This window comes from Bos mutus, chromosome 16 (genome assembly GCF_027580195.1).
Source record: "Bos mutus isolate GX-2022 chromosome 16, NWIPB_WYAK_1.1, whole genome shotgun sequence".
NCBI lineage: Eukaryota > Metazoa > Chordata > Mammalia > Artiodactyla > Bovidae > Bos > Bos mutus.
This window is the reverse complement of record NC_091632.1, coordinates 10148441-10217770: the sequence shown is the minus strand read 5'-3', so window position 1 is coordinate 10217770 and position 69330 is coordinate 10148441. Positions and strand designations below refer to the sequence as shown.

General features: G+C 40.9%; 2 protein-coding genes across 2 annotated transcripts; both read left to right on the top strand.

The window, feature by feature from the left end:
- The first annotated feature begins 9778 nt into the window (after window positions 1-9778).
- Window positions 9779-37238, top strand: LOC102271348 (complement factor H-related protein 3-like). The gene is made up of 7 exons (XM_070384376.1): window positions 9779-9950; window positions 23801-23989; window positions 24431-24607; window positions 28224-28358; window positions 29106-29282; window positions 31242-31415; window positions 37033-37238. The coding sequence occupies exons 1-7, from the start codon at window positions 9779-9781 to the stop codon at window positions 37236-37238; spliced, it is 1230 nt and encodes a 409-aa protein (XP_070240477.1).
- Window positions 37239-45399: 8161 nt separating this feature from the next.
- On the top strand, window positions 45400-51683 carry LOC102271627 (complement factor H-related protein 2). The gene is made up of 5 exons (XM_005897226.3): window positions 45400-45466; window positions 45883-46077; window positions 46421-46597; window positions 50871-51053; window positions 51487-51683. Exons 1-5 carry the CDS (start codon window positions 45400-45402, stop codon window positions 51681-51683), a joined length of 819 nt encoding a protein of 272 aa, XP_005897288.3.
- The last annotated feature ends 17647 nt before the right edge of the window (window positions 51684-69330 follow it).

The window sequence follows — 69330 nt, the reverse complement described above, 5'->3', positions numbered from 1 at the left end:
TTCAAATTTGTTTTTTCATACCAATTTCCAAACGTTTAAATCAAGATCAAAATTCTACACTGCTCTTTTCTATTGATGAAATATTATTTTCTTTATTTAATTATTATAAGGGCAAACTTGAAATTCACATTTATCGAGGGACCAATCCCCAAGAAAGATTCCCTGGAGATTTCTCAAAACCAGAAGAAATGGATTGCTATCTACAACCTAGTTTCTTATGAGAAAATCATTACTGTTGTAGTGGAAAATTAACTCTTAAAATGTGTAAAAATCTCTAGAGAATGGAAAAAACAAGAAATAAAAATGGTTTAGTTTCCTTACTTAAACATGCTTCTTCGATACGGCTCCATGAGCCATTAGGCTCACAAGTGGCTGAGAGGAGATAAGGCCACACATAAAAGTATCCTCGGTAACACTCGTAGTCTATTCTGTCCCCAGGATAATAGTGGCGCTTAATGACACCCTTAAGCTTCATACTGTCCAATACTGGTGGATCAATGCAGCGGACTAGGAATAAGAGAATAAAAACAGAAAATTAGGAATTTAATCCCTGGGTTGGGAAGATCCCCTGGAGGAGGGCATGGCAACAGACTAAAGCGTTCTTGCCTGGAGAATCCCATGGAAAGAGGAGCCTGGCTGGCTACAGTCCAGGGGGTGGCAAAAAAGTCAGGCACGACTAAAGCAACTTAGCACAGCATAGCACATGTTTCCTTACATATTTTTTCTCTAAATTTATTTCAAAGCTCACCTCTCACCTTAAAAGTTCTTTTATAGTCTATAACACTCTGCTCAGATTACTCTTTCATAGTTTGAAACACAAGCATATGATCACTTGTCAATTCAGGCTCGGTTTCCTCTCAGAAGGCAAGATTCTAGAGGGAAGGGATCATATACTTTCTTTTTCTACTACACTCTGTACACACTGGGTGCTCAAGACTTGCTGTAGTAGGAAGAGATTATTAACTAAGCATTGTGGATTTCAAAGACCAAAATAGATGTGGACTATGTATTTCAAAATATGACCTCACTTTATATATTCACAAAAGTAATTGTGGCTTCACACTGAATTTTAAATCATTGTAACTAGGCTCAAACACACCTTTATTAACCAAAATGGGATCCATTACAATCAACACATTTTTGCCAATGAGAAATAAGTTTTTTGATTCCGGTAGCATAAAAATCCGTGCTTTGGGATTCAAAGAACTCTTGGAAACCACTTTCTACCTCTTGCTTTTTGTGGAAGCATTTTCCCTACAAAAAGTTGTCAAGACACTTGGAGAAGTGGCCGTTGGTTGGTGAGAGGTCAGGTGAATATGGAGGATGTTCAACTTTTGAAGTGCTGTTTGTGTGACGTGTGGTTGGGTGCAGTTGGGGAGAAGAACTGGGCCCTTTCTCTTCACCAGTGTTGGCTGCGGGCGCTGCAGCTTCTGGTCCATCTCACTGACTTGCTGAGCATACTTCTCAGCTGTCATGGTTTTGTCAGGATTCAGAAAGCTATAGTGGATTAAATGGGCAGCAGACCACCAAACAGTGACCATGACCTTTTTTGAGGGGGTGCAAGTTTGGTTTTGGGCAGTGCTTTGGAGATTCTCAGTCCAACCCCTGAGCTGGTTGTTGTCAGTTGTCATAGAAAATCCACTTTTCATCGCATGTCACAATCTGATCAAGAAATGCTGCATTGGTGCTATGTAAAATAAGAGAAAACAACACTTCAAAATGACGATTTATTTGATTTTCAGTCAGCTCATCAGACACCCATTTATCAAGCTTTTTCACCTTTCCAATTTGCTTCAAATGCTGAATGACTGTAGAATGGTCGAAACTGAGTTCTTTGACAACTTCTTGTGTAATTGTAGAGGATAAGCTTTGATAATCCTCTCAACTGGTCATTATCAACTTTCCATGGCCAGCCACTATGCTCCTCATCTTCAAGGCTCTCGTCTCCTTTGCAAAACTTCTTGAACTTCCACTCCACTGTACGTTTGTTAGCAGTTCCAGGGCCAAATAGAGTGTTAATGTTGTAAGTTGTCTCCAATGCTTTACGACCCGAACTCAAATAAAAATTCACTCAAATTTGCTTTTTGTCTAATGTCATTTCTATAGTCTCAAGTAAATACAAACTAAATATCAAGTAATAAGTCATTAGCAAAAAATAAGGCAAGAAATGCAATATTACACTTTAAAAATAGGTATTATTACATAATATAATAGGCTGAATTCAGAAAATTCCCCAGTACTCCAGGTAAGTGATAAAAAAGTGATATAGTACTCTGCTATGAATCAAGAGAACTGTTCACTTTCTACACACTTGCAAAAATTATGCAGTCACTCTCTGCTGCTGCTGCTAAGTCACTTCAGTCGTGTCCGACTCTGTGTGACCCCATAGACGGCAGCCCACCAGGCTCCCCATCCCTGGGATTCTCCAGGCAAGAACACTGGAGTGGGTTGCCATTTCCTTCTCCAATGCATGAAAGTGAAAAGTGAAAGGGAAGTTGCTCAGTCGTGTCCGACTCTTAGCGACCCCCTGGACTGCAGCCTACCAGGCTCATCCATCCATGGGATTTTCCAGGCAAGAGTACTGGAGTGGGGTGCCATTGCCTTCTCCTACCCACTTGCAAAAATTAAAAATAAGTCTCTGACACAAGCATACACCCATACCCCTTCTCATGTAGTCCCCTCAGGAAATCATGGTCTCTGACCCAAGACATAATTCCCCCAAATCTTATCTATTTTTAAAATGTCTTTGCTTCTTCAAAGTGAAAATTCTAACACATAATCTGTCAATTTTACTTCTAAATTTCCACTCATTTATAACATACTTTCAAAGTCATTAAGTAGCCTCCTTCTAGGTAAATTCACCCTAACACTTTCCTTTGCTCCTTCATGCCCGAAAAGCTCTTTCCCTTGGTTTTCAGGAAACAGATGACCTTGATGTTCAGTCTGTCCTCTGGCTACTCTTCCTTCTATGTCTGATTGCATTATGTGACATTACTTGTGGGTTATTCTAGGAACGTTCCTAATTTTCATTCTGCAAATCCCCCTGGGTGAGAATACGTACTCTCATGACATCATTAACACTGAGAAGAGCTACCTCCCAAACCACTCTATCCATCACAGATCTCTAGCTGGTGTGCCAGGTCTATGTATTCAATTCCCTCCCAACACAGCTCTACTTGGAAGATGTTGCCCTTTTCAAATAACATAATGAAGCCAGAGTGTGGTCTCTTTTGACTCTTCATATCCAGTTTCCACAACTGAAATGCCTGTTCTCTATTTCCACCTTTACTTCTACTGAAAACTCAAGCCACTATCATTTCTTATTTGAACTGCTGCAAGAGTTTCTGAACAGGTCTCCGTACTGGTCTTGCTGCCATGAAATTAAAAAAACACTTACTCCTTGGAAGGAAAGTTATGACCAACCTAGATAGCATATTCAAAAGCAGAGACATTACTTTGCTAACAAAGTCTGTCTAGTCAAGGCTATGGTTTTTCCAGTGGTCATGTATGGATGTGAGAGTTGGACAGTGAAGAAGGCTGAGCACTGAAGAATTGATGCTTTTGAACTGTGGTGTTGGAGAAGACTCTTGAGAGTCCCTTGGACTGCAAGGAGATCCAACCAGTCCATTCTAAAGGAGATCAGTCCTGGTCAAAGCTGAAACTCCAGTACTTTGGCCACCTTATGCAAAGAGTGGAAAAAATTTTGACTCATTGGAAAAGACTCTGATGCTGGGAGGGATTGGGGGCAGGAGGAGAAGGGGACGACAGAGGATGAGATGGCTGGATGGCATCACTGACTCGATGGACGTGAGTTTGAGTGAACTCTGGGAGTTGGTGATGGACAGGGAGGCCTGGCGTGCTGCAATTCATGGGGTCGCAAAGAGTCGGACACGACTGAGTGACTGAACTGAACTGAACTGAACCATATAATACTAATACTATGACCAGAGCTCTTCCAAGTCAGATATATTTCAATGGCTCCCTTATTCCCTCATGATAATGTATAAGGTTCCTTGATACGGCTAAGACAGCTTTAGTATCTGCTCACTCTTGCACACTTGTCTAAGCCACATTCAATTCCACCGGCAGTGCCCATTAAGTCACTCAGCTTCCTGTAGCACTCTGGACCTCTATGCATCATTTGACTTCAGCTTTGACCAGAGACCTTGCCATTCCTCCTTCAGTGTCATCTTAGATGCCACTTCTTCCCTGAGGCGCTTCACATCTATCACGCAAAAAACTGGGTCAAGTGTCCTCACGGCTGCCACAATTTACTTCTTTCATAGCACTTTTCATGCCGGGATTGCTCATTGCTTATATTCCTAGGACATGGTAACCTTCCTGGGAGCCATGTCTCATTCATCACTGCGTTTCTAGTTCCTAGCGCCACAGCTGAAGGAGCACTGTTATCAGCTTTACATACTTTTGATAAAATTAAAACTCTTTATTCTTCAGCCAAACTGCTCCAGAAATATATTCAAACCATCACTTTTTTTTTTTTTTACTGCTGTTTTTGTCTGTTTCCATTTTTGGGGGGTTTCTTTACAAAAATTTCATTTTATCAGAATTTTTCACTTCTTTCATGTCAAAATATTTGTTTCAATATTTTATTATAAACCTATTTTATATCACTTCTATGACTAGAAATAGTATTTTAACATTAAAAGTGAACTTCAAAGACTGTAGGTTATATTTTTCCTAAAGATTAGCAATGGACAATTCCAGAACATGTTTCTTACAAAAACATTGGTGATATCAATCATTTTAGAAACAGCAAATCAGGCATTACCTGTGCCAATCATTGTTTCCGTGTTTTTTAAACTAACGTATCCTTCACAGTCTTCCTATGAATTGAGTGCTACTTTCCCTTCTTCAAGATAAGCAATCTGAACTTTCCCATGAATACATTCCTAGTAGGTAGCACACCCAGGGTCAAGCCAGGAATCTTGGTTCCATTACCAACACTGTGTTCCCTCACTGTCGGTCATCTGAAACCCTCTATGGTAACGACAGCGTCCGCATTTAGTCCTTAAGAAATGGTCTTATACTGAGCCTGGGGAAATTAAAGCAACCTGGTTTAGATGTGGTTTCCTGGGTGGTGCAGTGGTAAAGGGTCTGCCTACAAACGCAAGAGACACCAGTTAGATCCCTGGGTCAGAATATCCCCTGGAGTAGGAACTGGCAACTCACTTCAGTATTCTTGCCTAGAAAATTCCATGGACAAAGGAGCCTGGCAGGCTGCAGTCCAAGGGTCGCAAAAAGTCAGACACAACCGAGTACACACACACGCAGAGTTTAGATGTGCATTTGCTAGAGCCCACAAAAAGTCTCACGGTGCCCAAAAAGAACAAGTAATAATATCGTAATCTGATTTTTAGGATTTTAATTGTTCATTCCTAACTATCCTGTTTCTCCACAATTATTCACTCTGTGATCTACGCTGCTTCCTTCCTCTTGCCTCCTTCACTCCACTGCTGCCACACGGGGTAGCTGGACAGGTCACCACTGCCCCAAGCTGCGTCATCTCTCTGAGCCTTTGCTCACACTCCTCCCTCTGCTCTGAACACCTTTCTTCTTTCTCTGGAGCAACTCCTTCAGCTCCTGTCTTCCTTGTTCACTCAACGTCTCCTCTAGGAAGTAGTTTCTGCTTCCCTGGGGAGGCAGTGACCAGTCCCTTCTCTTGTGTAAGCAGCTTTTTGTAGGAAAGAGCTATCTGTAGGAGGTCCCCTTTGGCTTGTCACTTGATCAAAGCTATATTTTAACTAACCTCTGGCCTAATCATACTTTTCACATCTTTTGATCACACAATACTCTGCCTATTGGCTCTTTTCTAAGTTCGAGAAATAGAAATGAAGAATAATTAAGAGATGGCCAGCTCTTTCCCCCAGTTTTCCCTTCAGTAATCTTGAGAGCAAACTCTGGGAGAGAGAATCTAAAGAAAGATCACAAGGAGTCAAGAAGTCTGCAGGCAATTGGAGATGTCAACAAATATGACTCCCTATTACAATGACTGGGCTTCCACGGTGATGCAGTGGTAAAGAATCTGCCTGTACACGTATGAGACGTGGGTTCAATCTCTGGGATCAGTAAGATTCTCCTGGAGTAGGAAATGGCAACCAACTCCAGCATTCTTGCCTCGAGAACCCCATGGACAGAGGAGCCTGGTGGGCTACAGTTCATGGGGTTGCAAAGAGTCAGACACGACTGAGCATGCACGGCCATCACAATGATTAACTTTGGAGATTACTTTCCCTTTTTCCCTTTAAAAACTTCCAGGGCCAAGCAGAATCTTCAGAGTAGGTTCTGGGACAGAAGTCTGCCTTCTCCCCAGATGCCAGCCTTCTGCTTAAAGCAACCCTGTCTCTTAAGTATTGACCTTCTGAGCGGTGAGTCGTCCAACCGAAGTTGAGCAGCACTTGGACTTTCTTCTGCATGCTTCTCATTACATGATTTTATGTTTAACACATAATAGAGTGGACTCCCTTCATCCCTGTGGCCAACATCACCTCACACAGCATGTCCGTCACAGTCACTCTTCAAAACACTTTGGTTTTCAAAGTATCACTACCGTTCAACAGAAATCAATGGTAAAAAATATAGTACAATAAATCCAACCATTGAAAATAATCATTTAAAACTTTATGCACTGGAGAAGTATTTGACCACATCATTTCTTTTGTTGTCTATCTCCCAGTAGTATGGTAACCTAGCAACTGACCGATAAGGACTGTTTTCTTGCACTGTAATATGAAGAGTAGGAAAACTAAGAAACTATCATGTAAGCATTTACTGATCTTGGCTTCTTTCATTAGGAAGAAAGAAAAGACTTAATATAGGCAGAAGAGATCACCTATTAAAGGAAATTATAGGTTTTGGCCCAAAAAACAGACCCTGCTCTGGAGGAATGAGACTGGTCCCTTCTGTGGGCTCCTGCCATTTGGCAACTACCTCTGAGCTAGCAAGCCTTCCAGGCACAACAGCTGCTGCTGAGTCGCTTCAGTCGTGTCCGACTCTGCGACCCCATAGACGGCAGCCCACCAGACTCCCTCGTCCCTGGGATTCTCCAGGCAAGAGCACTGGAGTGGGTTGCCATTTCCTTCAGGCACAACAACTACTACTTCTTAAACCTGCTCCTCAAGAGGCACTTCTGTGACTGTTAGTACCCACATACTTTCCATGCCCAGTATAGTGAGCTCCCATTTATACCTTATTTAGGTTTCCTACCTATCCTGATTTTACCTTTCAACCTTAAACATAACCTTTTCATCTATTCATTTTATCTTTTTTTCTCTATTTTGAACAATTGTCATCATCTCATTCAACTTCTAGCCTTAAGCATATTTAAAACATCATTAAAGAATTCCTTTTAATGTCTTGATAGCACGGCCGTTCCATCACTCACACCTCTCCTGCAGAACAATAAACTTTTTAAATGATCTGTAACAAGCAAGACTGTAGCCGTGTGAGCCCTGAGGAGTCTACTATCAGGGGCATATAAATCCTTTCTGATCCTCAGCTGCCTCTGCCTTAGCTTTTAGGCACCACAGAAAGGCCATCCTAAGTATGGCTCTTTAGAGAACGTTCCTCCTGGAAGCAAGAGAAGTTGTTTCTGGGATCTAAGCCCCAGCTGAAAGTTACCTCTAATTTTCCAGTACTTGATAGTTATACGAGAGTGTTGACACTGAGGAAAAAAAAAAATGGGCATTTTGAACCACGAGTGTGCCAAGACAGCCAAGATCTCTGCATTCTAGTGAGGAGAGAATGGAGAACACAGTTTGGGTGGGTGACTACCAGTTAGCAGGGGGACTAAACTGAAGTGTGTGTGTCCACTGGGAATGGTAGGTCAGAGAAGGTCCCTCTGAAAAGGTGACATCACAGAGCTTGAAGAATAAGAAAGAGTTAATTATGCATAAGGCAGAAGAATTTTCTAAGCCCTCTGAGGAAACAGCAAGTGCAGAAGACAGGGTGGCAGAGTCTAGCCTGTTTGTTGAGCAGAAAGTCTTCCCTCCCACCAGCCCTTTGTTAAATGCCATCAGAGAATCATGCTTCTTTCCTCTTGGGCACTTCTCTTGGGTTATAACATATTCATTAATCTTATGTGTTGGCTACCGTCTGCCACTCCCAATAAATCCTAGCAAATATTAATATTTGATTTCCTAATGTGTGCCTGGCACTGGGGGTGTAACAGTGAGCAAAACTCAGTCCCTGCATACACTCACATGTGTGTGCGGGAGGGGGACAAACAGACAGTGAAATCAGGATAGTGAAAATAGGAATGCTGCGTTTATTGTTCACCAGTGCATCCTCAGGACCTGGACAGGACCTGGCATACAGAAGACAAGTATTTGTTGAGTGAATGCTGCTAAGAAAAACTGCAGCAAACAAACTACATGAAATAGATCCTAAAAATATCCGGGGCATAGAAACACATCTGTGGACAAAGACCAGGAGATATACCAAAATACTAAAAAATGGTTGTCCTTGTTTATGTGTTATACAATAAGCATGTATTTTTGTACATATTTAAAGTATTATTTATTTGATTCAATGAAACACACAAACTTAGTGAACAGGGTCTCAGCTCTAATTTGTGAGCTTTAAGGGAACACCAGGTGAACATCATTTATAGTTCATTTCCAGGGTACTCATTTCTCACCAGGTTTGACTACCAATGTGTTTTTGGTTGCTTTGGTAAGCCCCATGCAAAGCAAACAGTAAGCTTCCTAGTCCCACACTGGGCACCACTGGGTTGGTGACTTTCAAAGCTTATACCGGGGTACACTTCTCCCGGCTCCCCCAGCGGGACACAACCCACCGCCCCCCCGCAACTGCTCAGGGAACACAAGGCAAACTCTTCCCCTCGCAACATCCTCAGACACTTAAGCCCTCCCCACCAGCACCAGGGCCCTGCACCTGTCCTCATTAGGCTCTGTCCTGTAAACACCCTACAAGCTCTTGCCAGGGAACCAGCCTGGCCCTGGTCAACCCAGGCCGAGCCCACCATCGCGCGGCTCTCAGTGCCCCCCAACAAGCAAGCCTTCTCCTTAGGTGTCCGCACAGCTAAACCCGGGAAACACCCGCCCCGCCCTCTACCCCAACTCCGCCCTCTACCCCAACTCCGCAGGATCCCCGGTGGATCCAACTCCGTGTCAGCGCCCCCCGCCCCCGGTTCTGACCTGCCCACCTCCGACCCACTCCAGTTCGCCGCCTGGGCGCACGCTGTCTACAGGCTCCTACCGGAGAATATGGGTAACGGGAGCACTAGAGCCGCCAAGAGCATCCCGACGCAGCACCAAGGGAAGGGGGGACTCTCGGGGCGAGCGGGAGGTGCCTGGCGAGGCGCGCAAGACGCTGTCATTTTCGGGACGAACAGCGGGACACCGCAGACCAACGCGGGACACCGCAGACCAACGCGGGACACCGCAGACCAACGCGGGACAGACCTTTCCGAATTGAGTTACCGCACGCAACAATCCGCGGATTCACCCAGTCCGGTGCTGTCACGGAGGTGGGCGTGGCCTGGAACGCGGCCCGGCCGGCCAATGGGCGGGCTGCAAGGCGGGGCCTCGGGCCAGGGGCGGTCCTTAGGCCGGGAAGGGCGGGGTGTTTCCCCCGCCCAGGTCTAACCGGTGAGCAGGCGGGCCGCTTTGCACCTCCTGCTCAGACCCGGCCCGGACATCACTTCTCCGTCTGCAGACCTAAAGGAGAACCTCAGCGGCTCGCGGGAAATGTTCACCGCCTCTTCGTGAACACACTGTCACTGCCCTACCTAGGAAGGATGGGAAGGAATCAAGGGCAGGCGCAGTCGTCGTTGGCCCTTTTCCAGAACGCTGGACTAAATAAAAAGAATCAAGCGCCTCCATCTGAAAACAGTCTGGATCCCTGTGGGGCAGACACAGCTCAGGACTCCACTTTGGACCTGGGGCCCTCCAGACTGTCCCGACACCTAGGCCCTTGCTCAGTCTTTGGCGTTGCTGCTGCTGCTGCTGCTAAGTCGCTTCAGTCGTGTCCGACTCTGTGCGACCTCGTAGACGGTAGCCCACCAGGCTCCCCGGTCCCTGGGATTCTCTAGGCAAGAACACTGGAGTGGGTTGCCATTTCCTTCTCCAATGCATAAAACTGAAAAGTGAAAGTGAAGTCGCTCAGTCGTTTCTGACTTTTCGCGACCCCATGGTCTGCAGCGCACCAGGCTCTTCCATCCATGGGATTTTCCAGGCAAGAGTACTGGAGTGGAGTGCCCTTGCCTTCTCTGGTCTTTGGCGTTAGGCAGGCATAATTCAGGACAATAGCTGAGGTTTCCGTGGTTGACTGTCTGCTGCTGAAGCCTCTAGTGGCCCGATAGATTTCAGAATTAGGAAAGGTATGACCATTGCTCTCCCAAATGCTAGTCAGTTAATTTCCCCTCTGCTCCCAGAAAAGGACTCCTGGGAAGGTAAATTATTTACACTGACCATTAGCATAAGAGACCTCAACTCTATGGGGCCTCAGTCCTTGAGCAACTAAGTTTTATTGAAGGTGAAATGTACATGCATGAAAAAGGTAAGGACAAAGATTCTGGAGAAGACTCTTGAGAGTTCCTTGGAGATCTTGGAGATGCAAGGAGATCAAACCAGTCAATCCTAAACAAAATCCATCCTGAATATTCAAGGACTGATGCTGAAGCTTCAATACTGTGGTCACCTGATGGGATAACCTACTCAAGGAAAAGGCCCTGATGCAGGGAAAGATTGAGGGCAGGAGGAGAAGCGGATGACAGAGGATGAGATGGTTGGATGACATCACTGACTCAATGGGCAGGAATCTGAGCAAACTCTGGGAGATAGTGAAGGACAGGGAAACCTGGCATACTACAGTCCATGGGGTTGCAAAGAGTCGGACGTGACTGAGTAACTGAACAACAAGGACTGCTACTGCTACTGCTAAGTCACTTCAGTCGTGTCCGACTCTGTGCGACCCCATGGACAGCAGCCCACCAGGCTCCCCCATCCCTGGGATTCTCCAGGGAAGAACACTGGATTGGGTTGCCATTTCCTTCTCCAATGCAGGAAAGTGAAAAGTCAAAGTGAAGTCGCTCAGTTGTGTCCAACTCTTAGCGACCCCATGGACTACAGCTCACCAGGCTCCTCTGTCCATGGGATTTTCCAGGCAAGAGTACTGGAGTGGGGTGCCATTGCCTCCGCCTACAACAAGGATTAGATGAGGTATTTTGGATGGAGCACTTATGAACAGGATTGGGGTCACCCGAAGACGTGCTTCCTTTTGCTTGCATTTGTTCTTTTTATTTCATGCTCTCCCTGAGAATTGGTAGAATGTTCGTTCCTGCTCTGTAGCTTCTAGGAGTAGGCATCTATCTTTGTTTTTTTTGGCTTGTAGCTGCATCATTCTAATCTCTGCCTCTCTGGTCACAAAAATATCTCCCTGATTGTCTTTGTCTTTACATGTATTTTCTTCTTCTTACAAGAATGTCAGTCATATTTGATTGGAGGTCACCATAATGACCTTATCTTAATTTGATTACATCTGGTAGACACCCTAATTCCAAATAAGGTAACACTTTTAGGTCCTGGCTGTAAGGGATCCTGTTTGACACATAAGTGTTCACATTGCAATCTCTCAGATTCCTATTTTCCCATATGTCAAATAGATTCACCCAATTCCAACATCCTCCAAAGTTTTCACTCTTTACAGCATCAACTCAAAGGCCCAAATTTTACTTAAATGTCTTCTAAATAAGTTATGAGCGAGACTCAGTTTCTGGACCATCCCTGGGAAAAATTTGTAGTCACATGTGACCCTGTGAACCAGAAAACAAGTAATGTGCTTCCAAAGTACAATGTTAATATTGACGTAGGATAGAAATTACCATTCATAAATGGAGAAAGAGATAAGAAAGGGGTCACAAGTCTTAAATTCAAAACCCACCAAGAGAAATCTCATTAGATTCTGGGACCAGAGAACACTCCTCTGTGAAAGTAATGCTCCATGTCAGCCCCAATGCAGGCAGACTCAGCTTTATGGACCACCAGGGAGGTGAGACTATTTTCTCAGCTGGAAGAGGCCCCGCCTCTTCCTGTTGGCCCCGCCTCTTCCTGTCGGCCCCGCCTCCCAGGGCGCTGTCTCTGGAGACATTCCTCCTCTACATGTATGATGCCTGCTCCTTTCAGTCCTAGCTGGAAGCATTTCTGCTAGAATAACCTTCTCAAAAACTTTGTCAGTCTCTTGTGCCCTAATACATGCCAGCTGTTAGTTGTGTGTGTACATCATACATCTTCCCTGGATAACAGCATCCGTGCTTCTGGCTTAGGCTGAGACAACTGATTGGATCTCTACACTCACCTGCATACCCTTGTAAGCAAAGGACTGTCCAGCCTCACTATGGGCTTGATTGGTGAGTATAGTATGTGGATAGGCTGACTCATTTCAAATCATCTCACATTGGTTCCTTCTTCTTTGACAGTTCATTCTTCAATTTTCATCGCATTGAATGTATTTTACTACAAGAAGCAAGACAAAATCAGGTGGATCTTTCATAGTTGGGTTGGGAATCTTTGGAACTAAATATCCAAGTTCATCTTGGATATTTTGTGTGGTGGTTAATTTTGTGTCAACTTGGCTAGACAGTAGTATTCAGATGCTTGGTGAAATTATCAGCTAGATGTTTATGTGAAGGTATCTTAAAGATAAGATATATACAGTTATATAACCACCCTATTACCAAGATGTAGAATATTTTCATCATCCCAAAGGTTCCTTCATGCCTTTTGAAATCACTCCCTATTCCATAATTATATTATTATTTTTTTAGGGTGAAGTTTGAGTTCAATGAAAAAAATGAACATTTGAAATAAAACAGTAACTTTTAACTTTATTCTTCAGAAAAATGGTATTTTTAAAGCTAAAGTAAACATATAAATAGTTAAGTACCTAAAGTGAAATTAACCTTAAGTGTTCTGATTGATGTCTTTTAATCACATATATATACCCATATAACTACTACCTAGAACTAAAGAGAGCAAATTTCCAGCACAACATAAGATTTCCTTTTGTCTTTTCCCATTCTGTACCACACCTTACCTCCATAGGCAACCACCCTTATGGTCAGGTTTTCCACATTTTAAAATTTATATCAATAATAAATTGATTAACCTAGTGAGTGTGTTTGACTTTTTTGTTTAGCTCATGAGAACTGTGAGATTTTGTGAAATTGCTGTCAACAGCTATACTTCATTTTGGTTTCTAAATTAGTGAATATTAATCCATTGTATGAAAATGCTACAAATGCTTTGTCCAGTCTCTGAATGTTCATGGGAACAATTTGTACTTTTGCCATTTATAAATAAAGCTGCCGTGGACCCTGCTGTATGTGTCTTTTTATGGGCATGCACTCCTGATCCTCTGGTGAGGGAGGTTAGGGAGGACAAACTGCCAGTCCAAAATACATGAGTCAGGAGCATGAAATATTCAGTGTAAAGAATATGATCATTAATTATGTAATTTTTAAAATGTTGATAGATGGTAATTAGACTTATTGTGGTGATTATTTTGAAATAAACAGAAACGTGGAATCACTACACTGGGTAACAGGAAGTAACAGTGTTCTTGGCCAATTCTACGTAAAAAAACAAGCACACTGAAAAAGATCTGGTATGTGTTTATCAAGGCTAAAGCTGGGGATGGGAGAATTGGATGAAGGCAGTCAAAAGGTAACAACTTCCAGGTGTGAGATAAATTAGAACCAAGGATGTAGTGTACAATGTGGTAAATATGGTTAATATTGCTGTATCTTATGTATGAAAGTTAGTGGAACAGTAAGTCCTAAGAGTTAATTTCACACAAAAAAATATTTTTCTATCTTTAATTTTGTATTTATATGAGATGATCTAAAAGTGAAAGTCATTCAGTCGTGTCCAACTCTTTGTGAGGCCGTGGACTAGACAGTCCAGGAATTCTCCAGGCCAGAATCCTGGAGTGGGGAGCCTTTCCCTTCTCCAGGGAATCTTCCCAACCCAGGGATCGAACTCAGGTCTCCTGCATTGCAGGCGATTCTTTACCAGCTGAGCCACAAGGGAAGCCCAAGAATACTGGTGTGAGTAGCCTATCCCTTTGCCAGTGGATCTTCCCAACCCAAGAATTGAACCGGGGTCTCCTGCATTGCAGGGGGATTCTTTACCACCTGAGCTATCAGGGAAGCCCATATGAGATGATAGATATTCACAAAAGTTGTAGTCATCATTTCAAGATACATATAAATTAAATCATTATGCTCTATATATGGAATCTAGAAAGATTGTACTAACGATCCTACATACAAGATAGCAAAGGAGACACAGATGTAAAGAACAGATGTTTGGACTCAGTAGGAGAAGGCAAGGGTGGGATGCCTTGAGAGAACAGCACTGAAATACATACATTACTGTATGTAAAATAGATAACCAGTGCGAGCTTGATATATGAAGCAGGGCACCCAAAGCCAGTGCTCTATGACAACCTGGAGGGGTAGGGTGGGGAGGGAGGTGGGAGGGGAGCTCAGGATGGAGGGGACACATGTATACCTATGGCCGATTCATACTGATATATGGCAAAACCCATCACAATATTCTAAGATAATTATCCTTCAATTAAAATAAATAAAATTTAAATACAGAACAAAATAATTATGCTCTGCACACTTGAAACTTATGCAGTGCTGCATGTCAATTATATGTCAAAAGAGCTGGAAAAAATAATAACCATAAAATATGCTCCCCAGTCCATGGGATTCTCCAGGCAAGAACATTGGAGTGGGTTGCCATTTCCTTCTCAGTACATGAAAGTGAAAAGTGAAAGTGACGTTGCTCAGTGGTGTCTGACTCTTAGTGACCCCACAAACTGAGCCTACCAGGCTCCTCTGTCCATGGGATTTTCCAGGCAAGAGTACTGGAGTGGGGTGCCATTGCCTTCTCTGACCCATACATAAGTATCATATAAATACAAAGAATTCACCATAACTTGTGTACTTGGTATTAAGATCTAATGTAATTTTCAAAAAATCTCCTCACTTCCCTGCTGCTGCTGCTGTGTCACTTCAGTCATGTCCGACTCTGTGTGACCCCATAGACGGCAGCCCATCAGGCTCCACCGTCCCTGGGATTTTCCAGGCAAGAACACTGGAGTGGGTTGCCATTTCCTTCTCCAGCACATGAAAGTGAAGTTGCTCAGTCGTGTCCGACTCTTAGCGACCCCATGGACTGCAGCCTACCAGGCTCCTCCATCCATGGGATTTTCCAGGCAAGAGTACTGGAGTGGGGTGCTTGCCACTGCCTTCTCTGCCTCACTTCCCTAGGCATGTGAAAATACAGATAATTCAAAGGCTGGGAAAAACTTCACCTATTCTCTAGAAATGTTTTAATAAAAATTAATATTTTATGTTACTTTGAAGCCAGTCCACACCCAGTCCCACACAAAGTTGTACACGGACATAACAGGTGTTGAACACAATAGCTTATTGTGAAACCACCAATAGAAATCATTTATGGACATTGTAAAACATTGAACTTTGATATTTATTAAATGGCACTAATTAACTAGCTTCATTGTAAGGCACTTAAATTCGAAGTCACGTTTGCTAGCTGCAAATGAAGTAGATTTTAAACCTCAAAGACGGCCACTGGAGTTTTGTGTGAATGTATCATTAGAAAATCGAACATGTTTTTGCTAATCAATATTGTTCTCACCTTGTGGTTTTCCTGTGCTCATGGGCAAGGTAAGTTGAAAAAGGTATGAACACTCACCCTTCCTCCTACTTCGTTTCTACTTTCATGTATGTATTTTTGATTGAATCAACTGGCAGAAATAGTCTTCAGGATGTGATAACCATAAAGAATACCTTAATGAAATAATGATCACATATTCACCTGAGGGGGAAATAAGATAAATTATCTTCTACATCCTCTGAGTACCACAGTATGCAGAGCCACTGAATATTGATTTGTGAGGTCATGTGAATATGCTCATGAAAATGTGAACAGAAAATATGTCACAGAAAAGCTAGAGTATGACTCCAAAATGTTTAGGGGATTCTTCTTTGTAATACAAGAAATTTAGAGAACAATGTATATCTTCATAATCTTATATGTGGTAAGATTATTGATTTTGCAGATTCACACTTCATCAAATACTAAATTTTAAGTATGTTCAGTTGACTGTATTTCAATTATATCTTAGTAAAGCTACTAAAAGTCATTAACATCACTGCCAAATTAATGTTTTAACAAAATTAGCTACAGGTAACAGGCATCTCTTTTAACAAAATCCGGAGTATATTCTTTATTTCTGCTGCAATGCCAAAACTTTAAAATTGTTTTCAGAGAGCATTAGAAATTGTGAATTTTTTTAAAAAAAATTAATCACTTCTATCTTGAAATTTATAAGTTCTTCATTATGATGCTTTTCTTCTGTTTTTTTTTTTTTAATAATTCAGTCCTTTCTTTCTTGTAAATATGTCTTCTAATGAGTTTTACGATTCCTCATTAAACACTGCTACTGCTAAGTCGCTTCAGTTGTGTCCGACTCTGTGCGACCCCAGAAATGGTAGCAGGCTCCCCCGTCCCTGGGATTCTCCAGGCAAGAACACTGGCGTGGGTTGCCATTTCCTCCTCCAATACATGAAACTGAAAAGTGAAAGTGAAGTCGCTCAGTCATGTCCAACTCCTAGCGACCCCATGGACTGCAGCCCACCAGGCTCCTCTGTCCATGGGATTTGCCAGGCAAGAGTACTGGAGTGGGGTGCCATTGCCTTCTCCAACACTAGGTGTGACTATAATATGCATTGCTCTGCATTATTGATTTCATAATATGTTGCATGTTGGGTTTTGCATATTATTTAAATCAATTTGTCAATTTTCCTCATAAACAATGTTTACAACACAACAGAGCTTCCTGTCCAGTCCTAAGGGTAACAATTAAAAGCACCTCAGGTCCCAGGTCACCTATAAGAATGGCTCCATTACCAGAGTGCTTGCTGAAAGGGAAGACAGATGTGTTACTCAGTTTATCCCTGGTTCTCAGGTATATGGGAGATGGTCTATTAATCAGTTAGAGAAAATACTAAAGGCATATTTCTAAGTAAGAGAGATAGCAGAGGAGAAGGAGTATACAAGAATGAGAGAAATTTGGAATTTTGACAAATCCTTGCCTGATATTCCAGTTGAAAACCAGTCTTCTCATTAGCAAGGGAACTCTTTCTAAAAGTGGCCTTAGAGATAAATGTTCTGAATATTTGTGAATAATTATTTTTCACAGTAGATAAGTGCTTCACAATTGTAGACTTCTTGTAAGAACTACTTCCTCATCCAACAGAAATAGAAAGTCATATCTTTTTCTTAATTGAAACTCAAAATTACAGAAATAGATTCATCATCTGTTGTTCATGACCCATTCTCATCATGAAATCACACTTGTTAACGACATATGCTGAAAACTGAAAAATCCAAGAGTAAAGAATAATTATTCCAAATCTCCAACAGTGTTGGAAACATACACTAGAATGTTAACCAAAAGGAATGAGATTAAATTAGTAGTTTATTCCCAATATGGGAAGTGAAGGGGAAGGGGAAAAAAATCCAACATTACAACATGTTACAGCATTAGAGTATCCTGCATGCAACCGTACACTTACATTTACCAGTGTACTGTGTATTTTCATGATATTAATTCACATGCTTCAATTTCACCTTGAATAACTCTTTTCAGGGTTTCTAGTAAGGCAAGTCTAGAGGTATTCAGTTCCCTCAGCATTTGTTGGTCTGGAGAAGTCTTTATCTTCAATTCATTTCTGAATGACAGTATTCTTGGCAGTTTTCTCTTTCAGCACTTGGAATATATCATCCCACTTTCTCCTGGCTACTTAGGATTCTGCTTTGAAATATGCTTAGAGACATATGAGTGTTCCTTTGTAAGTTTCAAGCTTTTATGTTTTGCTTTGATTTTTTTTTTCATGCTTTAAGATTTTAAGCCTTTAAGACTTCAAGCCCTTAAATCTTCTCTGTTTTTCTTTAATTTTTGAAGCTTCATTATAGTATGTGTTGTAGCTGCGTCTTAATGTTGATTTTGTTTCAGTTCAGTTCAGTTCAGTCACTGAGTCGTGTCTGACTCTTTGCGACCCCATGAGTTGCAGCATGCCAGGCCTCCCTGTTCATCACCAACTCCCGGAGTTCACTCAAACTCACGTCCGTCAATTCAGTGATGCCATCCAGCCATCTCATCCTCTGTCGTCCCCTTCTCCTCCTGCCCCCAATCCCTCCCAGCATCAGAGTCTTTTCCAATGAGTCAACTCTTCACATGAGGTGGCCAAAGTACTGGAGTTTCAGCTTTAGCATCATTCCTTCCAAAGAAATCCCAGGGCTGATCTCCTTCAGAATGGACTGGTTGGATCTCCTTGCAGTCCAAGGGACTCTCAAGAGTCTTCTCAACACCACAGTTCAAAAGCATCAATTCTTCGGTGCTCAGCCTTTTTCACAGTCCAACTCTCACATCCATACATGACCACTGGAAAAACCATAGCCTTGACTAGACGAACCTTTGTTGGCAAAGTAATGTCTCTGCTTTTGAATATGCTATGCAGGTTGGTCATAACTTTCCTTCCAAGAAGTAAGCGTCTTTTAATTTCATGGCTGCAGTCACCATCTGCAGTGATTTTGGAGCCCCAAAAAATAAAGTCTGACACTGTTCCCACTGTTTCCCCATCTATTTCCCACGAAGTGATGGGACCGGATGCCATGATCTTCGTTTTCTGAATGTTGAGCTTTCAGCCAACTTTTTCACTCTCCACTTTCACTTTCATCAAGAGGCTTTTTAGCTTCTCTTCACTTTCTGCCATAAGGGTGGTGTCATGTGCATATCTGAGGTTATTGATATTTCTCCTGGCAATCTTGATTCCAGCTTGTGCTTCTTCCAGTCCAGCATTTCTCATAATGTACTCTGCATATAAGTTAAATAAACAGGGTGACAATATACAGCCTTGACCCACTCCTTTTCCTATTTGGAACCAGTCTGTTGTTCCATGTCCAGTTCTAACTGTTGCTTTCTGACCTGCATACAGGTTTCTCAAGAGGCAGGTCAGGTGGTCTGGTATTCCCATCTCTTTCAGAATTTTCCACAGTTTATTGTGATCCACACAGTCAAAGGCTTTGGCATAGTCAATAAAGCAGACATAGATGTTTTTCTGGAACTCTCTTGCTTTTTCCATGATCCAGCGGATGTTGACACTTTGATCTCTGGTTCCTAAAACCAGCTTGACCATCAGGAAGTTCACGGTTCACATATTGCTGAAGCCTGGCTTGGAGAATTTTGAGCATTACTAGCGTGTGAGATGAGTGCAATTATGCGGTAGTTTGAGCATTCTTTGGCATTGCCTTTCTTTGGGATTGGAATGAAAACTGCCCTTTTCCAGTCCTGTGGCCACTGCTGAGTTTTCCAAATTTGCTGGCATATTGAGTGCAGCACTTTCACAGCATCACCTTTCAGGATTTGGAATAGCTCAACTGGAATTCCATCACCTCCAATAGCTTTGTTCGTAGTGATGCTTTCTAAGGCCCACTTGACTTCACATTCCAGGATGTCCGGCTCTAGGTCAGTGATCACACCATCCTGATTATCTGGCTCATGAAGATCTTTTTTGTACAGTTCTTCTGTGTATTCTTGTCACCTCTTCTTAATATCTTCTGCTTCTGTTAGGTCCATACAACTTCTGTCCTTTATCGAGCCCATCTTTGCATGAAATGTTCCATTAGTATCTCTAATTTTCTTGAAGAGATCTCTAGTCTTTCCCATTCTGTTGTTTTCCTCTATTTCTTTGCATTGATTGCTGAAGAAGGCTTTCTTATGTCTTCTTGCTATTCTTTGGAACTCTGCATTCAGATGCTTATATCTTTCCTTTTCTCATTGGCTTTTCGCTTCTCTTCTTTTCACAGCTATTTGTAAGGCCTCCCCAGACAGCCATTTTGCTTTTTTGCATTTCTTTTCCATGGGGATGATCTTGATCCCTGTCTCCTGTACAATGTCACGAACCTCATTCCATAGTTCATCAGGCACTCTGTCTATCAGATCTAATCCCTTGAATCTATTTCTCACTTCCACTGTATAATCATAAGGGATTTGATTTAGGTCATACCTGAATGGTCTAGTGGTTTTCCCTATTTTCTTCAATTTAAGTCTGAATTTGGTAATAAGGAATTCATGATCTGAGCCACAGTCAGCTCCTGGTCTTATTTTTGCTGACTGTATAGAGCTTCTCCATCTTTGGCTGCAAATAATATAATCAATCTGATTTCGGTGTTGACCATCTGGTGATGTCCATGTGTAGAGTCTTCTTTTGTGTTGTTGGAAGAGGATGTTTGATTTTGTTTAGTCACATATAAACTTCATGAACTTCGATATCCAATCACACCCCTGATTTTGGAAGTTCTCAGTTATTCTTTAAATTACCTTTCACACTCATCTCCCCTTTCCTCCTTCTGAAAATTCAAGAGTTCACAAGTTAGTTCTGTTGATGCTGCTCCATAGATCATATAGACTTTTTTCATTCTTTTTTTGTTTTTTATTTTTATTTTTGTTGTTGTTGTTTTATTTTCTTTTTATTCTCCTCTAACTGGATAACTTCAATATGTCATCTATCTCACAGATTCTTTCTTCTGCTTGTTTCATTCTGTGGTTGATGCTCTCTAAAGTATTTTCATTTCATCCTTGAATCCTTCAGTACCACAATTTCTGGAGTTTTTATATGATTTGTTTATTTTTTTAAACTGCTCATTTTGTTCATTTATTGTTTTCCTGCTTTTGTTTGACTGTCTTACTGTATTTTCTTGTAGCACATGGAGTTTTTAAAAACAGCTGTTTTTAAATCTTCATTGGGTAAATCACAGGTCTCCAATCTTTGGGTGGAAATGTGCATGCATGCATGCTAAGTCACTTCAGTTCAGTTCAGTCGCTCAGTCGTGTCTGACTCTTTGCGAGCTGTAGCACGCCAGGCCTTCCTATCCAACACCATCTCCCGGAGTTTACTCCAACTCATGTCCATTGAGTTGGTGATGCCATCCAACCATCTCATCCTCTGTCGTCCCCTTTTCCTCCTGTCCTCAATCTTTCCCAGCATCAGGGTCTTTTCAAATGAGTCAGCTCTTTGCATCAGGTGGCCAAAGTATTGGAGTTTCAGCTTCAACATCAGATTTTCCAATGAACACCCAGGACTGATCTCCTTTAGGATGGACTGGTTCGATCTCCTTGCAGTCCAAGGGACTCTCAAGAGTCTTCTCCAACACCACAGTTCAAAAGCATCAGTTCTTCGGTGCTCAGCTTTCTTTGTAGTCCAACTCTCACATCCATACACGACTACTGGAAAAGCCTTGACTAGACGGACCTTTGTTGGCAAAGTAACGTCTCTGCTTTTTAATATGATGTCTGCTGCTGCTAAGTCACTTCAGTCATGTCCAACTCTGTGCGACCCCAGAGATGGCAGCCCACCAGGGTCCCCATCCCTGGGATTCTGTAGGCAAGAACACTGGAGTGGGTTACCATTTCCTTCTCCAGTGGGTGAAAGTGAAAAGTGAAAGTGAAGTCGCTCAGTCGTGTTCAACTCCTAGCAATCCCATGGACTGCAGCGTACCAGGCTCCTCCGTCCATGGGATTTGCCAGGCAAGAGTACTGGAGTGGGTTGCCATTGCCTTCACCGAATATGCTGTCTAGGTTGGTCATAACTTTTCTTCCAAGGAACAAGCGTCTTTTAATTTCATGGCTGCAGTCACCATCTGCTGTGATTTTGGAGCCCCAAAAAATAAAGTCTATCACTGTTACCATTGTCTCCCCATCTATTTGCCATGAAGTGATGGAACCAGATACCATGATCTTAGTTTTCTGAATGTTGAGCTCTAAGCCAAAATTTTCACTCTCCTCTTTCACTTTCAATAGGCTCTTTAGTTCTTCTTCACTTTCTGCCATAAGGGTGGTGTCATCTGAGTATCTGAGGTTATTGATATTTCTCCTGGAAAACTTGATTCCAACTTGTGCATCATCCAGCCCAGCATTTCTCACGATGTACTCTGCATATAAGTTAAATAAGCAGGGTGACAATATACAGCCTTGATGTACTCGTTTCCCAATTTGGAACCAGTCTGTTGTTCCATGTCCAGTTCTAACTGTTGCTTATTGACCTGCATACAGATTTCTCAAGAGGCAGGTCAGGTGGTCTGGTATTCCCACCTCTTTAAGAATTTTCCACAGTTTGTTGTGATCCACACAGTCAAAGGCTTTGGCATAGTCAATAAAGCATAGTCAACCTTTCTAGAGACTCTCAAACTAACTCAGATCTTCTACGGGGCACCTTCCGACACTTATTATCCCTCTTTTCCTAGAATTTCTGCGCCTTGTCTGTATCCTGTAATGCACAAGAAAGGGTGCTGATAGCCTGTCTTTTGTTTCCCCAAAAGCAGCACCACACCTTGAACTCATGGTCTCCTCCTGTCCCACAGATTTGAGCCAGATTTCTGTGCACACTCACTGGTGACCTGTCAAAGCTTGCTCTTGCCTCCGATGTCAGTTGTACCCACAGGGAGCTGGCTATAAGGTGGGAAGGTGTGTGAGTGAGGCAAACAGAGTTTCTGTGAAAAACTGGACTTCCACATAAGGACTTAGCTCCGTGTTGATTTTCTAAGATAGTGTTTACAGGGGCTCTTGGACTGTGGCTGAGAGGTTGAAAGCTGGTTCATGAGCCACTGTAGGCACCACAGTCAGGACAGAGGCCTGTCTGCCTTTACCTCATGCATGTATGGGTGAGACTCCTTCTGGGTCCCTTGGCATAGGGTGTTGAGTCATACACCTCCATCCAGGGCAGGTTTCTCTGTGGATGGATGTCTAATTTCTGTTGTTGGGTTAGAAGCAAAAATAATGGATGTCTTATTATTCTGATGTGAATATATTTCTTGTTTTATCATTTTTCTGGACTTTCTGTGTTGATATCTGTACATTATATTAAATGTCCACTTTTCCTAGTCTTCACAGACCTGTCTCATACATAGAACCCTTTCATCAACCAGCCTAGCCAGAGATTCTGGGTGCCTCTCTAACCTCTATGCTCATCCAAACCACCGTCTTTGTTTTTAGCATGTTGCAGGGGTCTAGAGTATGCCAACTCCCATTAGTGTCCTGAGAGAGGTAGGCTAGAAGCCAGAATAGTTGGTAAACCTGGGAACTGGAGGTTATCATTTCATTCACTCTGGACTGAGCTGGGGAGAGGAGCTGTGCAAATGCATGCACGCTCCTTCAAACCTTGTGCTCTTCGAAACCATGATTCAGCTCTCTGTAGTCCCCAGGCACCAAGCACACTCTGGGCTTCCTCAGCTCTCAGGGACAGGTTAGTTAGAAGCCAATTCCTCGGGCAGCAGCTAAAGAAGATGAGGGTCTAGATGTGTGGTGTGACTCTTCCATGAAGAAACTTGGAGCTGCTCGCTCCACATGTAGCTGGGAAATGACTTGTGAGGAGTGCTGGCACAGCCATTCATAACTGCTGTTTCATTCTCTGTAATCCCAGGAAACTGGAAATGCTGGGCCTCCCAGAGGCAGGCAAGGAGAAACCAGACCCTGGACCAGCAGCTACATTAGCATGGATCTCCTTACATATGTTAGTCATCTCAAGTTTTTATACATTTTTTTTGTCCTAGAATCCCTAGTGCAATGAGTGTAATTGTGCTAGTAAGAGGATATAATTAATAGATGAAACCATTTTGATTATTAAGATAAAATATTATTTATACTTTTTTTTCATTTCAAGTGAAACCTTGTGATGTTCCAGTAATAAAACATGGAAGGTTATATTATGCATTTAAAGGATACTTTCCAGCGAGTGTAGGTCAACAGTTTTCCTATCGCTGCAACCGGTATTTTGTGACTCCTTCACAAAGTTCCTGGGATTACATGACTTGCACCCTGAAAGGATGGTCTCCAGAAGTGCCCTGCCTCAGTAAGTAAACCTCTTAAATTTTATGTGTATAAATCTTTCAAAGTGTGAAGAGACACTAGTACTCACTAGTAAGTGAGTACAATTAGGTCTTGTATACAACAGGAAGGCTGAGGAACAAGTTCTATGAGTAAAAAGATCCAAATAGGTCTTCCTTTCCTGAGGAGCTCTTCCTGGAAATCACAGGAGAATTATAGAGACCTTATGAGAATATCTGCATCATTTATACGTATTTTAATTATAAAAACTAAAGATAAATGACATGGAGTATTCATTTATTTTTTTTCCTTTTTAATAAGTGTGATAGTAACTTTCCTTTTTATTAAGTTATATGTTATTTTAGAATACTAATGCACCGTCAGGTAAATACTATAAAGTTAATTTTTGCTGTGCTTTTACCAAACATATGTTATTTTTCTATTCTGTTGTTTTTATGATCCTTAGGACAATGCACTTTCAATTATTTGGAAAATGGATATTACACAAACTCCCAAGAAAAGTATTTACAAGGTAAAACTGTAAGAGTCCGCTGCCATGATGGCTATAGTCTTCACAATAATCAGAACACGATGACTTGCACAGAGAAGGGCTGGTACCCTCCTCCAATATGCGTCCACGTCGGTGAGTAAACTGGGCTCAGACCCCAGTATGTTCATAAGTTTCTAAGACTCAGCTGTATTATCCACTGAAAAATGTGTAGATAAGCCTTTTGTTTTGTCCGAGGACCTATTTAATTGTATTCTTTAACAAGCGTGTATGAGTGTACAGATTCCTAGATAAGTGTATAACCAAATAAATGTGCCTATTGATGGACATTAGTCAAGAAAATGAAAAGAATCACAAAGAAGAAACCGTAATGACAGGGTGAAGTTAGAAAGCTGGCAGAATAGGAGTTTTGCTGTCTCTCCTGATACAAACACAACCTTTGACAGTCACGCATGAAGGAGTATCTTTGTGGGAGGCAAGGAGTCTAGCAGAGCGATTACAGCAAATACTCAAGACCCGGCACGTCACAGAGGCTTGGAGGAACAGCCTCACCCTTCGTGTGTCGCCCTCCCCTAAAGCGGCACAGCTTAGTGCCAAGAGACACCGCTCAGCACGGGATTTTACCTGTGGGGGAATCAGAGCATCTGACCAAGCGTGGCTTCCTCAGCCTCCAGCACTGATGAGAAGGCGCCCTTCTATCTCCCCTCATCCAGGACACAGGACACGGGGGTCACCTGCATGGCTGAGGGGTGGGGAGAGGCCGGCTGTACAGCTTCCAGAGCTAGAGCTCATTGAGGGACATGGATCCCACTGACCATATTGGAGACACTACCAGGAAGCCCACCCTCTAGGCGTTGCAGACACCTTGCTTGTGGGTCCTGCTCACCCATGGGCACCTCAACATATCCACATCCCCCTGCCCCAGGGCCAGCTCCCTGTGTAGGTTCTCACGGTGGTGTCCCAAGCCTTTGATCTGTGAGACGTCCAGAAGCCAGTCTGACCCCTGGGACTGTGAGAAAGCACACAAACTGACTATTCAGCATTGCCCCAGGGAAGCAGCCGGGAAGCTGTCAGCACAGAGACCAGCTTTCCTGGGTGGAGAGAAGCAGACGAGCTTCAGAATTCTCTCCCAAGAGAAACTGAGATATGTGGCCAGGTGTATCCTTAAAAGAGGTCTGGAAAAGCCTCAAAATCCTATCAGTGACAGAGTGAACTTCTCTCCCCAAGGAAAGTCCGTAAAGACTAGAGGAAGTGACTGCTGCTTTAAATGCAAACAGCGTGCTTTAAACGCAAAACAAACATGACTATAAGGAACACGAAGATCAAGGACTATAACACAAACAGAAGAACATAATAATTATACAGCAACTGATATCAAACAATGAAATGATGGGTGTTCACTAAACTTACTGTTGTAAACATATCATTATATATAAGTCAAATCATTACACTGTGAGTGATCGGTCACTTCAGTTGTGTCCGACTCTTTGCGACTCCATGGACTGTAGCCTGCCAGGCTTCTCAGTCCATGGAATTCTTGAGGCAGGAATACTGGAGTGGGTTGCCATGCCTTTCTTCAAGGGATCTTCCCAATCCAGGGATCAAACTCACGTCTCCTGCACTGGCAGGTGGATTCTTTAACACTATCACCACATTTAACACCCCATAACCTGTGTAGTACATAAGATCTACTGTAATTTTAAAAAATTTATCCATTTCCATAGCCCATGAAAATACAGATGATTCAACAGGTAGAAAGAACTTCACCTACTATCTTGAGATGTTTTCTTGAAAATTAGTATTTTATATTACTTCTGGAGCCAGTTCATACCTGGTCGCACATAAAGCTATGGACATACTTGTCAGGTGATGAATAAAGTAACTTACCATGAAACTACCAACAGAAAACATTTAGGGATAGTGTAAGACATTGAACTTTGATATTTGCTAAATGATGCATTAACCAGCTTCGCTGTAATACACTTAATTTCGGAGTCATATTTGAGAACTGCAAATGAGGCAGATTTTAAACCTCAAATGGTGCAACTGGAATATTTGTGTGACTGTACCATTGAGAAAACCTAACGTGCTGTTACTAATCAATGTCTTTCTCACCTTGCGGGCTTCCACTGCTTAAGGACAGGGTAAGTTGAAATTGATTCAGACACTCAGTCTTCCTCCTAAATATAATTGTATCTACTTTCATGTGCGTATATTTTTGATTGAATCTCCTGGTAGAAATAACCTGCAAGGTGAGATACTTATAAATAATACCTTAATGAAAAAATCAACATGTTCACCTAAGGGGGAAATAAAATGAATTGTTTTCTGTATTCTGAGTACCACAGTGCGAAAGGCCACTGAATATTGCTTGTGAGGTCATGTGGATATGCTCATGAAAATGTGAATAGAAAATATGTCACAGAAAAGCTAGAGTATGACTCGAACATGTTTGGGAGATTCTTATTTGTAATTTGAAGAAACTTTGAGGAACAATGGTTATTTTCATAATCTTGCATAGGGAGATGATTTTGCAGATTCAAACCTCATCAACTCCTATATTTTAAATATGTTTAGTTGACTATATTTCAAAGTCACTAACAACGCTGTCATGCTAATGTTTTAACAAAATTAGATCTAGGTAACAGGCATATCTCTTTTCACAAAATGTAGAATATATTCTTAATTTTCAGTGTAATGCCAGTATATTTAAATGCCAGTTCATTTAAAAATTGTTTTCAGAGAGCGCTGAAAACGTTGAAAACATAAAAAACTGTTCAATGGAAAACTCTGGGCTGCAATCCTGACACTGTCCTAAAGGTTCCCAAGGGATTCTGTGCACATTTCAGTCTAGGAGCCATGGCTACAGCCTCTTGTACCTTACATCCCCTCAATTTCACTGAGGAATTATACACATCACTCACTGCGGTGTCCTTAAGCATTTGCCCAAAATATCATTAAAGAGTAGTTTTGTAAATTATACCTTTATTTTTCTGTTATTTTGTCAGATCTTCTATTTGGATCTTTTGGTCATCTTCTTCCTTCAACCGTGTTATCCTCAATGTGTGTTAATCCCACTTTTTTACACTAATGAATTGGCAACAAAGTCATGAGACAGACTCCTTTATTCAGTATATCAAACTTTGTATGTATTATGGCACTTATATGTAATTTATATATTAATGCATTTAATTAATTTTTTGCATATTCAAATCATTCTTTTTCTTAATTTCACTGGTTTCATATAGAATCACTTTTAATTTTGGCAATTTTTTTGTGTTGGCAATGGATATATATCAAAATTAAACCTTCCTATTCACATCAGTAAATGTATTCATAATTTGACTATTCATAGAAGTTGAAGTGTTTGCACTGCCACCAAGTTTTTTTCCAAAAAATGTCCTCTGTCCTTCCTACAATGTCCCTTCTAATAACTTACAATATATAGCACTTCTTCTAAGATGATGGAATCTCAGTGTGCTTTTCTTTAATTACCCATGATTGGTTAGAGAGCGCAGATAGTCTCCTTCATATATTGGTACTTTTGGTTTCAAGTTCTTGCTTATGTGGACAGCTGGACACACATCAGAATGGTGATTTTAGGACACATGTGTGCACTTCTGTGTGATATCATGTAAGCTCCTGTAAAATCGTTTATTACTTTCAATTAAACTATCAAATATGACAAGCAGTACATAAGTTAAATTTCAGAGTTAGTGAAACATAAAATCTTTCTTCCATTTATTCCTAGGACTTCCCTGTGGACTTCCACCTTCAATTCAGAATGGTGCTGTACGTCACAAGAAAGACAGTTACCAATATGGAGAAAAAGTCACATACACCTGTGACGAAGGATTTAGGATTTATGGATTTGCGTCTATAAGATGTTTAGGAGGAAAATGGTCCGTACACCAAAATGCATAAGTATAGTGCATTTCATTTTATTCTAATGCTGATAAATATCTTTAATTAAGAGCATAGATGGTACAAATATGAAACTAAGCAGTAATTCTAGAACTTTACAAGGCATCTTGTGAAAGTTCTGAATTCTAGTAGGGAATTAACAATCCTAGTAATAACAGAAGTTTGAAAACAGGAGCTAAATTATCTCATTTTCACATCAACTTGGGTGCAGTTTGGACATCCTCTGATAAACATTCTCAGATTTCTGGTCTTTGTTCCACACGACTGTATCACAGTTGACCTCTGCTTATCAGTCTTATCACTACTCAATGTACTGTTAATTTATCAATCATTTCTTTATAATACATAATTTTCTAAGACACGTGACGTAATTCAAGGTAACAGATTTTGATACAAGAAACAGAAACACGTTTATAATGTAGGCGGCCTGCAATGGGGAAAAGAATTTAAGTGTGAGAAGTATGCTCTCAAGCATCACACGCATCCCTATCTCTTTGAATATCACCATTCCCATGTTGTACTTCTGATGAGTATAGAGACACTCAGTGTGACTAGCTCAAGATGTCTGACATGTGTTTTAAGTTATAAGAGAAATTTGTACAATATTCATTGGTTTGATATGTACCTATCAATTTTTCTGGAATATAATCATTGGTCACTATGTATTTTTAAAGATGGACTAAACTAATATATATTCCTTTTTTTTCAGGCACAGATTGTTTTAACTTGCCCAGCTTTGATGATGCTGTACTCACAGGCAAGAAGAAGAAATCATACAGATCAGGAGAACAAGTGGCTTTTAAATGTCGACCATATTATCAGCTGAATGGATCCAACACTATACAGTGTGTTAAGAGCAAGTGGATAGGAAGGCCAGTGTGCAGAGGTACTTTGGTAAAATTTTTAAATTTTATTGTTACAGTATCTTAAGTAATATAATATTCACCATCATTAAATGGCCATAGATTATTCGTTGTTCTTATTGTCATTCAGTCGATAAGTCGTGCCTGACTCTTTGCGACCCCATGGACTACAGCACACCAGGCTTCCCCATCCTTCACTATCTCCAAGAGTTTGCTCAGACTCATGTCCACTGAGTTCATCTCATCCTCTGTCACCCCCTTCTCCTGCCTTCAATCTTCCTAGCATCAGGGTCTTTTCCTGTGAGTTGGCTCTTCACATCAGGTGGCCAAAGTATTAGAGGTTCAGCTTCAGCATCAGTCCTTCCAATGAATATTCAGGGTTGATTTCCTTTACAGTTGACTGGTTTGATCTCCTTGCAGTCCAAGGGACTCTCAACAGCACCACAGCTTGAACCCATCAATTCTTCAGCACTTAGCCTTCTTTATGATCTAACTCACCCATCCATACAGGATGAATGGAAAAAAACATAGCTTTGACTATACTGCCCTCTGTAGGCAAAGTGATGTCTCTACTTTTTAATACGCTGTCTAGGTTTGATACAGCTTTCCTCTAAAGGAGCAAGCATCTGTTAATTTCATGGCTGCACTCACCGTCCACATTGATTTTGGAGCCCAAGAAAATAAAATCAGTCACTGCTTCTACTTTTTCCCCTTCTATTTGCCATTAGGTGATGGGACTGGATGCCACGATCTTAGTTTCTTGAACATTGACTTTCAAGCCAGCCTTTTCTCTCTTCTCTTTCACTATCAAGACTCTTTAGTTCCTCTTTACTCTCAGCCATTAGAGTGGTACCATCTGCATATCTGAGGTTGTTGATATTATTCCAAGAAATCTTGATTCCAGCTTGTGATTCAGCCAGCCTAGCATTTCACATGATGTACTCTGCATAGAAGTTAAACAAGCAGGGTGACGATATACAGCCTTGTCATACATCCTTCCCAATTTTGAACCAGACAATTGTTCCATGTCAAGTTCTAACTGTTACTCCTTGACCCGCATACGGGCCAAAAAAGTTTATGTCTCAACATAAAAAGAGATGGGATTGTGTTCTCAGTGTTTAGCGTTGTAGCCCAATAATTCTAAAAGCACATCCCTGGCACAGCAATCTCAGCATATTCTGGAAAACTGTTAGATATGCAAGCAGATTCACAGGCTCATTCAGACCTGTTGAATGAAAACCTCTGGGGCTGCAACTCTGACACTGTTTTAAGGAATCCCAAGGGATTCTTTGCATATTTCAGTTTAGGAGTCAAGGCTACAGCCTCTTGTACCTTACATCCCCTGAATCTCACTGAGGGATGACCCATCACTCACTGTGGTATCCTTAAACATTTCCAAAAAATACCATCAAAGAATAGTTTTGTTTCCCAGATATGTTTGAATCTTTTAATTAATCATCTTCTTCCTTCAACAATGGTATTCTTCAAAGTGTGCTAATTCTTAATCAAGTTTCTAAAGAAGTATCTACTGTGTTTATTTTTCTAGGTGTCTTAAGTTACAGTTAATAAACAGAATGACTATAAACCAAATCCTGATGACTTAAATCAAATCCATATGATCTTATTATTATGACTTTCTTATGGTTTATAAATTCATTGTGAATTTATATAACACTGATTTTACTAAACTCAGAAAGAGTTGTCCAGAAAAGCTCTCATTTTCACTGGCCTGAAATCGTGTATTAACCTGCTAGTGAAGGCTGGGGCAGAGATTTAAGGTAAAAAAAGCTTAATTTGCACTGAAAAATATTGCTTTATCTCCTTTTCCTTAATCTTATATGTAAACTTATTGAATTTAGCAGTCTTTCATGACAGATTACCTATTGAATTTAAGTAACCATGGAGTATATTTGACATTCACTCATTGGCTTATTGTTCATAAGGATCATTATATTAGAAATACTTTTTTTTCTTTTTTTCAGATGTTTCCTGTGTGAATCCACCCAGAGTGGAAAATGCAGTTATACAAAGTGAGAAGCCTAGGTATCAAAATGGTGAGAGAGTACGTTATAAATGCACCGGAACTTACGACATTTTGGGGGACATAGAAGTGACATGTTTAAATGGAACTTGGACAAAACCACCTCAGTGCAAAGGTAGAGTATCTTGTCTACCCACTCCTTGATTTAAGAGAAAGTTCTATACAGTCAGCAAACAAGACCAGGAGCTGACTGTGGCTCAGACCATGAACTCCTTATTGCCAAATTCAGACTTAAATTGAAGAAAGTAGGGAAAACCACTAGACCATTCAGGTATGACCTAAATCAAATCCCTTATGATTATACAGTGGAAGTGAGAAATAGATTTAAGGGCCTAGATCTGATAGATAGAGTGCCTGATGAACTATGGAATGAGGTTCGTGACATTGTACAGGAGACAGGGATCAAGACCATCCCTATGGAACAGAAATGCAAAAAAGCAAAATGGCTGTCTGGGGAGGCCTTACAAATAGCTGTGAAAAGAAGAGAAGCAAAAAACAAAGGAGAAAAGGAAAGATATAAACATCTGAATGCAGAGTTCCAAAGACTAGCAAGAAGACATAAGAAAGCCTTCTTCAGCGATCAATGCAAAGAAATAGAGGAAAACAACAGAATGGGAAAGACTAGAGATCTCTTCAAGAAAATTAGAGATACCAAGGGAACATTTCATGCAAAGATGGGCTCGATAAAGGACAGAAATGGTATGGACCTAACAGAAGCAGAAGATATTAAGAAGAGATGGCAAGAATACACAGAACTGTACAAAAAAAGAATATTGGAGTGGATTGCCATCCCATTCTCTAGGGGATCGTCCCAACCTAGGGATCGAACCTGGGTCTCGGTCATTGCTGGTGGGTTCTTTACCAGCTGAGCCACCCACATGCTCCTGCACATCAACCAGTAGACATTTAGGTTGTCTCTGTGGCCTGGCTATTGTAAATAGTGCTGCAGTGAACTGTGGTGTTGGGGAAGACTCTTGAGAGTCCCTTGGACTGCAAGGAGATCCAACCAGTCCATTCTGAAGGAGATCAGCCCTGGGATTTCTTTGGAGGGAATGATGCTGAAGCTGAAACTCCAGTACTTTGGCCACCTCGTGCAAAGAGTTGACTCATTGGGAACGACCTGATGCTGGGAGGGATTGAGGGCAGGAGGAGAAGGGGACGACAGAGGATGAGATGGCTGGATGGCATCACTGACTTGATGGACGTGAGTCTGGGTGAACTCCGGGAGTTGGTGATGGACAGGGAGGCCTGGTGTGCTGTGATTCATGGGGTGCAAAGAGTCGGACATGACTGAGCAACTGAACTGAACTGATCTGATCTGATTAGGAATAAAATATGTTGATATAAATAGATATTGAAGAAGTTCTTAGGGAATAATTTTTTGATTAAAAGAAAATGATGGTGCTTAACATATTCTTTTTGTGGAATGAATAAATAATCTCACATACATATTTTATGAAATAGTTTACCAGATTTGAACGGTTGGAATCATGGAAAATTTCCAGTCTTAAATATTAAGATAGTTATTTCTTGAAGAATAAATGTGTTAAAGATACCATAAGTACATTTGACAGCCCAAGGAATTTCACTCTGAGACATGCAATAGGCAACTGGGGTCTGATAATAGAATGTATGCGTCTTTTGGGATTCTTCACATATGGGTGATATTTAAAGTTATGAATGAGTTGAACTCATTCAGGGAATTAGTGTACACATAAAAAAAAAAAAAGTCTGAAACTTGATCTTAGGATGCTTCAGTGTTTAGAGTTCAGAAAGGAAATCTAAACAACGAAATTGTTGTAAGTCATATCCCTAAGTCATGTCCAACTCTTTGCGACCCCACGGACTACAGCACACCAGGATTCCCTGTCCTTCACTATCTCCCAGACTTTGCTCAAACTCATCTCCGTTGAGTCCGTGATGTCATCCAACCATCTTATCTTCTATTGCTTCCCTTCTCCTCCTGTCCTCAATCTTTCCCAGCATTACAGTCTTTTCCAATGAGTTGGCTCTTCACATCAGGTGGCCAAAGTATGGAAGCTTTAGTTTCAGCATCAGTCCTTCCAATGAATATTCAGGGTTGATTTTCTTTAAGATTGACTGGTTTAATCTCCTTTGTCCAAGGACTCTCAAGAGTCTTCCAGTTTATCAAGTTAATTTTTGCCCGTGTGAATTTTTTTGGCAAATTCTACTTGAATATGTTTTCCTGTTTAAACAGCATACAGCTCAGCATACTGTTTTTGTGTTCACCTGCCACTCTGTCTTTAAACTGAAGTATCTAGACCATTTACATTTAAAGTAACTTACTTAGGGACAGTGTCTGCCATTTTATTATTTGTTTTGTGTGTGTTTTCTTTGTCTCTCATCTCCATTTCCTTTTCTTCACTGTGGCATTTTGAACACTATAGAATAATTTAACTGTGACACATCTGCATTGCTTTCAGTACATGCTTTCTCTGCAGGGCTTTATTAATATTGCTTTAAATAGGTAGTTTATCACTCCCTACTGTTGCTGACATTTCATCACCTCAGGTGAGATGTATAAACCTTATTTCCATTTAGATTTATTTACCCTCCCCACATTTTTAACATAAATTCATTAAATATTCCCTCAACATATACTGAGCACTATATCAAATGACATAATTTGGCATGACCATGATCTAATAAAATCATTAGGAAAAGACAGTCTTGAATTTTAAAAATCAATTCTATTATTTTTCCTTCCTTCCTAAAGTCTCAATCCCTTTTCTATTTTCCTTTCTATCTTAAGAATTCCCTTAGCAATTCTTTACGTAGGTCTGCTGGTGACAAATTCTGTTTTCCTTTGTCTGGGATGTCTTTCTTTCTCCTTTTAATCCTATAGGATGGTATCACTGGATATAGGGGGTTGATGATTCTTTTCTTCCAGGATTGGAAAAATGATGTCACTTTTCCTGGCTCTGTTGTTATGGATGAGAACTCTACTGATGCTTGGATCCTTTTTTTGTATAAGTATTGCATAATATCTATCTAGCTGCTTTTGAGATTTTTTCCTTTGGTTTCCAGCGATTTAGTTATGATGTATCTTGACATTAATTTCTATGGGTTTATACTGTTTGGAATTCTTCAGATGTTTTAATATGTGGTGTTGAGAAGACTCTTGAGAGTCCCTTGGACTGCAAGGAGATCCAACCAGTCCATTGTAAAGCTAAAGCTGAAACTCAATACTCTGGCCACCTCATGCGAAGAGTTGACTCCTGGAAAAGACTCTGATGCTGGGAGGGATTCGGGCAGGAGGAAAAGGGGACGACAGAGGATGAGATGGCTGGATGGCATCACCGACTCGATGGACATGAGTTTGGGTGAACTCCGGGAGTTGGTGATGGACAGGGAGGCCTGGCGTGTTGCAGTTCATGGGGTTGCAAAGAGTCGGACATGACTGAGCAACTGAACTGAACTGAACTTTAATATGTAGACTTGTGCTTTGTGCCCTATTTGGGAAATATTCAATCATCATAGTTATTTTTTCATCTCAATCCTCTTTCTTTTTACCTTCGGGGTCTCCAATCTTTTACTATCTTCCTATGGTTGCCTGAAGCTCTGTCCATTTTTTTTTTCAGTCTATATTCAAAGTTAGTCTGTAGTTAAGCTTTTATCCCTCTGTCATCTGCAGTGTATTATTGAGCCTATCCAATGTGTTTTTAAAATTATATTAGTCTTTTTTTTAGTTCTATAAATTCAATTCCATTAAGAAAAAGCATTTACCAGTTATTTCAATATCTGTGTCATCTCGGTGTTGTCTTCTGTGGATTTGTTTTTTTCTTTTGAGGCTTTCTAGGTCCTTGGTATTATGAATGATCTGTATCCTAGACTTTTGGGGTATTATCATTTTTGAGACCCTAGATTTTATGGAATCTTTCATATATCAGGCCTCCATTACTGCCAAGCAGGGTGTAAGTCAGGGTCCCCACCTGGCCTCCAGTGACTCAGGGAGAAAGGGCAGAGTGATCTTGCTTCCCAGCCATGTGAGTGGAGGTCTGGGCTTCTCGCTCGGCCCCTGCTGATCAAGGCAGGGAGACAGTTAGTCTTAGGCTTCTGTTATGGTGTATTTCTAGAGTAAGTCAGTATTATAAAAATTCTTTGTCTCGCTAGCCTGCTCCGTTTCTGGGCTTCCCCAACGTCTCAGCAGTAAAGAATCCGTCTACAGTGTAGGAGCTGCAGGAGATGTAGGATTGATCCCTGGAGGAAGATCCCCTGGGTTGCATGGCAACCAGTATTCTTGCCTGGAGAACCCCATGGACAGAGGAGCCTGGCGGGCTACAATCCATAGGGTCGCCAAGAGTTGGATACAAGTAACTTAGCAGGCATACACACACCACTTTCTGGGCCTCTGATGAAAAAGATCAAGTATTTCTTGAGACCTTTTTTTTTTCTTTTTGCTTGAAGTTGTTATCATTTCTGGGTTGTCGTCTCAGTGTCTTGACCAAGATACACAGAAAGCAAATTAAAACCCAAGCCACTGTCTGCAGTGTAATTTCTTGAATCTCAAGGTCTCTAATCAGATTGACATCTTCTCTACATCTTTTAAAATCTCCTGTGTTGGTTTTTATAATATGTCAGGATTTTTAATTATAAGAAGGAATACTTCACAGATGTAATAAGCATCTCAACTTGTCCCAGAAAGGAAGTCCACTATTCAAATCTGTAATTGTTTGAATTTTATTTAAGGAGTTGATGGAGCTAATGTTTTTTTGTAAACAATTTGAAAATCAATAAAAATGACTAGAGATTCAAGACACCGCAGTATGTTGTACATAAGGACAAAAGAAATGTTTTATTTCCCTTCAGTATCCATCTGCCTAGCATACATTCACTAAGAAAATGTATTTTAATACCAGAACCCTGCACAGAAGACATATTTGTGAATGTATTATGTGTGATTTCAAGTGGGGTAAAAGTAAACCTTAAAAATATGCCTTTCCTGTTAAGTGATTGGATTTTCTTCAATAAATCATTTCTGTCATCAGAAGTCACAAGTCTCAATATTACATAGTAGGCTACATTTTTTTCCTATATTTTAAACTGTGGGGGGTGGTGGTTTTTCAGTAAATCAAACAACACAGAATTTAGACTCTCAAGGAAAATGTGGGCCTCCTCCAACAATAGATAACGGAGACATCACCTCACTCCTCACACCTGTATATCCTCTGCGGTCAATTGTGAGTGTCAGTGCCAGGCCTACTGTGAGCTTCAGGGAAACAGAAACGTGGGTGAGAATGGAGAGTGGGCTGAGCTGCCAAAGTGCTTGGGCAAATGCCCCAGTCTTCCCGTGGATCCTGGGGAAATCCTGGTACTGGGCATGAGGCTTAGCTGTTTATAATAGAGCTTTCGTGGACTAACAAGCCATTCTGTTGCGTGCTTGATTACCAAATATTACTATGTGTGGAAATAAAGTTTGAAAATCTTCTGGTCAGGAACAATAGCAACAAGAGGTTCCTTAATGAAATCTTTCATAAGTTAATTGACATTGTAAGTCTATGATTATAACATTTAATTATTACATTAAATATAGTACCTCATTCTTACTTTTAAAATAATGAAACCTGCATGATAGATTTTCAATGAGTTGGTTTGGAAAAGGTTTTGAGAAGGAATTTTTGGACTAGAGAAGATTCTACTCGAAAGCTTGAAATTCTGTGTAAAATATTTGTTCACTATATAATATTTTATGTTTATATTTTTATCTTCAGAGGCCTGTGAAATTTCAGAAGAAATGATGAAGAAACATAACCTACAGTTAAAATGGACTTCAAAAAAACTTTACTCAAAAACACAGGATCATATTGAATTTATATGTAAACGTGGATATCATCCAGTGACACCGTATCCCACATTTCGAGCAGCTTGTCGGGAAGGACAAGTGGTGTATCCTCACTGTGGACAAGACACTGGTTAAATGCAGTTGTATATACATGTACTGAGAAGTTTCATTATTAATCCAGTTCTCAGTTTATCAAGTATTGTTTAACTCATTTTGATTCATAAATCAGATGTTATGGGGACGATGAAATTATAATCAGGAAGACTAATGAATCACTTCTTTAAAGCACCTCATTAAACTTGGCAAACCAAGTGCTATGCGTCCTGTTGATAAAATACCCGAGTATGAAATTAATGCAATCACTTCAATGCCTCTTCTATAGATCAGTTTCCTAACTTTCTCAAAGATTTCTCCATAACTTCTGAGGTTTTCTGAGACTCTTTCAGAAGAAAAAGGAAAAGAATCCTTGTTGGTATCTTCAAAATAATATCATTTCCAAACACATAAAGAGCGAACTATGTCATACATATGATAGTAACAAGATGTAAGTAGATATTTCTTATTTTTGCTCATCTACCAAAAGGTAAATATACCAAAAAGTGATGAAATACATAACCATTTACAATATGCATATCTAGCACACAGTAATTCAAAGAAAGAGGAATTAGAATCCAATTGGGTACATAATGATTATAACATGACATTAAAAGTGATTAAAGTGGTTAAAAACATTTGACATCTAGCATAAACACACATGTACATAAACACACTATGCTTTAAACACTGAATGTGTTTTTATAGAAAAATATTGGCAAGAAGCATAATAGAATATTTAGAATAACTATAGTTGAATTTAGAGATAATGGGGTAAAATATGGTGTTTAACTCCTTTTTGCGTACATGCATTCTTGAATTTTTCTATCTTTACTGTGTATCACCTCTGAAACATAGAATATGTTATTTTAACATAAAGACATATACAAAGTAAGGGTATATATTCCTTGGTGGCTCAGTGGTTAAGAATCTACCTGCAATTCAGAGACACAGGAGATAAGGGTTCAATCTCTGGGTTGGGAAGATGCTCTGGAGTAGGAAATGACAACCCACTCCAGTATTATTGCCTGGGAAATGTCATGGACAGAGAGCCTGGTGGGCTACAGTCCATGGGGTCCCACATAGTCAGACATGACTGAGCAACTGAACACACATATAAGGTAAGATAACATGTGTTGGGAATTCTAGAGCCCTCTTTTGTAATGATCTTCAGATCTAATAACATTTTCATGATTTTGCTGGTATAGAGTTTTTGAAACATTAAACCACAAAGGTCTGAAATGTGATTTTTATGTTCATACATTACAAACAGCATAGTTAGCTTCAATCAGTTGACATAAACATTTTTAATTTCTAAAAATCATGACATAATAGTTCACTTTGTGGCCACACGAATTCCTACCTTTTCCATATGTAAAATATATTCACCCATTTCCAACAGCCCTCAAAGTTTTAATCTGTTCCAGCATCAACTCTAAGGCCCAGATTTTACTTAAATATCTTCTAAATAAGTTATGAGTGAGACTCAGTTACAGGTCCACCCTTGGGCAAAATTTCTATTCATGTATGATTCTGTGAACCCAGAAAATAAGTAATGCATTTCTAAAATTAAAACAGACATAGGATAGATATTACCATTCAAGAATGGACAAATGGAAAATTTTTGAAAAAAGGGTAACAGATCACAAACTCAAAACCCATCAGGAGAATTTTCATTAGGTTCCAAGAACAGAGAACAATCAACGGTGAAGGTGATGTTCTGTCCTTGGGCCACTAGGGGGCACCCCAGCTTCTTGGCCCCCCAGGCAGGTGAGCCTACTTTCTCAACTGGAAGAGGCCCTGTTGGCCCAGACTTCTGGTGCAGGGCTCTGTCTTTGAAGACATTCTTCCTTTATTTATATGATGACGGTTACTTTCAGCTCAGGCTGGAAGCATGTCTACTGGTATAGAAATGCTTTCTACTGGGATGACATTCTCAAAACTTTGTCAGTCTCTTGCACACTAACAGGTGCCAGTTCTCAGCTCTGCAGGTGCATCACAGGTCTTTCCTGGATAACAGCATCTCTATTTCTGGCTTAGGCTGAGACAGTTTTTTGGATCTCAAGTCACGTGCCAAACCTTTTAAGCCAAGGACCGGCCAGCTTCACTCTGGGCTTGACTGGGGAGTACACTCTGGATAGGCTGAGAAATGTCAACTCATCTCATGCTGATTTCTTTTGGCTTGACAGTTCATCCTTCAATTTACATCTTATCACATGTATTTTACTACAGGCAGCAAGAGGAAATCAGGTGGATATTCCATAGTTGGTTTGGGAATCTCCAAGTTCATCTTAAATATTTTGTTAATTTTGTGTCAGCTTGGCTAGACTACAGTACTCAAGCACTTGGTCAAATTATCAACCTAGATGTTTCTCTAAAGGCATCTTAAGATGTGATTAAAATTTAATCACAGACTTTGAACAAAGCAAAGTACCTTCCATAAAGTAGGTGTCCATCCAATCTGTTGACGGCTTTAAGAGAAAACACTGAGCTCCTTCCAGAAAGAAGGAACTCTACCTCCAGACAGCCTTCAAACTCAAAACTGCAACACACATGCTTTCTAGGTTTCCAGGCTGCCCCCTGCAGGTTTCAGACTTGCCAGTCTCACAATCACATGAGCCAATTCTTTAAACAAATCTTCACCTCTCCATGTATGTCTGTCCCTCTGTCCATGTGTGTGTGTGTGTGCGCGCACGCGTGTATTATACTAATTTAGAATATGCTTCTATTCCTCTAAAAAGAACTCTTAATTCTTTATATAGACTTTGGCAATGAGGGATCCTAAAGGAAGAAAACCTTTAGGATAAGTTTTCAAAATTGGTTCTGGAATTTCTGGAATTTATTCTCAAATCTGATTTTTCTTTTTTTTAGATTTTCTTGATGTGGACCATTTTTAAAGTCTTTATGGAGTTTGTTACAATATTTCTTCTGTTTTACATTTTGGTTTTTTGGTCACAAAGTATGTGGGATCCTAGCTCCTCAACTGAGGCTCAGACCCACACCCCCGGGGTTGGAAGGTAAAATCTTAACCAGTGAACCACCAGGGAAGTCTCCTCAAATCTGACTTTTTTAACAGCACGAATGCATCTACTGCCCAGAGGAAAGATGACGCTAATAGTCCATGGCATGCTGCGATGATAAAGATACACAAAATATCAACAATCGATAGCTCCAATTGTATTTATAGGAGACAAGTATTTGATATCGTAGAGCATTTTTGTAAAACTAATGAGTAGAATTGGGTGGGCTGGTTGATCCTCGTTGCAAGAGACAAAGTGAAGAAAGAATGAGACGAGCTCGGGAACTGAAACAGACAGTTCAGATGCTGCACAAATGCCCTTAAAGTTTCCCTGCTGACCCTGAATAAAATCCTTATCTCCTGTACCCACTGAGCTGGGATCCCTGAAAAGGAAACCCAGAGTTTCATTCTACCAGTAGCTAGATTACAGTGAAAATTATGTTTTCAACCACACTAGGATGTCTGCAGTTAAAGTTGGAAAGAATGGGGTCCAAGAATTAGAATGAAAATAGTTGGAAAATTGGCCACGAGATGGAAAGATGTATGTGCATAGATCTCTCTGATGAGCAAAAAAGGTGAGGAAATGTATGTCCAATGTGATCCTCACCAAAGATTGATCTCAGCAGAGGCAAATTTAAAAGTCAAGTGGGTAAGATGATGTGTTTGGTGGATGCAGTCAGACTGTCCCCAGCCTCTGCTGTTATGTCCTGGTGGGTTCACGTACAAATGGGCCATGGTTTCAGAACGAAAGTTATTTATGCTCTCAGAAACATGACTTCCACTCCACAAAGCCTATCCCCTTAGCCCCTGCTGAGTGTCCTGTCTGCTAGCAGCAGAGACCAGCTGAGTCTCTAGTGTGGCACAATCCCAGGGTGAGGACCACCCACCTGATAGCAGGTGATTCCTCTGACACTTAATCATGGAAGGGGCTGTGCTTTGTTCTTCCTGGAATACAAAGTCACTCTGGATGGACATGCTTTCCCTGCACAATGCATCTGCCAAAACAACCCTCTGTGGACGGTGGCGGTCCACAGAGCAATGCTTCTGATCAAGGAACTCACGTCACAGGAAAAGAAATGCAGCAGTGGCCTAGTGAATTTTGGGATTCACTAGTGAATGTATAGGCCCCAGCAACCTGAAGCAGTTCGATTGATAGAACAGTGGCAGAGCAGTCAGAAAACTCAGTTTCAGTGAGTTTCCAAGGTGTCAGTCCTTTGCCCGGTTGTGGCCATTTTCCCTCTGCGCTAAGTCAGCATCTGATACATGGTGGTGTGTCTCCTTGGACAAGATTAATAGCACCAGGAATCCAGTGGAAATGGGAGTGACACACTCTTGTGGTGTGCTGTGCTTAGTTGCTCAGTCATGTCCTACTCTTTGTGACCCCATGGACCGTAGCCTGCCAGGTACCACTGTCCATGGGGATTCTCCAGGTAAGAATACTGGAGTGGGTTGCCATGCCCCCTCCAGGGTATCTTTGTGTGCATCTGAATATATTTTTAAATTAAAAGGTGCCTCAAAGCACATTGAAGAATATTTAATGTCAATAATATGCTGAAACTCTTGTACTCATTACTGTTATCTCAAGTGATTTTTTTTTTCTTTTTTTTAAATTGGTGCTTCCCTAAGCACCAGCTTCCCTGGTGGCTCAGACACTAAAGAATCTGCCTGCAATGTGAGAGACCCGAGTTTGATTCCTGGGTCAGGAAGATCTCCTTGGGAAGGAAATGGCAATCCACTCCAGCATTCTTGCCTGGAGAATCCCATGGACAGAGGCTGGTGGGCTATAGTCCACTGGGTCTCAAAGAGTCAGAGATGACTGAGGGACTTTCCCTTTATAAGCACAAGAAAGAATACACGGTGGAGTGAGATCCAAAGACACGTTGGTTTCCATAGAGCCCCAAGCAAAGCATGAGAAAGTGATGGTGAGATGGAATCAGTTATTCACATACGCTTCACCTGGCTGAGAGAGAACTTCAACGATTTTTGAGAAGTGTTTAATTTAAAAATTAGATTTTTATATCACTTTTGGAGCCAGTCTGTTACTGTCTTTAAAAAAAAAAAAAAAAAAAGACTTGTAAAAGTACATATCAGGGAATGAATTCAAGAAACTGTTGGGAAACCACTACTAGGAAATCAGGGATTTTTAAAGCTCTTTGAACTTTGATATTTACTAAGTAACCTCACTTAACTAGCATCATATTGATAGAAATCCCCTTAAATTCAGTCACACTTGATGAGCCGCTAAACAACCAAACAACACAACTGGAATATGTATATGAACATGCCGTTGGGAATGTCTAATATACTGTTATACTCAATGTTGTCCTCACCCCGTGGGTTTCCTGTGCTCATGGAAAAAGTTGAAACAGATCTGAACACTCAGTTCCCCTCCTGAGTGTAACTTCATGTTTATCCACCTCCATGTGCCTCTGTAGAAATCGTCTATATTTGTCATCACGATGGAGAGTAAACTTACAGGAAAATTCCCGCACACTCTCCTAGGGAAAAAGAAAAGTCATAAATTAATTAAGTTTTCTGGTTTTTGAGTTGCACATCAAAAGGACTCTCAATACTAACTATGCAAATAGAGAAAGACAAATGCCATATGATATCACTTATATGTGGAGTCTAAAATATGACAAAAGGAACCCATTTATGAAACAGACTCACAGACATGGAGAGCAGACCCGTGGCTGCCAACGGTGTGGGGGAGGAAGAGTAGGGAGAGTGGGATTAGCAGACACGAGCTACTATAGATACGAAAGATAAAACAAAGCTACCATACGGCACAGAGAACTGTATTCAGTATTGTGAGACAAACCGCAATGGAAATGAATGTGAAGAAGAATATATGCATAACTGAACTATTTTACTATACAAAAGAAATAAACACAGCATCGTAAATCAACTATACTTCAATAAAAACATATTTTTTTAAAGGGTTCTATTTTGTTTACCAACCAAAAGGCAACTGTCACCTCACTCTTTCTGGGGAAAACTTCCCTTCCCTGCTGAATTACATTGGTGCACAAAACGTAATCTCTGGGTGGGTGTGTATTTCTGAACTCTCTTCTTTCTACTGATCAGTTTGACTATCATTAGCCAACTACCACTTGGTGATAAACACAATACCTTAATTATAAATCTAGATATCTGGTATTATGAATCTTCTTTTATTTTCAAGATTGATCTGGCCATGGGCACATGCATTTTTAAGTCATATCATTAACTTTTGGAGGACAAATTAAAGAATCACCATCTACTTCTTCCTTGATTTGCATTTTAACATTTTTCTCAGTTTTGTTTTACAATTTGCAGTGTAGCACTCTTCAAACATTTTCTCAAATGCATTTCATAAAGTTTTTTTAACTATTTATAAAAGTCAGTGTGGCTTTTAATAAAAGCCACAGTGTGGCTTTTCAATTTTTGTTTCGTATGAATTTTTTAATACAATTGGTCTAACAGCCTTTTTTTGGTGGAAGCCTTAATTTGTAAACATTACGTGTTATAATTACATTTTGCTCTGCCCTTACCACTTACCACCGTAATGGCTTTTTTTCTTTTGCCTCAGTGAATTCAACACCATCTGGACTATTTATTATAAAACACTCTTTATTATTATATGGTAATTCTCTTTTTAATTTTATTTTATCTGATTTTGCAGTTTCACCCCATAAATACTCATGTGGATTTTGTAGATAAGGAGAAATATGAAGATTTGGGGGAATTTCCCCAAAAATGGGTAAATACAGAGCCCAGTTTAGTTCCATTTTTTCAAGGGTTGGACACTTACCATTTTTTGCTTTCTTTCAGTATGTCAAGTACTCATTGTTGTAGTTTGTATTAGATTATAATATTTCTTTATAGAAGGGTTAGTTGCTATAAGCTGTTTTCTATTCTGGAAGTTTTAATGACATTAATAAATAATTTAGTATTTTGAAACTATTATAGTAATATTATGTAAGGAAATAATAAATAATTTCTGTGCATTAACTCTCACATTGGTGACTGATCTATTTTCTTTTCCTTTATAATAGTATTGTATTTTCCATGTTAATTATCTGCTTGATAATTAGATAATAGAATTTCTTGATAATAGAAATTTTCTTCTATTAAAAGAATTACAGTTTAAATGATGACAAATATAATTGGTTATATAAATACACACATATAAACAAAATAAAGAATAAAAGCAAATAAGTCAGTGAAAGAACAGATGCAGATTCTTGAGTTATATTCCTATAAAAAGAAGATTATCATTGTGTACATCTGAATATGTTTTAAAATTAAAAGGTGCCTCAAAGTACGTTATAGAAAAGTAAATGGTAACCCACTCCAGTATCTCTTCCTGGGAAATCCCATGGACAGAGGAGCCTAGCAGCTAGAGTCCATGGGGTCACAAAGAGTCAGACTCAAGGGAGCACACACACAAAGCACATTCAATACTTAATACCGAGAATACACTGAAACTCCTGTACTTATTAGCATGATCCCAAGTGAGTTCCAAAAAAACTGGTGCTTCCCTAAGCACAAGAAAATATAGAGGGTGGAGTAAGGTCCAAAAACACATCCATTTTCATAAATCCCTACCCCACGCAAAGCTGGGAAAAGGTAAGTAAAGGCGAGAAAGTGTTAGTGACATGGACTCGGTTACTCATTTGGCTGAGAAAGAAATGGTGTTTTTTCAAGAAGTGTTTAATTTAAAAATCAGTGTTTTATATCACTTTGGAGGCCAGTCTAGTACTCTCCTTAAAAAGAAACAAACTCATACAAGTACATTTGTTGTTGTTCAGTCACTCAATCGTGTCCGACTCTTTGGGACCCCATGGACTGCAACACACCAGACTTCCCTGTGCTTCACCATTTCCCGGAGCTTACTCCAACACGTATCCACTGAGGTGGTGATACCGTTCAACCGTCTCATCCTCTGGGTTCCCTTCTCTTCTTGCCTTCTGTCTTTCCCAACAGACAAGTACATATCTGGGAATGAATTCAAGAAATTGTTTTGAAACCACTACCAGGAATTCAGGGATTTGGCAAAGTTCTTTGAACTTTGATACTAAGTGACCTCACTTAACTAGCATCACATTGATAGATATCCCCTTAAATTCGGAGTCACACTTGAGGAGCTGCTAAACAACCAAACCACACAACTGGAACATTTGCATGAACCTGCCTTTGAGAATGTCTAACATGCTGTTACTACTCAATGTCATCCTCACCCTGTGGGTTTGCTGTGCTCATGGGCGAGGTAAGTTGAAACAGATCTGAACACTTAGCTTCCCTCTTAAGCGTAGCTTCGTGTTTTACCTACTTTCATGGGTCTTTATATTTTAATAGGCGACTTGTGGAAATTGTCCGCATTGTGTCGTCATGATGAAGAGTAAACTTATAGGGAAATTACCTCATACTCTAAGGAAAAGAAAATACATTATGTTTTCTCTCTCTTCTTTTCCCCTGTATAATGTCAATATTAGAAACACTTCCAAAGAACATAAACATCCTGCGTTTCTCCAGGACCTTTGCACCCTGTTATAGACTGTCCCAGATCTCTATCACTACTACAAGTGAGATAATTAAGCTAAGAAGAAGAATAAATTCATCAGTGGGATTATTAACAAACATAAAACTACTCACTAATGTACAACAACTATTTTTTTTCTTAAGGAAAAACGTGTGATTTTCCCGAAATAAAACATGGAAGCATATATAATGAAAATAGATATAAAAAAATCTTCCCAGCTGATGTAGGGAAATATTTCTACTACACCTGTGAACACAGCTTTGTGACTCCTTCACAATCACTCTGGACTCGAATAAACTGTACAGAGGAAGGATGGTCCCCAACACCAAAGTGCCTCAGTGAGTAAGCACCCTACTCATTACTGGGATGAATTATCAGTGTGTCCAGTGGGTGGAGAGGCTGTGCCTGAAGGAATTTCAGGGTCTGGACAGTGGAGACCAGAGGAGCCAGCAAAGATGACCTAAGACAGTTATTATGAGAAGATGTCTGTGGAAAGTGACTTTACAAATGAAAAATGTTTTCATTATACAAGTTGGAATTAATGACATGGCATACTAATTTTTTACATGCATGGCCAAATTTTAAGAAGCAATTTTTTTGTACTTGATTTCTCTTTGGAACTTCGCAAAATGTCATACTCTTTCATTGCAAAATGAGTACCAGTCATTTTTTGCCTTTTAGGACAGTGCTTTTTCCCTTGGGTGGAAAATGGTCAATCTACATCTTCAGGACAAACGCACCGAGAAGGTGACATCGTTCACATTGTGTGTGATACTGGCTACAGCCTCCCAAATGGTCAGAGCAACATTACATGTGGAGAAAGAGGCTGGTCCTCCCCTCCTGAATGCCGTCATGTCTGTGAGTAACATGCTGTGCTCTCAGGTCCGGTATTCACTTATATTTTATAGAGAAATAACAATATTAAGTACAGGCAATATTGCTGTTGCTACCATCATCACCTTTTCAGTTCAAGGTTCCAACTCTGCCTAAGTAGAGCTGCAAATATCTGGGTCATCACTAGAAAATCATTTTGTCTACTTACATAAGTTAAATGTAGGTAATAATAGCAAACACTAGCCAAGAACATGGTGAAAAACTATAATTCTCACATTATATAGTTTCTTCAGTGAACGATTTTTATCAGAATCAACAAATCTTGGTAATACATATTGTGCTGCTTTTGAATACACAGCATTTTAATGTAAATCCTAATAGCTTCACATAATGTAACAATGCATCAAAAGAAGCAAGTCAAAATATGGTTCTCTCATGGAACTTCAATGGAGAAGGCAATGGCACCCCACTCCAGTACTCTTGCCTGGCAAATCCCATGGATGGAGGAGCCTGGTAGGCTGCAGTCCATGGGGTCGCACAGAGTCAGACACGACTGAAGCGACTTAGCAGCAACAGAGCCTGGTAGGCTGCAGTCCACGGGGTCACTAAGAGTCAGACACAACTGAGCGACTTCACTTTCTCTTTTCACCTTCATGCCTTGGAAAAGGAAATTGCAACCCACTCCAGTGTTCTTGCCTGGAGAATCCCAGGGACGGGGGAGCCTGGTGGGCTGCCGACTATGGGGTCGCACAGAGTCGGACACGACTGAAGTGACTTAGCAGCAGCAGCATGGAACTTTAAAAGGCAGCCAGTTGACTCTGACAAGGTCCTTCAGCAAGTAAGTGAATGATACATAGGGAGGAAACAAAGGGAAAGAAAACTAGCCTTTTTCAAATCTGTCAAATTGAATATTTCAGTTACCACACGTGGCTTTTACTTGAACTTAGGACAAACCTAGTTATAGTTGTTGAAATAGGCCATTCCAGTTGTTTAATGATCTTTCCTATCACGACGATGCATGTTTTCCATAGCACCAAGCAATTCCCTGAAACTGTCTAACTGGAAATACGATCAGTTCCCACAGGCAGACGCTCAGGCCCCCACGACTTCTTCCTCCCACCGCCCACTTCACAAGTCAGTCACCAGTCTAGCTTGTCATCTATTCTTTTGTCTACGGGCTATGTATTAGCGGGTCCCACCTCTTCTTCCCGTTCAGTTAATTTGCTAGAGTGGTTCACAGAACTGAAAGAAACATTTGGTTTCCCAGATTCCCAGCTTAAAGAATATAAAGAACATAACTGAGGAACACTCAGATGGAAGAGATGCACAGGGTGAGGTGTGTAGAAGGCGAGGAACTTCCAGGCCCCTCGTAGTAGCCACTCTTCCAGCACATCCACATGTTCACCAACCAGGAATCTCTCAGAATCCCATCCTTTTTTTCTTATGGAGGTTTTATGACAGGGGCAATTGATTACGCCATGGGCCATCAGCAGTTGATGCGATCTGCAGCCACTCTTCCCTCCCTGGAGGTCAGGGTTGTGGGATTGAAACTTGTAATCTTCTCATCACAAGGTTGGCCCCCCTGGCAACCAACTCAGGTGTTTTCCATTGTATATGTACAGTGGAATACTACACAGCCACAAAAGAGAATGAAGTAGTGCCATCTGTAACAGCATGGATAGCCCCAGAGAATATAATCTTCAGTGAAATGCACTCAACTCAGAAAGTCAAATACTCTGATATCATTTATATATGGAATCTAAAAAATAATATAACTGAATGTATATGCAAAACAGAAACAGACTCCCAGATATAGGAAAAAATTCACAGTTACCAAAAGATGGAAGGAAGTAGGGAGGGGCAAGTTAGAGGTATGGGACTAAGGGGTACTAAGTACCATGTATTATATAGAACAGATATGCCACACGGGTATATGGTATAGCAGAGGGAATTACAGTCTCTGTCTTAAACTACAAGGGAGTATAATCTATAAAAGTACTGCATCACCATGCTATACACCTCAGACTAACACAGTATTGGAAACCAATTGTACCTCAGTTAAAAAAAAACCAATCATTCTGTTTGTTAGTGAGGATTCAACTGGAACTCTCACACATTGCTGGTGGGAATGTAAGATGGTACAATCACTCTGAATATCAGTGTGGCAGTTTCCTATAGATTTAATCATGCATGTATCAGATAGCCCAGCAATTTCACTTTTAAATATACAGCAGGAAATAGGAAATACATGTTTACTCGAAGACTTGAGTTCAGGTGCTCATAAATAGCTCAATTATAACTGCCACAAGCTGGAAGCACTTCAAAAGACAGTCAACAGAGGATAAAATGGATAAACATACTTATGTTTATATAAAGCTACCCTGCTCCACAATGAAAAGGAGTGAGCTAATGATGCAAGACACCACAGAGCAGACAGGGCCCGACATTTGATGCCATAAAGCAGCCAGATGCAAGAGAAGGCATGTTGTATGAATCCATAAACAAAGTTGTAGGAAGGCAGCATTGCTCTGGAGGGACAGAAAACATGGGCTTCCAAGTGGAGGAGAGTTGTTGGGGAGGGATGGAGTAGAAATGGAACAGCAGAACTGTAAAGGGAGAAGAAAACTGCCTCTAGTGGGTTGGGTTTGTGACATTTACACATTGTCACATCATTGGCTGACACGTGGATTTTATTGTATGTAATTCAAATCTGAATACAGATGATTTTAACAATTTTTAAAAATCACCTTTATTGGGTGATTATGGGAAATGAATCTAAAAAAGAGTCGATATATGTATAAGAGATTCACTTTGCTTTCCACCTGAAACTAACACAACACTGCAAATCAACTATACTGCAATAAAAACAATTTCCAGGAAGAGATACATGTATATGTATAACTGAGTCACTTTACTGAACACTGTACTGAACACCTGAGTCACTTTACTGAACAGTTCAGCTGTGCTCTGATATAGAATAAATTTTTTTTTAAATGAGCATTTGCAAACCAAACATACAGGTGTCCAAAAAACTGTAATGTGATTGAATTATTATTAATTGAAGAAAGGAAACAGAAGCAATCTGCTAAACAGAGATTAATAAAATAGTTAGAGAATATACAAAATTATTAGAAACAAGAAATTCCAAACAGAAAGAAGAGAACAATTATGAAATACAGACAAAAATAGCATGGAGATTAGAGTGATGTCAGCAAGATAAAGGATAAGATGCTCCTCCTGGTATCCCACCTTCCATAATAAAAATTTAGCATCTATCCACAAAAGTAACTTTACGGCAGATGTAAGATCCAGGTTCCAGGAGACCATGAAACCCCCAGGGTGCAGTCCAAACACAAGGACAGGCATCTTGTTCCCTTCCAGCGCGGGTGAAAAGTCTAGGCTCATCAAAGGCCCCTGCTGATCAAGGTGAAGAGAGCGTTACTCTTAGGTTCCCTCTGTGGTGTTTTTCTAGACTAAGTCCTGTACTGTGAAAAATGTTTCTGCCTTGCTAGGTTGGTCCTTTCCTGGGCCTGTGCCTAAAGAAAGCAGAACCTTCTTGTGACCTTTTTGTTTGTTAATTTTGCCTGAATGTGAGATCATTTCTGGGTTGCAATCTCAGTGCCCGGTCCTGATACATACAAAGCAAAGTGAAAGCTCCAACAACCAGTGCATCGTAACTCCTTGAATCCCAAGGTCTCAAAACAATCTACTTCTTTTCTACACTCTTCACAACCTCTTGGGTTGGTTTTTATAATTCTGTTCAGGATTTTTAGTTAACAGAGGGAATATGTAACAGAAGAAATAAGCAGAAATGTTCCCTTCTCATTTTGTCCAGACAGAAAGCCTGAAATTCCCTTCACATTATACACATTTGTAATTCCTTGAGTTTTATTTAAGAAGTTGATGTTTCTCTTGGAAAAAAAATGAAAATCAATTTTAAAAATAACTAAAGATTCAATAGCCATTGCAGTATGCTTAATACCTAAGACCAAGAAACTTCCTTTGTTTATGGTAGCAGTCCATCTTTCCAGCATACATTCATTAAGGAAAACATTTTTAAGTACCAGAATACCACGAAGCAGACATGTTTGTTAATGTCTAATGTATGCTTTCACATGGGGTGAAAGGAAGGCCTTAAAATTTGACTCTCAGTTTAAGTGATTAAAATTCCTTAAATGAATCATTTCTGTCATCAGAAATCATAAATCTTGATATTACATATTGTGGTATATTTTTATTTGCTTTCTTTCACCTCTGTTTTTCTTTGGTCTCTCAATAAGTCAAATTATGTGTTTAGACCCTCGAGGAAGATGTGGGCCTCCTCCACCAATAGACAATGGAGACACTGTCTCATTCCCATTATCACAGTATCCTCCGGGATCGGCTGTTGAGTACCAGTGCCAGGCCTACTACGTACTTCAGGGAAACAGACACATAGTGTGTCGGAATGGAGAGTGGTCTGAACCACCAAAGTGCTTAGGTAATGCTTTCATCTTCTCATAGGTCCTGGGAAACTCAGTGTAATTCGTATAACATTTTGCTATTTAGAATAGAAATATTATGGACTAACAACAATTCTATTGAATGCGTGACTAACAGATAATAATACATGAGAAAATAAAGTTTGAAAAACTCTTGTTCAAGGAATCATAGCAATGAAAGATTATTTAATATAAACTCAATGTGATATTGACTTCATGACTCCTTCATTATAACACTTAATAAATTAAACGTAGCACCTCATTTTAATATCATTAATTGGAATCTACATAATGGATTTTCAGTAAGTTGGCTTGGAAAAGATTTTGAGAATGAAATCCTGGACCAGTGTAGAAGATTCTACTTGGAAGTCTAAAATCCTGAGGGATATACTTGTATACTACTTAATGTTCTATGTTTCTTTTTAACTTCAGATGCATGTGTAATTTCAGAAGAAATGATGAAACAACATAACATACAGTTAAAATGGAGAGATGATAAAAAACTTTATACTAGAACAGATGACACTATTGAATTTACATGTAAACGTGGATATCGCCCAACGACACCAATTCGTACATTTCGAACAACCTGTCATGAAGGAAAAGTGGTGTATCCTCATTGTGAATGAAACATTGGTTAAATGCAGTCATAAAACTGAACTTTTCATTATTAATCCAATTCTTATTTTATCAAGTAAACCAGAATTTATGTTAAATATTATGTGGATGGTGCAATTATAATCCAGGTGACCAACTAATCACTTCTTAAAAGCACTTCATTAACACTTGGAAAGTCAAAATGTTACATGTCCTATTTATAAAACATCTTTGGGAAGAAATTAGATGCAATCACTTCAGTGCCTCCTTCCATCCATCATTCTAACTTTCTAAAACATTCTCCATAACTTCTGAAGTTTTCTGAGACTTTATTTCATAAAAAATGCTTATCTCCATCCTCATAATATCATTTCACAAACACGTGAAAACCTGTGTGTCATACCTACATTAGTCATTAGATCTAGTCTATTAGATTAGTAATTAGATTTCATTTCTTTTTATGACCATGTAATATTCCACTGTGTTTTTGTACCACATCTTCTTTATCCATTTATCCGTTGATACACATCTAGGCTGCTTCCATGTCTGGCCTATTGTAAATAGTGCTCCAATGAACACTGGAGTACATGTGTCATTTTAAGTTATAAATTTTTAAATCCCTGGTTTTCTCAGGGATATCCCAGCAGTGGAATTGCTGGGTCATATGGTAGTTCTATTTTTACCTTTTAAAGGACCCTCCATAGTGTTCTCCACAAGGATGTATCAATTTACATTCCTAACAATAGAGCAAGAGGGTTCCCTTTTCTCCACACCCTCTCCAGCATTTATTGTCTGTAGATTTTTTATGATGGCCACTCTGACTGGTGTGAGGTGATAACTCATGGCAGTTTTGATTTGCATTTCTCTAATAATTAGTGATGTTTAGATCTTTTCATGTGCCTCTTTCATGTATGTCTTCTTTGAAGAAAGGTCTATTTCGGTCTTCTGCCCATTTTTGGATTGGGTTGTTTGTTGTTTTGCTATTGAGTTGCATGAACTATTTGTATATTTTGGAGATGAATCCTTTGTCAGTTGCTTGAGTCTGTCATGCAGAGTGAAGTAAGTCATAAAGAGAAAAAATATCATATACTAATGCATATAGGTGGAATCTAGGAAAAATGATACAGATGAACCTCGTTGCAGGGCAGGAATAGAGACACAGTTGTGAACAAACATGTGTACACAGTGGGGGAAGAGGAAGGTAGACGAAATCGGGAGATTAGATTGACATACATACACTACCAAGGGTAAAACAGGTAGCTAGTGGGAACCCGCTGTAGCACAGGAAGCTCCAGCCGGTGCTCCGTGACACCTGAGATGGGTGGGATGACGCGGGTTGGGGGGAGGGAGGGGATATATGTAAACATATGGTGGTTTCACTTTGTTGTACAGCAGAAATTAACACAACACTGTAAAGCAATTGTATTCCAATGAACAAATCAGTTGATTAGAAACATTTCAAATTTCTACAAAAATATGAACACTGAAAGATGAAAATAAATATAAATAAAGCAAAAATATTTTAAGGTAATACTTTGTTACTCTTTTGTTTAAATATCTATTACTATACATTGTTATAAAATTTTTTTTTGTGGTAAGAAATTTTAAGATCTACTGTCTACAGCTTTAAAATATATTATTTTAACACATTACTAGCTGTGCTTACCTGCTATATGTTACATCCCAACAACTTTTTTTTTTTCCCCACAACTGAAAGTTTTTACTTTTTCTTCACCCGTTTTGCCCAACTCCCTATTCTACCTCCAGACTCTGGCAACCACTAATCAACGCTTGGTATCCTTAAGCTCAGTTTTTGGTTGGTTTGTTTATTTGTTTTTATGGGTTTGTTTTTTATTTTACATGTAAGTAAGATCATATGTTCTTTGTCTTTGTCTGACATTTCATTTAGCGTAATGCCTTCAAGGTCCATCCATGTTTTCACAAATGGAAAAATTTCACCTTTTAGGGCTGGATAATATTTCTCTGAATACATATAGCACATCCTCTTTATCCATTCTGCCATCTATGAATACTTGGGTTGCTTCCACATCTTTGCTTCTGTAAATGATGTAGTGGACACTGGGCGCATGTATCTTTTTGAATTAGTATTTTCATTTTCTTTGTATAAGTGGAATTGCTGGATCATATAGTAGTTCCATTTTTAATTATTTGAGGAACTTCCATACTGTTTACCAAACTGGCTGAACCAGTTTGTGTGTGTGCTAAGTTGCTTCAGTCGTGTTGGACTCCTTATGACTCCACAGACGGCCGCCCGCCAGGCTTCTCTGTCCATGGGATTTTCCAGGTAAGAATACTGGAGTGGGTTGCCACACCTTCCTCCAGGGGATCTTCCTGACTCAGGGATCAAACCCGCAACTCCTGCACTGACAGGCAGGTTCTTTACCACTAGCGCCACCTGGGAAGTCCAACCAGCAAACCAGTTTGCATCCTACCAAAAGTGCTCGAGGTTTCTCTTTTCATACCCCAGATGCTAAGTCGCTTCAGTCGTGTCCAGCTCTGTGTGACCCCATACACGGCAGCCCACCAGGCTTCCCTGTCCCTGGGATTCTCCAGGCAAGAACCCTGGAGTGGGTTGCCATTTCCTTCTCCAATGCATGCATGCATGCTAAGTTGCTTCAGTCGTGTCTGACTCTGTGCGACCCCATGGACAGGAGCCCACCAGGCTCCTCTGTCTACGGGATTCTCCAGGCAAGAATACCAGAATGGGTTGCCATTTCCTTCTCCATCATACCCCTGCTGGCACTTGGTAACTTTGTCTTTTTAACAACAGCCTTTCTGGCAGGTGTAAGGTGACATCTCACTATGGTTTTGATCTCTTCATCTGGCTTGTGATTTATAGTCTTTAATGTCCTTTGTAACAAGCTGATAATCTAGTGAGAAAGCCATTTTAGTAAATTAATCAAACCCAAGGAGGGGAAAATGGGAACCTCTGATTGATAGTCAGTCGGTCAGAAGTACATGTGACAACCTGGACCCTGATTGGCATCCTGAGTTGGAGGAGGTTGTAGGAACCTCCAGTTTGTAGCGGTTGGTCAGAAGCACAGGTAACAAACTGAGTGTTTGAAGTATAGGGTGATCTTATGGGAATGAGCCCTTTACCTGTGGAATCTGATTTTGTCTCTGGATAGTGTCACAATTAAATTGATTTCTTGGACACCCTGCTGGCATCTGGGAACTGCTTACTGGTGTTAGAAAGGCTTCACACAGATACACAAGCACAGTGGAATGGGGTCCAGGAAGTCTTTTAGTGGGTATCCTTGTCCATCGTGATGATAGACAAAAAAACTTTCAGCTTTTCATCATTAAATATTAGTTGTGCCATGTACGGCCATTCCCTGTACACCCACTTTATTGATAGCATTAACATAAATGGATGTGGAATTTTGTTAAATGCTTTTGCTATAACTATTGCAATGATCTTATGATTTTTATCCTTCATTGTGTTAATGTGTTATATCACAGTGGTTAGTGAATGTTGAACCATTTCCACATCCTTGGAATAAAAGCTACCTGAGCATCAGCAGCAGATCACAGCCTATGATCCTTTAATGTGTTGATAAATTCAGTTTGCTAATATTTTACTGAAAATTGTTATATTTATATTCACCAGGGATATTGGCCTGCAATTTTCTTTTCTTGTGGTGTCACTATCTGATCTTATTATCAGAGTAATGTTGGCCTCTTAAAATGAGTTCAGAAGCGTTTCCTTCTGTCAAATTGTGATTTATAAAAATGTGTGTATAATTTGACATTCAGATGACCAAACTCTATTTCTCATACATTTAGTCTCCCTACAAGGTTTGTGCTTCACAGTTCTAAACACTAGCATAACATAAATGGATGTGGAATTTTGTTAAATGCTTTTTGTGCATCTACTGCAATGATCATATGATTTTTACTAAGTGCTGAGAGTAATAAATGTGTATATTGCTATGTTAAGGAGGTGACTTTGGGAAAGCCCCTAAAACTGGAGCTGGCTGCCAGTTTTGGCTGGCAGAGCCAACTTTATGATCAGAGGATCAGAACATTCAGTCTTATCTCCTAACCTCCAGGTAAGACTGCACTGACTAAGGTTATTAAGAAGTAAATGGAAACCCACTCCAGTACTCTTGCCTGGAAAATCCCATGGTCAGAGAAGCCTGGTGGGCCACAGTTCATGGGGTTGCAAAAGAGCTGGACACAACTGAGTGCCTGAGCACATTAAGAAGTAGGAAAGCTGTGGGGCCTAACTTATTTTACATATATAAAGTTTGTAGGAGCAAAGGAGAAAAAGCAAGACTGTTTTATAATTGTCCTAATAGTTCAGAATGCCAGGCACAAATAAAATTCATTAAAAATTTCTTTAGTCTGTAGGCAACTATTTATGATTTTAAAAAGAACTCAACAAAGTGGTTATAGAGGGAACATTTATCAACATAATAAGAACATCCAAATTGGAAAAGATGGAGTAAAACTGTCACTATTTGTAGTGCTGTGTGGGACACCTAATTCTCCACCGCTGTGTAACAAATTAGACCGACTGTAACCACTTAGAACAATAGACATTTATTACCTGACAGGTCCAGTGGGTCAGGAGTCTAGGGGCTAAGCTGGTGGCTCTGGCTCAAGATTTCCCCTGGGGCTGAGGTCAAAGTTCATGGCAGTGAGGTCTCCAGAGACTGTCCTGGAGCAAGCTTCTCCTCCGAGCTCACTTCTGGGACCAAGTTCTCCCCACATGGCCTCTCTCCACAGGGCTGCCCGGTGATGGGCAGCTGGCTACTCCCAGGAAAAAATAAGAAGAAAGAGTGAGAACACAGACAGAATTTAAGCTGCAGGCTTTTATAACCTAGTCTAGGAAGAGATACCATGTCACTTCTGCCATTGTGAATCCCTAAGTTCACACCACCCAAAGACACAGATTATTTTCCCTCTTGAATGAAAAGAGGAATGGCTAAGACTTTTTAGACACATTTTGAAAACCACCACGGATTCTTTAGTTCTAGAAGAAGCATTCTATTGTTCATGGGGATGTACAGCCTCCAGACTCAGAAAATACATCTACTCCAGAGAGGACAATACCACCTCATCCATCATAGAAAGAGTTTAAAGTAAACCACAGTCCACAAGTAGGTGGTTGGTTCCTAGCCTGTTAAAAAGAGTTGAAACAAACATTGCAGTGACTTGAGCTTAAGAGGGCTTATATTTGCAATGTTAATGTGATGAATAGCATTGCAGTATGAAATAATAAACATAAATTTAGTGTATTAGAAAGTATCATCGTTCACATTAACATTTTGCTTAAAAATTATAGTGTTCTCATTGAGAATCAATCCTAAGGGATTCAAAAACACCTTTATAAACATTTTTGAGTAAGTATTGTCCAGGTGGCACTAGTGGTAAAGAATCCGCCTGCCAAAGCAGGCAACACAGGTTAGATCCCTGGGTCAGGAAAATCCCCTGGAGAAGGAAATGGCAACCCACTCCAGTATTCTCACCTGGACAATCCCATGGACAGAGGAGCCTGGCGGGCTCTGGTCCATAGGGTCACAAAGAGTCGGACACGACTGAAGCGACTTAGCATAGAGTGTTCTCATTGTCAATCAGTCCTAAGGGATTCAAAAACACTTCTATAAAAATTTTTGGGTAAGTGTTGTTAAGCTAACAGGGTTCAACATCAGGTCAAATTGGGTGTCAGTGAATACAATTTCCTATCTCACTTTCCTCATTTTGGTTTTCCATTCAGGGAGTTTTCTTTTCATGTATTCTGTGTGGCTGTACGCACATCCACAGGTTATTTTTTAGTCTCCTCATGTCTTTAGAGGAAGTGCGAGCAGCAGGGACAGCAAAAGAAGCCGAACCGCCGGTGTCCCTCCTGGCCTCGCCACTCCCAGCTGGCTGGACGCCGGCCTTGCTCTTCTGTGAATCACGAATAACGGTCTCTTCTCCAAGGGTGGAAGGGAAGGTGGAGATAAACACGTGCAGGGCTTAACACAACCCCTGGCAGAGAGTAACATGTAGGCTACAATCATTACTATCAGATATATACAATTTAAATGAAAACCGAGAAGTTATCTGTCGAGGGCCATGCCCGTAAAGACCACCACTTATGAATTACTGGGAATCTCGGGTTTTGTTTGTTTACCTGGTTTTGCTCCCAGAATCCCGAGGTAAGAACCAGCAGGTAAATTACTGAGCCACTGCACCGACACCACGCACTGACATCAGCACGTTCGCACTAACTGTACATTTAATTTCCATTTTCCTCATTTTCTCCCTTTTGGGCCCAGGAAGTGGCGGAGGGATCCCGGGCGAGTACATTGATCTCCCTCAAAGTACTGTGAGGGAATGACTATGCCGGCAACCGCCAAGACAGCTGCATTTACGGTGGAAGAGCTGTGACTCTCTTCACTTCAACCAAAGTGAAGTCGCTCAGTCGTGTCCAATTCTTTGCGACTCCATGGACTGTACCCTACAGGCTCCTCCGTCCATGGGATTTTTCAGGCAAGAGTACTGGAGTGGGTTGCCATTTCCTTCTCCAGGAGATCTTCCCCACCCAGGGATTGAACCCCGGTCTGTCTCGTAGTAGGCAGATGCTTTAACATCAACCAACCTGTTCACCAGACATCCTGGAATGTGAAGTCAAGTAGGCCTTAGGAAGCATCACTACGAACAAAGCTAGTGGAAGTGATGGAATTCCAGTTGAGCTATTCCAAATCCTGAAAGATGATGCTGTGAAAGTGCTGCACTCAATATGCCAGCAAATTTGGAAAACTCAGCAGTGGCCACAGGACTGGAAAAGGTCAGTTTTCATTCCAATCCCAAAGAAAGGCAATGCCAAAGAATGGTCAAACTACCGTACAATTGCACTCATCTCACGTGCTAGTAAAGTAATTCTCAAAATTCTCCAAGCCAGGCTTCAGCAATATTTGAACCGTGAACTTCCTGATGTTCAAGCTGGTTTTAGAAAAGGCAGAGGAACCAGAGATCAAATTGCCAACATCCACTGGATCATGGAAAAAGCAAGAGAGTTCCAGAAAAACATCTATTTCTGCTTTATCGACTATGCCAAAGCCTTTGACTGCGTGGATCACAATAAACTGTGGAAAATTCTGAAAGAGATGGGAATACCAGACCACCTGACCTGCCTCTTGAGAAATTTGTATGCAGGCCAGGAAGCAACAGTTAGAACTGGACATGGAACAACAGACTGGTTCCAAATAGGAAAAGGAGTACGTCAAGGCTGTATATTGTCACTCTGTTTATTTAACTTATATTCAGAGTACATCATGAGAAACGCTGGACTGGAAGAAACACAAGCTGGAATCAAGATTGCCGGGAGAAATATCAATAACCTCAGATATGCAAATGACACCACCCTTATGGCAGAAAGTGAAGAGGAACTCAAAAGCCTCTTGATGAAAGTGAAAGTGGAGAGTGAAAAAGTTGGCTTAAAGCTCAACATTCAGAAAAGGAAGATCATGGCATCGGGTCCCATCACTTCATGGCAAATAGATGGGGAAACAGTGGAAACAGTGTCAGACTTTATTTTTGGGGGGCTCCAAAATCACTACAGATGGTGACTGCAGCCATGAAATTAAAAGACGCTTACTCCTTGGAAGGAAAGTTATGACCAACCTAGATAGCATATTCAAAAGCAGAGACATTACTTTGCCAACAAAGGTTCATCTAGTCAAGGCTATGGTTTTTCCAGTGGTCATGTATGGATGTGAGAGTTGGACTGTGAAGAAGGCTGAACACCGAAGAATTGATGCTTTTGAACTGTGGTGTTGGAGAAGACTCTTGAGAGTCCCTTGGACTGCAAGGAGATCCAACCAGTCCATTCTGAAGGAGATCAGCCCTGGGATTTCTTTGGAAGGAATGATGCTAAAGCTGAAACTCCAGTCCTTTGGCCACCTCATGTGAAGAGTTGACTCATTGGAAAAGACTCTGATGCTGGGAGGGATTGGGGGCAGGAGGAGAAGGGGACGACAGAGGATGAGATGGCTGGATGGCATCACTGACTTGATGGACGTGGGTCTGAGTGAACTCCGGGAGTTGGTGATGGACAGGGAGGCCTGGTGTGCTGCGATTCATGGGGTCGCAAAGAGTGGGACACGACTGAGCGACTGATCTGGTCTGAACCTGTTCACAAAACCGAAAAGCGAATTCCGAACCTAAGCCCCCGCCCTCAGAGGCCGCGGAGACCCCGCTGCCCTCGCTGCCTCCTCAAGGAAAGCGACGCGCCAAGTTTAAATAAGGCGCCGTCTCCTCATTGGCTGGCGCTGCTGCTGGTTGATTGGCTTCGCGCGAAGGTGGGCGGTACCGGGCGTGCCCATTGGTGGAGGCGGGAATTTTAAACTGGGCGATGCCCCTGCGCCATTAGCTCCTCCTTGCAGTTTGAGAGTCTCTTGGCCTGGCTATCTTCCTGGGACTCGGCGATTCGAGAAGGGGCGAATTCTCTCTAGATCCCCGCAGCTCCTCGAGGGGACGCGGTCCGCCTTCCTTCGGAGGCCGCTCGGAGCATCCCGGCGGACCCGGAGGCCTCGGTGGCGACCTGGCACCCAGGTGGGGGGCGGGGCGCTGCTGCTGGGAGAGAAGCCCGCCAGAGCCAAGGCCGCGGGCGGGGCAGAGAGGTCCCAGGGCAAAGAAGGCGGCGTCCCGGCCCGCCCTGTCCCTCAGCCACTTCACGGAGCACTTGAGCATCCTGTTTGCACGTGTGCTCTTCTTCTGGGTTAGTCAATTAAACTTTCAGCTCCCTGGTGGCTTCGACAGTAAAGTGAAGTGAAAGTCGCTCAGTCCTGATCGACTCTTTGCGACCCCATGGACTCTCCAGGCCAGAATACTGGAGTGGGTAGCCTTTCCCTTCTCCAGGGGATCTTCCCAACCCAGGGATCGAACCCAAGTCTCCCACATTGCAGGCAGATTCTTTACCAGCTGAGCCACCAGGGAAGCTCAAGAATGCTGGAGCCTTTCCCTTCTCCAGGGGGTCTCCTGCATTGCAGGATGATTCTTTACCAACTGAGCTATCAGGGAAGCTCCAGACAGTAAAGAATCTGCCTGCAAGGCTAGAGACAGGAGTTCCATCCTTGGCGGGAAGGTGGGAAGGAGCAATCTCTGGAGGTGGGAAAGATCCTCTAGGGAAGTAAATGGCAGCCCACTCCAGTATTCTTGCCTGAAGAATCCCATGGACAGAAGAGCCTGGCTGGCTACAGTCCATGAGGTCACAGAGTTGGGACACAACTGAGTGACTAGCACTTTTACTTAAGGAAGAAAAGAATAATACTACATTTTGACATGCCTTAAAAAAGGAAATAGACAAACTAAAACACCTTTGCAGCCCCCAAATATACACCTAAGTAATGTTTATAATTCAAATCTGCTAAATTACGTGTCCCCAATCTTTTGAAAGATTTTCATTTTAATGAGAAAGTCATAACTGAAACTTCCTTTGACTCCATAGATAATGGCCAAATTAAAGAGAACAGTAAACTTATTCTTACCACAAACTATTCTTCAACTTTGAACATCATACAAAGTCAAGGACGTTTTCTAAGTCCAGATTATTTTTTTGGCGGGGGAGGGGGGTGTGTGAATAATAGCTGTGCAGCTACTAATCAGAATTAGTGGAGAGTCACCAGACATATTTGTGAAAAATTATTCAAAGACTGTATTTGGAATCAAAATGTGTGCATGAGATTCACTGGACAATTGTAAGTCCCGATTCTTTCATAAATGATAATTACAGGCTAAATTAGGATCTAGAATCAGGGTAAATTAATCCAGTTCTATCTCCAAGTCAATGTGTAAAAGATACCATGGCATGTGTATATGTATATCTCAGCAAATATGTAAATTGTCACCATCATCAAATGGAAGTTCTTCGATTTGAACTCACAATCTTCTCAAGATGAGACAATGAAGTTTTACCTTGATTCCTGAATTTCAGGGTTAAATATCTCCAAAAGCTACTTTTGGAAAACCCAAAGCTTTAGAAATGAAGTAAAATTGTTACACTTTTAAATAAACAGTACCAGAACTAAAGTTTCTGCAGTTTAGGATATCTCCAATCACAGCCGTAATAAACAACTTAAGTGCTGGCTGCATGAAATGACCTAAGATACAGGACTCTGACAGTGCCTGAGACAAAATATTCAACTACGAGCCATCACCGTCATTTTTCATATTGTTGAATTCCTTTCTTCCTCTTCCAACCTCTTTTTCGTCTTGCTTTTCTTGTCTGTGTTCTTGGCTCCAGGCACCACCATGCAGTTCGTTCAGAGGCCCCGTTCCTGGTGCGTGGTGTCCACTGCAGGGTCAGCCCAGGGGCGCTCCCGCCAGGAGGCTGTCTGCCTTCCAGGTGACTCAGCTTTCCCTCCCCTGTACTGGACCCAGAACGTCCTGAGGGAAGAAAATAAGTGTTTTATAAATATTCAAATTGCATTTCAAAATTGAATTTTAACAAATCATATTCTTTAAGGGCTTACCTTTTTAATTTATAAAGCCAGGGAAGCAGAGAGACCAGATAGGAGGCTGTCTCCTTAGTCTGAGTTGTGTGTGTGTGTGAGATGTGCTCACTCTTGTCTGACTCTTTGCCACACCATGGACTGTAGACCACCAGACTCCTCTGTCTGTGGAATTTTCCAGGGAAGCATACTGGAGTGGGTTGCCATTTCCTCCTCTAAGGGATCTTCCCAACTCAGGGATCGAACCCGAGTCTCTTGAGTCTCCTGTATTGGCAGTCAAATCCTTTACCGGTGTGACACCTGGGAAACCCTAGTCTGGGTTAGAGGTGACCACGTTTGACTATGTTTGACCACAGCAGTGGAGGCTGTGAAGATTGGTTAGACTTGAGATGCAGTTTGCAGGTGTATCTCGAGTATGTTAGTCACTCAGTTGTAACAGACTCTTTGTGGCCACATGGACTGGAGCCTGCCAGGCCCCTCTGTCCATGAAATTCTTCAGGAAAGGATACTGGAGTTGGTAGCCTTTCCCTTCTCCATGGGAATTCCCGACCCAGGGATTGAACCCAGGTCTCCTGCATTGGCAGGCAGATTCTTTACCACTGAGCCACCAGGGAATCCCAGAAGAAAGATTACAGTATATTAAAGAAAGACTATAAATGTATTATTTCCAATATACTTCTGTGTTGGGTGAGTTTATTACTGGTGAAGTTAGGTAAATTTCAAATTCACTATCTTGTTACCTGTAATTAACCCAAAATTTCAGTAGATGCCATGATGACACTAGAGTGACATTCTTAATTTAGTTTTAAATATATACATACATAATGTTACAACCTATGATTTTTGCAAATAAAACTCATACTTTTATTTTCTTGGAAATTTTTATCTATGCATTCTTAATTGAGGTCAAGTGGGCCTTAGGAAGAATTACTATGAACAAAGCTAGTGGAGGTGATGGAATTCCAGTTGAGCTATTTCAAATCCTGAAAGATGATGCTGTGAAAGTTCTGCCCTCAATATGCCAGCAAATTTGGAAAACACAGCACTGGCCACAGGACTGGAAAAGGGCAGTTTTCATCCCAGTCCCAAAGAAAGGCAATGCCAAAGAATGGTCAAACTACTGCACAGTTGCATTCATCTCACACACTAGCAAAGTAAAGCTCAAAATTCCCCAGGCCAAGCTTCAACAGTACATGAACCATGAAATTCCAGATGTTCAAGCTGGATTTAGAAAAGGCAGAGAACCAGAGATCAAATTGCCAACATCCACTGGATCATCGAAAAAGCAAGAGAGTTCCAGAAAAACATCTATTTCTGCTTTTTTGACTACACCAAATCTTTTGGCTGTGTGGATCACAACAAACTGTGGAAAATTCTGAAAGAGATGGGAATACCAGACCACCTTATCTGCCTCTTGAGAAATCTGTATGCAGGTCAAGAAGCAACAGTTAGAACCAAACATGGAACAACGGACTGGTTCAAAATTGGGAAAGGAGTACGTCAAGGCTGTACATTGTCACCCTGCTTATTTAACTTATATGTAGAGTACATCATGTGAAATGCTGGGCTGGATGAAGCACAGCTGGAATCAAGATTGCTGGGAGGAATATCAATAACCTCAGATATGCAGATGATATCACCTTTATGGCAGAAAGTGAAGAGGAACTAAAGAGCCTCTCATTGAGAGTGAAAGAAGAGATTGAAAAAGCTGGCTTAAAACTCAACATTCAGAAAACGAAGATCATGGCATCTGGTCCCATCACTTCATGGCAAATAGATGGGGAAGCAATGGAAACAGTGACAGACTTTATTTTTTGGGGCTCCAAAATCACTGCAGGTGGTGACTGCAGCCATGGAATTAAAAGACGCTTACTCCTTAGAAGAAAAGCTATGACCAACATAGACAGCATATTAAAAAGCAGAGACATTATTATTTTGCCAACAAAGATCCGTCTAGTCAAAGCTATGGTTTTTCCAGTAGTCATGTTTGGATGTGAGAGTTGGACCATAAAGAAAGATGTATGGCAAAATCAATACAATATTGTAAAGTAATTCAGTTCAGTTCAGTTCAGTCGCTCAGTCGTGTCCCACTCAATGCGACCCCATGAATCACAGCACGCCAGGCCTCCCTGCCCATCGCCAACTCCCGGAGTTCACCCAGACCCACGTCCGTCAAGTCAGTGATGCCATCCAGCCATCTCATCCTCTGTCGTCCCCTTCTCCTCCGGCCCCCAATCCCTCCTAGCATCAGAGTCTTTTCCAATGAGTCAACTCTTCACATGAGGTGGCCAAAGTACTGGAGTTTCAGCTTTAGCATCATTCCTTCCAAAGAAATCCCAGGGCTGATCTCCTTCAGAATGGACTGGTTGGATCTCCTTGCAGTCCAAGGGACTCTCAAGAGTCTTCTCCAACACCACAGTTCAAAAGCATCAATTCTTCGGCGCTCAACCTTCTTCACAGTCCAACTCTCACATCCATACATGACCACTGGAAAAACCATAGCCTTGACTAGACAAACCTTTGTTGGCAAAGTAATGTCTCTGCTTTTGAATATGCTATGTAGGTTGGTCATAACTTTCCTTTCAAGGAGTAAGCATCTTTTAATTTCATGGCTGCAGTCACCATCTGCAGTGATTTTGGAGCCCCCAAAAATAAAGTCTGACCCCCATCTATTTCCCATGAAGTGATGGGACCAGATGCCATGATCTTCGTTTTCTTAATGTTGAGCTTTAAGCCAACTTTTTCACTCTCCTCTTTCACTTTCATCAAGAGGCTTTTCAGTTCCTCTTCACTTTCTGCCGTAAGGGTGGTGTCATCTGCATATCTGAGGTTAATGATATTTCTCCCGGCAGTCTTGATTCCAGCTTGTGTTTCTTCCAGTCCAGTGTTTCTCATGATGTACTCTGCATATAAGTTAAATAAGCTGGGTGACAATATACAGCCTTGACGTACTCCTTTTCCTATTTGGAACCAGTCTGTTGTTCCATGTCCAGTTCTAACTGTGGCTTCCTGACCTGCATACAAATTTCTCAAGAGGCAGGTCAGGTGGTCTGGTATTCCCATCTCTTTCAGAATTTTCCACAGTTTCTTGTGATCCACACAGTCAAAGGCTTTGGCATAGTCAATAAAGCAAGAAATAGATGTTTTTCTGAAATTCTCTTGCTTTTTCGATGATCCAATGGATGTTGGCAATTTGATCTCTGGTTCCTCTACCTTTTCTAAAACCAGCTTGAACATCAGGAAGTTCACGGTTCACATATTGCTGAAGCCTGGCTTGGAGAATTTTGAGCATTACTTTCCTAGCGTGTGAGATGAGTGCAATTGTGCGGTAGTTTGAGCATTCTTTGGCATTGCCTTTCTTTGGGATTGGAATGAAAACTGACCTTTTCCAGTCCTGTGGCCACTGCTGAGTTTTCCAAATTTGCTGGCATATTGAGTGCAGCACTTTCACAGCATCATCTTTCAGGATTTGAAATAGCTCAACTGGAATTCCGTCACCTCCACTAGCTTTGTTCATAGTGATGCTTTCTAAGGCCCCCTTGACTTCATATTCCAGGATGTTTGGCTCTAGGTCAGTGATCACACCATCGTGAGTATCTGGATCATGAAGACCTTTTTTGTACAGTTCTTCTGTGTATTCTTGCCATCTCTTCTTAATATCTTCTGCTTCTGTTAGGTCCATACCATTTCTGTTCTTTATTGAGCCCATCTTTGCATGAAATGTTCCCTTGGTATCTCTAATTTTCTTGAAGTAATTAGCCTCTAATTAAAATAAATAAATTTAAAAAAATCCTAAAATCACACACAAAAAGAAGAAAGCTGAGTACCGAAGAATTGATGCTTTTGAACTGTGGTGTTGGAGAAGACTCTTGAGAGTCTCTTGGACCTCAAGGAGATCCAACCAGTCCATCCTAAGGGAAATTAGTCCTGAATATTCATTGGAGGAACTGATGCTGAAGCTGAAACTCCAATACTTTGATCACCTGATGAGAAGAACTGACTATTGGAAAAGACCCTGATGCTGGGAAAGATCAAAGGCAGGAGGAGAAGGGGACGACAGAGGATGAGATGGTTGTATGGCATCACCAACTCAATGGAAATGAGTTTGAGCAAACTCTGGGGTTTGGTGATGGACAGGGAAATCTGACATGCTACAGTCCGTGGGGTCGCAGAGTCCAACATGATTGCGCGACAGAACTGAACTGAATACAGTTTATTATCCATACTGTTTTTTGACTTTATGCTTGAAAGCAAGAAACTGACATTGTGCATTCTGTACTGAAAATTATTGAATTTTTCTCAGTAGGCAAGTGATTTGTTTTGAAGTTTTATTGTCTGTATAACATCCAATTTTTGTTTATAACAATTAAAGACTAAGACATTTAAGAATCTTTACTGATTAAGAAAATACTGCCTGTTGGCTAGCTTGTTGCTAGTAGCTAGGCTTGCTAACAGGCTTTATTTTAATTTTTATATTGTTCACTCAGTCAAGAACGAATGATAATCTTCTGTAGTTCTGCTTTCAATGAAGAGGGAGAACTCCGATGAAAGTACTTTACTTATGACTTCTTAATCAGAGGTAAAAATAGTGCAGATAAGTATTTATTTACAATTTTTATTTGATCGTATATGTATTTGTTGCTATGTGTAAAATATTTTGGCCTACGTAAAGGAAGAAAGAAATAGTCCAAAAACTTGCTTATTTCTAGGAATACTTATGGGGGCCTATCTAAAATAGTGCTTCTTCATCTCACATAAAGTATGGACCCTTTTTTTTCCCTCCAATTTTGCAAAAGCCTACTTCAGAAACAAGTCTTAGAGGGTAGAGTTTTATTCTATGAATAACATTCTACCATTGCTACAGATAACTTTTATATTTGGTATACTTGTGGTTTATTTTCAATTACCCGAATGAGGAGGCATAAGAGACATGGGTTTGAGCCCTGGATGGGAGAGATCCTCTGGAGGAGGGTATGGCAACCCACTCCAGTATTCTTGCCTGGAAAATCCCGTGGATAGATTCTGTAGTCTATGGTGTCGCAAAGAGTTGGACATGACTGAAGCCACTCAGCACCCACACACACGCACCTAAATGAGAACAAAACAGAATTTGATCTAACATTTGCCTTTCCTTTGCCAAAGCATCATTAAGCTTCAACCTGCCGAGCATCGTAGGCATATTAGAAACAGGCTCTTCCTGTTGTCAGTAGTCGTGACTGATCCTTATTGAGGTACGTTCAAAGAATAGTCCAGTGACTTTTATGTTATGTTCAGTTCAGTCAGTTCAAGTTCAGGCACCCAGTCATGTCCGACTCTTTGCGACCCTATGGACTGCAGCACGCCAGGCCTCCCTGTCCATCACCAACTCCTGGAGTTCACCCAAACTCATGTCCATCGAGTCGGTGATGCCATCCAGCCATCTCATCCTCTGTCGTCCCCTTCTCCTCCTGCCCCCAATTCCCCCCAGCATCAGGGTCTTTTCCAATGAGTCAACTCTTCTTATGAGGTGGCCAAAGTTAGCAATGTTATTAAAGACATAGGTTACTCAGTGTCTCCCCCTACTGTTACTTTCTCTGAGACTCTCTCTGCTCCATGGCCACTTTCCTACAAGCCCTCTCAATGCCACGTGTGTCCTCTCTGCTCTAAAGTAGGTGATGACCTCCTGGACAGGCAGCAGCCCTCTGCTTCCCTCACATGCAGGCGGCTTTTGAGTGAAAACCCACCGTGATTCGTAGCCTTGCTGTCAGCATGCAGATGTTCGCTCTTCAACAACCTCCATCCTCCACATTTTGAGATGCTCTTTCTTTCAGGGTTTGAGGTACACAATATTTGCCTTGCCCAAGACTCAAAATGTACACCTAAAATTTCTACATTTCTTTGTAAATTTCAAGTCAAAAAATAATCTGTAAAACTGCTGAGTAGAATTAAGGATATATTTGCTTTATTTTTTAGAGGAGCACACACAAATACCATTTACTTTTCAATGTGTCAAAAAAGGACAGGCGGATAGATGAATAAAGACATGATTTTATAAGTATAATACAATGTTGATGGTAGAATCTAGTGGGGAATGTTATGTTTGAAACTGTTCAAATTAAAAAATAATCAAAATAAGCAGAGGCCATCTTTATACCTTAATTGGAAGTCACTTAGATGTACAGGAAGAGTAGAATGGGTAGGTAATCTGTGTCACATTAGCAAAGTGGAAAACTACTCAGGGAAGGAGTAATTCACTATAGCCCCAGACCAGGGTGAATCTCACAAGCACAGTGTTAAATGAAAGAAGCCAGATATTAAAAAAAATACTCTGGGATTTCAAAATGTAGGATAAAACCGGGCTTCTCAGGTGGTGCAATTGATTAAGAATCTGCCTGCTCAACACAGGAGACACAAGAGTTGAGGGTGCGATCCTTGGGTTGGGAAGATTCCCTGGAGCAGGAAATGGCAACCCGTTTCCAATATTCTTGCCTGGAAAATCCCCTGGACAGATGGGCCTGGCAGGCTACAGTCCATGGAGTTGCAAAGAGTCAGACATGACTGAGCACGAATGCACTACAGCCATCACAAAATAAAACCAGGCAAAACTGACCTATGCTGTTAGAAGTCAAAATTGCGCTTATCCTGGGAGTGGACCTTGGCAGTGACCTGGGGTGGGAGGGAATCAGAGAGGTGGTGCATCCTGTCTCTTGTTCTGGGTGCAGGTTCACAGGTATGTTCAGCTAGTGAGACTCTGTTGATCTGTGTAGAAATGGTTCATGCACTTTCCTATTGTATTTTAAATCAATTTCCAAAATTGAAATAATAGGACTTCCCACCTCACAGTATTATTTTGTAGTTTAAACTAAAGCCCTTTAGAATGTAAACTCCATGAGGGCAGTCATGAGAATCTGGTTTTTTTTTTTTTTTTTTTTTACTGTTATTGCTGACTTTAAAAAACACACGATGTGGGGGTTGTGAGTTCAGTTTTATTGGGGCAAAATGAGGACTAGAGCCCAGGAGACAGCATCTCAGACAGTTCCAAGAAGCTGCTTCAAGCAGGTAGCAAGGAAGGTGAGTATATATGTGACTTTTGGTGAAGGGAGAGTACATGCAATCAAGCCTGTATTTTTTGCAGAAGGTTTCTGCTAGTCACGAAGAGTAGATGTCATCATGCAGGATCTCAGTGTACTCCTGGATATGAGGAGCTATACTATTTGGGCTCATAAAATCAGCTCCT

What these genes read in the sequence shown, in the direction of transcription:
- LOC102271348 (XM_070384376.1), top strand. Translation starts at nt 9,779, where the DNA reads ATGGGAAGGAATCAAGGGCAGGCGCAGTCGTCGTTGGCCCTTTTCCAG. An exon ending in TGGATTTGCGTCTATAAGAT is followed by an intron (nt 28,359 to 29,105) that starts GTTTAGGAGGAA and finishes CTTTTTTTTCAG; the next exon opens with GCACAGATTGTTTTAACTTG. An exon ending in AGGAAGGCCAGTGTGCAGAG is followed by an intron (nt 29,283 to 31,241) that starts GTACTTTGGTAA and finishes TCTTTTTTTCAG; the next exon opens with ATGTTTCCTGTGTGAATCCA.
- LOC102271627 (XM_005897226.3), top strand. Translation starts at nt 45,400, where the DNA reads ATGTCTAACATGCTGTTACTACTCAATGTCATCCTCACCCTGTGGGTT. An exon ending in TTGCTGTGCTCATGGGCGAG is followed by an intron (nt 45,467 to 45,882) that starts GTAAGTTGAAAC and finishes TTTTTTCTTAAG; the next exon opens with GAAAAACGTGTGATTTTCCC. An exon ending in TGAACCACCAAAGTGCTTAG is followed by an intron (nt 51,054 to 51,486) that starts GTAATGCTTTCA and finishes TTTTAACTTCAG; the next exon opens with ATGCATGTGTAATTTCAGAA.